The sequence below is a fragment of the Phocoena phocoena genome, chromosome 19, assembly GCF_963924675.1.
Source record: "Phocoena phocoena chromosome 19, mPhoPho1.1, whole genome shotgun sequence".
Classification (NCBI taxonomy): domain Eukaryota; kingdom Metazoa; phylum Chordata; class Mammalia; order Artiodactyla; family Phocoenidae; genus Phocoena; species Phocoena phocoena.
In genome coordinates, this window is record NC_089237.1 from 53,481,394 (window position 1) to 53,552,474 (window position 71,081).

A 71,081-nucleotide genomic window follows, 5' to 3' on the forward strand; every position below is an offset into this window, starting at 1 on the left:
AGTGTAAGACAGGACACCATAAAACTCTTAGAAGAAAATATAGGAAGAACACTCTTTGACATAAATCACAGCAAGATGTTTTTTGATCCACCTCGTAGAGTAATGGAAATTAAAACAAAAATAAACAAATGGGACCTAATGAAAGTTAAAACCTTTTTGCAAAGCAAAGGAAACTACAAACAAGATGAAAAGACAACCCTCAGAATGGGATAAAATATTTGCAAACGAATCAACAAAGGATTAATCTCCAAAATATATAAACAGCTTATGCAGCTCAATATTAGAAAAACAAACAACCCAATTCAAAAATGGGCAGACCTAAATAGACATTTCTCCAAAGAAGACATATAGATGGCCAAGAAGCACACAAAAAGCTGCTCAACATCACTAATTATTAGAGAAATGCAAATCAAAACTACAATGAGGTATCACCTCACACCACTTAGAATGGGCACCATCAGAAAATCTACAAACAACAAATGCTGGAGAGGGTGTGGAGAAAAGGGAATCCTCTTGCACTGTTGGTGGGAATGTAAATTGATACAGCCACTATGGAGAACATTATGGAGGTTCCTTAAAAAACTAAAAATAGAATTACCATATGATCCAGCAATCCCACTACTGGGCATATACCCAGAGAAAACCATAATTCAAAAAGACACATTTGGGCTTCCCTGGTGGCGCAGTGGTTGAGAGTCCGCCTGCCGATGCAGCGGACGCGGGTTCGTGCCCCAGTCCGGGAGGATCTCACATGCCGCGGAGCAGCTGGGCCCGTAAGCCATGGCCGCTGAGCCTGCGCTTCCAGAGCCTTTGCTCCGCAACAGGAGAGGCCACAACAGTGAGAGGCCCGTGTACCACAAAAAAAAAAAAAAAAAAAAAAAAAGACACATGCACCCTGATGCTCACTGTAGCACTATTTACAATAGCCAGGTCATGGAAGCAACCTAAATGCCCACTGACAGTCGAATGGATAAAGAAGATGTGGTACATACATATAATGGAATATTATTCAGCCATAAAAAGGAATGAAATTGGGTCATTTGTAGAGACATGGATGGATTTAGAGACTGTCATACAGAGTGAAGTAAGTCAGAAAGAGAAAAATAAATATTGTATATTAACGCATATATGTGGAATCTAGAAAAATGGTACAAATGAATTGGTTTGCAGGGCAGAAATTGAGACACAGATGTGGAGAACAAACGTATGGACACCAAGGGTCAAAAGCGATGGAGGGAGGTGGTGGTGCTGTGATGAACTGGGAGATTGCGATTGACATGTATACGTTAATATGTATAAAATGGATAACTAATAAGAACCTGCTGTATAAAAAAATAAAATTAAATTAAAAGAAAAAAGAAAACCAGTGTTCAGAAAAACAAAAACACTTTCGCAAATGCTTTTAGTTTTGGTAATTGCCCCAAACTGTAAAGAACCAACGTGACCCTCGAGTGGGAATGGAGTCTCAAACTGCTTCCTCCAGATAATGGAAACCTAGTCAGCAAACCAACGGAACAAGCTCCCCGGGCTCGCAACTACATGGGTGACTTCCACTGTGCGTGCCAAGTGAAGGAAGCCAGGCCAAAGGCCTCCATTCGGTGTGATTCCATTTGCGTCACATCAGTTCTGGAGAAGGCAGAACTATAGCGTCAGAGGAGAGAGCAGTGGTTGCCTGTGCCGAATGTGGGGTGGGGGGTGACAACAAAGGGAGTCTGAGAGAATTTGACTGGGGGCGGGGTGGTACTGATGGAACTGTTTCGTCTTTTAATTGTGGTCGTGGTTACACAGTGCTTTGCATTTGTCAAACCTTACAGAACGTTCATTGAAACCAGTGAATTTTAGTGTGTATGAAGTTTTTCAATGTTTTAGTAAAAAGAGTGTATATTAAAAAAATCATTCATAAACATACCATCATTAGTAATAACATTTTGGTGTGTATTTTTTTGTGTTTATACAAAAAATGAGATCAAACTTTTGCAGCTTATTCACTTAAAGCATATATTGGACAACTTTCCATATCATTAAACATAAATCAACTCCTCCATTTTCAAGGTTCCATGGCACTCCACTCATAAATGTACCATGGTTTATTTATCCCCATAGTTGGGCAAATAGGTTGCTTTCCATTATCTACTATTTCCACTATTTATTATCACAAAAATGTTGCAATGAACAAAGCTTCGTGCAAACCTACTGCTCTTTTTGTGGATAAAATGCATAAAGATGGAACAGTGGGCTTAGCTCTACGTTGACAAACTGCTGTCCAGAAAGGCTGCCACACTGCATAGGCCACCAGTTCTATGTGAGACAAAAATTCCACCGTTTTAATTTGTATTATCTGATCACTAGTAATTTTTCTTTTTTTGTATGTATGGCTGTTAACTCTTTGATATTCTTTTCCGAACTCTTTACATCCTTTGCCCCACTCTATCTTGGGATGTTCATCTTCTATTTCCTTATGGATTTGTAAACATTCCTTATATGTTAGTGATAGTAACTCTACGATCTTGATCAGGCCTAGCAATGACTTACTCTATGCTTTTTGTCTTTAGTATCATGTTTACAAAAGCTTTCTCTACTATTTTAGCCTGCATTTTATGGTTGCAAAAGACAGAAGCTCATGCAGAACCTCCACAGAAAGGAGGTGGGATGGGGAGGGGGGTAATTGTTAGAGTGGATGTAGGTGACATGAAAATCCGGGAAGCCCAGGAAGCCTAAAGCACTGGTCTCCAGACTCAGGAGCACACGCCACATTGGAGTGTGGGAAGAAAACATCAGCCCTCCTACTTGAGTACATATACGTTTATAGTGTTTATAGGAAACTGGAACAAACGTACATAAGATGTACAAAAATACGTGTTCAGTTTATGGAATAATAAATACTCAGGTATCCATCACCTGGGCTAATAATACCCTTAATTTGTTATCTCATCCTTTCAGATGTCTGCTTTTTTCCCCACATGCTACCCCTGACAACCACTTGCCGAATGTTTGTGCAGTAATACATGTAGATGTGCAAGTAAGTAAATATGCATGTGCTGGAGGAGGCGTGTCAAGCTGTTGACTCTGAGGCCCCACTTGTCTCTGCCCGCCAGCTTCTTGCTCTACCCACAGACCTCCTCTTCCGAGTGGTCTGCACCCGGCTCGTGGTGGCTGCACTGGGCCGGCTCCGGCCCCTCCTCGTCATGACCTTCTTGCTTCATTCAGCTCCTGTTGCTCATTGGCACAGCCTTCTTCTGTCCGTGCTCCAGAGCTGGCTGGGGCCGGTCCAGCTGTGAACTGGCAGGCTCCGGGCTGCGGAGGGTTTGACCGTGTGTTGCAGTAGACTGCACTGCCCACCAGAGACCCGCGTGAGTGGGCTGCTGCCCTCCGGTGTGTTCATTTTAAAGGAGGATGTAGCATTAGAATCTCTGTCTTCATTTCGTTAAGTTCATTAAGTTCCAGTATTAATTTTTAGTAATCACCACCAGTACAATATACTACCTTTGTTACGCAGTCAAGTTTTGTAAGCCATGTATGTTTCCATGCTTTCATTTGTGACTTGATCCACCTGTTGAACGCTAGGTAAGCACTACACTTTAACAAATCATTATGGCTTTGTAATATATTTTAGTAACAGTAAGACAAGTCTTTTCTCCTTGCTATTATTTTTACTGTCTTCCCTTACTGCCCTGTATCTTTCCTTGAACTATTTTGCACATTTATTTTTCCAGATTAATTTCAGAATCTTTTTTGTTGAGTTCCCAAAAAACACCCCTGCAAATTTTTAAAGTTTATTGAGGTGTGTATGTATAAACTAAATTATACCCTTCATGCCTGTCCCTGTTAAGGGTGGAAGTTGATTCTCTCAGAGCTCCGTAGCCCCACTCTCTTCTGTAACTGAGAGCCTTTCTGGCGTCTGAGCTGACCAAGAGACGGGCAGATTTAGCCTCCCTCAGCTTCATTTAATTACATCGGCTGTTCTCATCAGCCTGACTGCGCAAGGGCAGGATGGAAGTCAAATGGTCCTCAATCTGGTTTCAATTCAGTATTTGAAAATGCTCAAACGGAAATACTGCATTTAGCCTTGATAAAGCCTCACAGGCTAACCAAACAGCCTATTTCTCCTTTTTGCTAGAATTATAGCAACTCAGTGGAGAAACCCTTGGTATCCTATGCTGAACAGAAGTTCTGATAGGAAATGATATATGTCTTTGATTAAAAATTTTAAATGGAGTGATCAAATAATTACCAGAAAATGGAATTTGTTTACTTGAGAGATGCTTTCAAATTATGTGTTTCAAGGAAGCAAAATTAATTAAAGAGCTTCCTGGTCAGGGGAAGATGAATTACTTCACTATTCTTAACTTTTTCTCTTCTCTATTGGGAGAAAATTAGTAGGCTCCGTGGTATTGGGGGCGGGGGGGGGGAGCCAATGTGCTGCAGAGCAGTGGTCCTCAAACCTTAATGTGCATAAAAATCACGTGGGGATCTTGTTAAACTACAGATTCTGACTCAGGACACCTGGATGGAGCCTGATTCTGCGTTTCTAGTCAGCTCTCAGGTGATCCTGCTGGTCCAGGGACCACTTCTGGGCATCAAGGCTGTAGAGGGAGGTCTAGGGTTAGCTTTGCAGCAGACTTGCAGACAGGTCCCCCTCGGCCCTTCCTCTCCTACACAGCGAGGACGTACGGGATGGTCTCTGCCACGTCTGATACCGTGATGACACAACAACCTCAAGGTCATCCGAGAGACCTCAGCACCCAGCAGATGCAGAGCCCAAGGCTCTCGAGACTGGGAGGCTCTCGTACCACCTACACAGTTCAGCTTGGCCCCGTACCTCTGCATCATCCCAGTGGAGACTGGATAGGGGGCCCCCAGCTGAGGACCACCCCCTCAAGCAGTACTTCACACGGCTCACGTGTAAGGGCAGCGCCTAGGCTTGGTCCACAGAAAGGGACTCGGCGGGCACACGAGTCACCAGCCCCGCAGCTGAAACTGACCCAGTGCTGCTACCTACAGCCCGAGGGGAAACTGCCTGCCCTCCCCTCTAGTTCGTTCCCCGCTCGGCGTCCTGGGCCCCAGAAAGCGCCCCCATGGCCACTGAGCAAACTGCTCTGCCTCTCTGAGCCGGCCTGTGTTGGCCCCACCCTCCAGCTCGAGTCACCGGAGCTGCTGAGTGGGGCTGAGGAACCCTCGTCTGGCCGCCTGCATGACCCCCGGCCCCATCCCGCCTCTGCTCCGTCAGAGCTTTCCGAGAGGCTCCTTCAGCCGGCTCTCACCTGCAACCTGGAGGAGCTGGTACCGCGCCTCCCCGTGTCCGAGCTGCAGTGAATCGCTGCGCGATTGGCCGATACCTTCTCCACATCGCACTGTTTTCTTTCAAGTGCCCTTCGTGGGAACTCTCCTTCCCCTCCTCAGTTGTTTTCTTTTTTTTTTGAGTTATAGATTACAGACAGTCAAATGCAAACACCCGAAGTTTATACTTAACATCTCCTGAGCTACGCAAGTCATCGCCCAGATCCAGCCACAGAGCGTCTCCAGGGCTCCGGAAGGACGCCTGCGCGTCTCATAGTAACCGCCCACCTCCTGCCGCAGGCTGCTCTCATTAGCACTGTAGATTAGTATTCCCTGTCCTCACAGCATCTCATCTCATCCTCGATCATCCCTGTTCTACAGATAAAAAATCCAAGACAAGTGAGTTGGTCTTTCTAACCTGGTCCTGTACCAGAGCAGGACCCTGTGGGGCCTTCCCAGAACAGACCCCCTGCCCCACGCCCAGATCCTCCACCAGCCTCTCGCCCGCAGGAGAGTTTTAGCCTCCTAGGCTTTCCCTGAGTTCCAAAGAGAAAAATTAATCAGAGAAGAAAATACAGACGAAAGAAAAAGAGTCATGTAAGACAAAATAAGAAGAGTTTAGCTATTAAAGTCAGGGACCTCTAGTTCCTCCTCAAGGGCTGTAGATAATATTCTGAGCCATTTCCTTCGAGCTGCTTTGCAGATACTGAAACTCCCACCAGGTGGAAGAAGTTGACCGCATGCTGACCACAAGCAGGTAGACTTCAGACCAGCTGGAACCAGGTGGACAGTGTTGACTCTTGATTACCTCGCCACTGACCAATCAGAAGAGTGTCCACGAGCTGATCACGCACCCCACAATGCCCCTCCCTCACCCTGTCTTTAGAAACCTTTCCCTGAAAGCTGTCGGGGGAGTTTGGGCCTTTCCAGCACTAGCTACCTGGACGCCTTGCTCGGTGCCCTGTGATAAATGCTGCACTTCACCCACACCCTGTGTCAGTGCATTGGCTTTACTGTGTGTGGGCTAGTGGACCCAAGTTTGGTTGGGTAAGAGGCCGACCTGAGTACTGCCTCCCCCATGAGTGGGAGTGGTAACCCCTGTGTCCTCCTTGACTGGGTGCAAACACAGTCACATATGCAACCCGGACAGGACACCCCTCCATGATGAGGTGTTGCAGCTCCCTGAAAGCAAAGGACCCAATTTATAAACTTGACTTTTCACTGACTGCATATTCAGTGATATTAAGCAAAAATAGATATTTTTTGGTGTGATAATGAGATTTTTTTTTTTTTTGCGGTATGTGGGCCTCTCACTGTTGTGGCCTCTCCCATTGTGGAGCACAGGCTCCGGACGCACAGGCCCAGCGGCCATGGCTCACGGGCCCAGCCGCTCCGCGGCATGTAGGATCCTCCCGGACCGGGGCATGAACCCATGTCCCCTGTATCAGCAGGCGGACTCTCAACCACTGTGCCACCAGGGAAGCCTGATTGTGGTTATTTTTAAGACTGAGTTGGTATCTTCTATAGATATGCACACATGTGGGACTTGGTGGGGTGGGAATGGGTGGAGATGTAGAAGAAAAAGGTCAGCCGCGTTAAGAGTTACTGAAGCTTGGTGATGGGTGTATCAAGTTCACTAAGCTAGGCCACTCTTTGAGTATGTTTAAAATTTCCCACAATAAAAAGGAAACTCAAGTTTTCCTTCAATTAAATATCCACAGAGATGTTCTCCTGAAGTATGACACAAAGTGAGTGACTTTTAAGATCCCCTAGGAGGGGCAACATTAGCACCCTCAGACTCCTAACGTGAATCAAAGCAACGGTCACGGTGGGCGCCTGGCGGACGGATCAGATGAAGCTCTGCCCTCAGCCCTTCCAGGGCCTCGCCGACACTCAAAATAGAGCCAGAGTCCCTGCCATGTACTCCAGCGCCCAATGAATGTGGCTTCTGGCCCCTTCTCCAGCCTCCTGCCCTCCCTGATTCACCAGCCACTGTCACGCTGGGCTCCTTGCTCTTCTTGAGTGTCCCCTGCTCACTCTGGGGTCAGGGGCTTCCCCCCAGATACTCACATGGCTCACTCCCAGTTTCCAAATGGTCACCTCCTGAAAGAGTCCTTCCATGACCAGTCACACTAATACCCATCCTCGTTACTCTCCAAGCCCTTACCTTCTTTTATTTTTCTTCCCCACTATACGATTATCTGACCCCACTTTATGCATTTATCTGTTGATGGTCTGTCTGCCATACTAAAGACGAGCTCCCCCAGCTAGGAGGGTTCCCTCCTGTCTCCCAGCACAGAGGACAGTCCTGGCACGTGGCAGATGCGCGATAAATACTGAAGGAACAGACGAACCGGCTGCTGAGCACAGCTGGGTGTCCTGGGGCCAGAGGAGAAGAAATGCTCGCTCATGACCTGTTGTTGGACCCTCTAAGGCAAGTAAGCACCACCCTGTGAGCCGAGCACAGGCGGAGATGGCACAGAATTAAACCAACTTGGCCTAGACTGGCAGAAACCAGGCCCCAGGAAAATCTGAGCAGCCAGACACAGCAAATGGTCCCTTGGGTCAAAGTGGGAGTGATACTCCATTGTTAAAGCCAGAAATCCTCGATAGGAACAGTCACAATCTGACGGAGCAGCTGCACCTGTGGTCGAAGCCCTCGCTGCAGCCAGCAGCCCTCCAACAACCCGCTGTCCTGAGCATCACATTCTAGAACGTGGAGGACTGCCCTCCTCCTTGGAAGACTCAGAGCTGCTTGAAGACTAACAGGCCCCTGCGCCCACCCCACTCCTGAGGAAGAAGCTGCTCTGACCGTGTACTCATGCCCTGCTGTTCCTGTCAGAACCAAACGCCCCAAAACTTCTGGTTTCAACCTGATGGTTTTTCCCAGAAACTTTTTTTTCTATATTTGAATACCATTTAAGAAAACAGGTGTGAAAAGTTCATTAAGGTAATGTGACCAAACAGCTCCAGGCTCAGGTATGTATGGGGTGGGGGGTGGGGGACAGGAGATGGGGGAGTTCCAGGAATTAGGATATTGCAAGGCAGACTCCAGTGTGGGGAGCAGGGGGGTGGAGGCAGGGTAGAAAACACTTATGATCAAACCCACTTGCTGATACCACCTGTTAAGCATGCCTCAAATCACTGCCCTCATCAGGACCAAAAATAACATCAGTCATCACTTCCTGAGCATGTGCCGGTGTTCCACACGGCTTCTCTAACCCTCACAGCGACCTCACCACACCAGTGCTATCATATCCCCAGGTGACAGGTAAGAAAAGTAAGGCTACGAGAGGTTACCTTAGCATCGTCAGGATGGAAACCAGGCTGGTTTCAGGGCAATGAACTCCTGAAGAGTAACGCACGATGAACGGACAGGCTGCGTGCAGGCGCTGCACACCGGCCACCCCTGCAGGGGAGGAGCCCGAGTCCGGCCAGCTCTGAGGGTTACTGGCCGTGTGGTCCCCAATTCCATGTCACCATTCCCAGAGAACGAAGTCTCTCCACCAACACACCTGAAATGATGCCATCGATCAACAATGGTGAGGGGACAACTGAAGTTTGCCCTGAAAGCTGTTTTTTTCCTCTAGTGAATCCACTACCTAACCTTGGCAAGAGGGGGATATTTCGGGCTACCTTCAAGTTCAATAATATAATTATACAAAATAGAACAAAAATAACAGCTACATAAAAACTGAGCAGCACTGAGCTAGTTTAACAAGTGTTCATAACTGGAGCCTGAGAACACAGCCTGCGTGGGTCCTTAATACTCTGGAATGATACCCACCCAACAGTAAACAGCAGTTGCCTATGAGGAAGGTGGGGCAGTGCTGGTTACAGAGGCTTGAGCTTGACCTGCCATGTCTAATTTTTTAAAGGAACACACTGGTGGATTTCCACAAGAAAAGATTAATGTTGAAGATCCAAAGGAAATGCATCCAAATAGTTTCCTGGTGGTGGAACAATGGTGGTTTAAAAATTTCTTCAACTTTTCTGTATATTCCAAATTTTTATGTTATAATCATGGAAAGACAAACTTTAAAGTACATTCTTAAATGAATAGAAAATACCTAAGTTCTAAAGAGGGTATGAAGGAACACGTGGCTAGAGGTTATTAATTGTACCTCATTAATAAATAGGAATAACCACCCGTATCTTTACAGAGTAATGTAACTCAGAACTACGAGTAGAATGTATCAGCTAAATGGATGAAAAATGCTTGTGTGAGACTGCTCTTTGAAAGGGTAGCTTTCTCTCACACACACACAATTTAAATTGTGCTATATGCAAAATAAAACACTTCTTTAGAGCACTATTGGTGATTTGAAAATTTTAATTTCTTTTAACCTTGTATTTAAAAACAATGAGATATTTTACAGTCTCTCATGCAGATGCATTCACAATTTCAAATCATTTACTGGGTTCACATTAGCTGTCCAACCCACACAGGCCTTCTACCGGTATTCAGTGAGTCTCAGCTCTTACACCTGAGCTATTAGCTACCTCACGGACAGCCAGATGCAGAAAGTACTGCTGAGCCTGCTGCATGGACAGCATTCTTATAATTTTCAAATAAATGCCATTTCTTCGAATATTAATTCCACTGAACAGTCCAGCAGAAACACCATAGCCCATCCAGGTCAAGGTCTGCAAGTGGCACGTTGCTGAGAGGCAGCCTTGATTTTAATTTCCCGAGATTCACAATGGAAAGGCTGCCCCATGGGTGCACAGCGCCCCCGTTCTGTCTGGGTTCACAAGGCCCCCATGAGTGCCCCACAGCACTGGGACAGGCAGGGACCTGACTAGAAATTGGGACCCAAGTTCTAATCTAGATTCAGGAGTGAAGCCAGCACCTTAATCTCTGGGATTGTCCGCTCATGAGTAGAGAGATTTGGATTGTCATCTCTGAGGTGCCTTTCCCTGCTTCTAAGCCTCTAAACTTGACACTGGAATGAAGAGCAAATAAAAGTTTCTTCAAAAGCTTCTGTTCCTTTTCTGGATCATGACACAAGCTCTAACCTGCAACAGCTGAGAATGAAGACTGAATTTTCTCCGGCACAAGCTGCTGCCAAGTGATCCACACAAATGTTCTGTGGCTTAAAACAGACCATCTTTTCAAACGTCTGGCATTTTAGATACTAAAGATCTTTGTTACATGAGAGTAGTCTTTTATTAAGTTCTTCACGTTCTTGACAAGGTTCCTGGGAAAGTCATTCCAAACCAACTACTCCTGAGTTGAAGTTTATATAAACTAAATCTTGGTATTTTTTTAGTAAGGGAAGCTTAAAGGAGAATGGCACTGTATGAGTTCACTAGGGCACTTTCACAAAGTACCACAGCACCGGGGCTTGAACCACAGATGTTTATTGTCTCAGCAGTTCTGGCGGCTAGAAGTCCCAGATCAATGGGTCGGCAGGGCTTGTTTCTGGAGGCCTCTCTGTGTCTTCACGTGGTCTCCTCTCTGCCTGTGTCCCAATATCTTCTCATAAGAACACCAGGCATGTTGGATGAGGGCCTTCCCTAAAGGCCTCATTTTAACTTCATCACCCTTTTAGAGACTGCCTCCATTGGGTTAGGACTTCAACGAACACGTGAATCTGTGGGAAAGTTCAGCCCATAACCACTACAGAGTTTATGACTTTTTTCACAAAGTCATAATTGAGAATTTAAAAACCAAAAGACAGCGCCATGTCACGTGCACAGAGCACAGAACTGATGCGCAAGGAAAGCCCGTGTCTGATGAGGCGCCACACCTGTTACAGTCTGTTGAGACTTTCAGAGGCTTTGCAGCAGCTTCAGGTGGAGAATGGTGATAAACGGTCAAGTCCAGACAGCAAGGAAGTTTTGAGTAGTTTTTGTTTCAGAAACAAAAGCCAGCATCTTCCTGAATGGCTGTCTGCCTAGCACTTTGTGGATGGATACACCAGGAGATGACGCACCTAACTCACCCAGATGCAAACCTGCCCCCCTCCACCCTCAAAACCGTCTCTCGAGGTCCCAGTCCCCCAGCCACCGCATCAGAGGCACCTGGGGTGGCAGGTGTGAACGCAGGTCATTGCATCCTTCCTCAGCTCAGTGAACCCAGCCCTGGGCCCGGGAACCTGCACTTTAACAAGCACCCACCTACCTGCCCCCTCGAGTCTGGGGGTCTCAGCCCAGAGAGCTATAAGCTGCCATCTCTGCACCCACAAGAAAGGCCACGGTTGTCCAAGCTGCAAAAGCACACCTTTATTTCAGACAAGTGCAATCCGGTACAGGCAGGAAGGTACTCTGTACACACTCATGATCTGTATCCTCTTACACCCATTTGGCAGGTCCCTGAAAGCCTGGCACATCGTTCAGCTAGAAATCACATGAAAGGTCCCTAGGGAATCTGATCTAATGGTTCGCCCCAAACAACAGCTTTTCTCTACATTAGTAAAATCAGCACCTGCTGACAGGGGAACACAATGCAAACCTGACAGTGATCTTCATTAACAAGCAAGACTACACTAATGCTTTCAAGCATAAAGATTAACTGTGAATGTCAGAGAGCCTAATTTGATTGTTATCAGCCACCAAGAACTCAAAGAGGAAAGCAAGGTCACTATGGAAGTTACACTCTTCCTGGAAATTCACTACAACCTGCCAGAGCAAGAGTCCAAGACACTGGAGGGACAGCCATGCTGATCAGAGGGCTCTGCTCACGTGGAGACCCCACGGCTGCGTCTTTTCCAGCTGTGTCCTTCCCTGAGGTCCATTCCGCTGGCTTCATGGCAACTTGGTCCTCTGGTCTCAAGGCGACCATTTGGGAGACTTCTGGTTAAGAATCCATCCTTGCTGAACCCAAGAGTAGCATGCCCTGCCCAAAATTTAGGTGTTCTCCTGGTATGAAGGCCATTCTGTAGGTTGCATGTATATACATATAAGTATCAGCCCCTACGGGAGACAAAGCTTCCTTCCTCTTTAGCAGAATAGCGCACGGCCGCGCTGCTTTGGCTAGCTCTTTTTCCTGTGTTCCCTCATGTGCGCAGCAATCAAACCAGCTATTTCTGCATTCTTCTTGTTCTGGCCAAAATAATCTAGAAACTCACCATCTGGTCCAATCAAGTACATTATGATTGTATGATCCACCTGCAGAGAAAGCGGGGGGGGGGGGGGAAGGAGAGGATGACAAAAAGTTCACCAAAATAAGCTGCTTATTTTACTGAATAAATGCTACAGGATAAGAGACTTCACATTACTAGTTAAGCAACCTTTGTAGCATCTATTATTTATGGAACAGGCCTAAGTCTATTATACTAAATACACAGCAACGAATTATCTAAAATCTTTCCAGAAATTTGCCGACTATTGCCTGACACATCAGCTAGAACTTGGAATTCTTTTGGTTCAATCCTTAACACACTCATCCACACAATTTCTGAGAAAAGAATGCACTTTTAAGAAATGGCCACTGCCAGCCTTCATTAAACAGCCAATGCTTGGGGAACAGCAAAGCCTGCTTGGGAAGAGCCTACATTTATGAGTAAAATATTTCATCTGATCCCTTAACCATATTATAAAGAGACACCACACGGGATTAAAAGTGTTGGTGAAAAATACTTTCTTTATTAAGTTCTAGGGTATATTCTTTTATGTTTTAGGAAGAACTGGTGATCATTCAACAGGCTAAATTCTGCTTACCATGTTATATTACAAACAAAAACAGAAAAGTAACCACTAAATATATAATATATAAATTCTAATACAGTATTTAGTCCTCATATTAGCGATTCAAATGGAAACATGACAACGAGTGTTGTCCTCCCCTAAGGACAATCCTACTACGCTGAACAGTCCTACCTGAAGCACATCACCCAGAAGTTCCTCAGCAGCCGTAAGTGCTACACCCCCAAGGAGTTACCTTAAATCCATTATCCACTTTCATGGCAAAGTTCTTAAAGTGTTCCTAGCTCCACCTAAAGTTTAGACTAGCCATCAATTTTTTTTAGTTATATGCTTCCACAAATCCAATTTTAAATGAGTTGAAGACATGGCACTTAGAATCCTTGGAATTTATTCCAGGCTTGATTGCTGTTTGGCAAGACAAAAAGACAGACAGGAATGCGATCATACATACCAAGCTGGAGACACCCCAAATATACCCAGACACACGATGTGTCTGTTAGGTTACCGTACTTTTATACACACACATCCATAGAGAGTAAGTGGAAAGAGCCACTTGCTTATTCACATAAGGAAAGAATGTAGACCCAGAGGGCTCAGACAGCTGGTGATCTTGAGGGGGCTGGGAGTAATTCACTGCGGGAGGACAGGGAACCCGCGTTTCTCCAATTTTCTGACAGTCAGAACCAGGTCTCCAGGTGTCTCTTAAAGCCCTACTCCACAGCTTACACCTCTCTTTCTCATTTCTTCCTCTTTCTATTCTCTCTCCCCCTTAAAAGACCAGAATTTCAGCATGCGTTGGGCTTATTTTATGAGTCTTCTTCACATAAATTACTTTCTAATACATAATAAAAAAATTGTTCTACTCAAACTGTCAAACTTGTCAGTGGTCAGGTCTCAGTGTTCACTTGGGTTGTGGGCACAGCAAATCATATGTAAATAAGAAAGGAAGAATACACAGTAAATGTATACAATGAAGTCTTCCACTCCTTCCAGACTCCCAGAGTCCCTCAGTTCTCCTCAGAGGGCACCACTACCACCAGTTCCTGCTGTTACTCTTCGAGAGAAACCCTCTGCGTCTATTAGTGTGTCAATAACCATCTATTTCTTTTTAGACATAATTAACCACACACTATACCTGTTTTCTCACTTAGCAATATACTGGACGTTGTTCTGTATCAGTACATATATAGTAGCCTTTTAAAGAATGGTTGCTTGGTTTCCAGTCTTTTTTACAAACAAGGCTATAGGTTATCTCTGTAGGACAAATTCCAGAAAATGGGGTCTCTAACCTAAAAAGTATTCCACTTTAAATGCTGATGATACTGACAAACAGCCTTCTTATGAGGGCGTATCAGTTTAATTCCCATCAACAATGCATGGAAGTGCCAGCTGGTCCAATTTTACTCCAACACTGCAGCATTTTCCCTTTTCCTAAATTAGATTTTGACAGTATCTTTGGCCTTTCTGATCTAACAGGTGAAAAATGGCATCACATTATACAATTCACATTTCTTTTATTGTGAATAAAACTGAACATCTTTTCTTAGGTGTGAAAGCTATTTGTATTCTTTTGCGAAAGTATTTCCTAATTAATATTTAGAAAATAATGTAATACTATACATATAACGCAATGATGTGCACATTTAGCTTTCAGTGGAATTCTAAATGCTTGTAACCTGCGTTACATATACTATGGGTCAGAGGATGCCACCCGTATTCAAAGCCAGAAGCTCACCTCTGTTGCTATCAAGATTAAGAAAACTTCATTCCTTTATATCTCAACCTTTAAGGTACTCCCTCATTCCCTTCATGTCCTTAAATCTTAAGAGAAGTTTCCCATACCATGTTGCGGATTAAAATCTGTAACCTCAAAGGACAGAAGTCATAGTAATGAAAAACCCAAGAAACTGGAGAGTGTCTCCCCCTACTGGTTGATTTGGCAAATGTACAGCAGTGAACTCACTGATTCTTATCAAACGTCACATTCTTATGGCAGTAGACCAGTATTTACTTGTCAAAATGGGGTCTGGGATGGGTTCTAGAGGATCCAAGAATCTCCGTAAGACGTACATATTTACATCTTGATTTTTAAGACTAAAAAACTTAATATCCATATTCTGGATTATCTGCATGGCTACCTTAGAGTGCAAATCCCAGTGCCCAAACCTTATTTGATTTATGTTTATGAGTTCACTGGCACCTCGCCGTATACTGCTGGTTACAGTCAGACAAGAAAAAGATGCATTCTTACTAAGTCAAGACCAACCAGTCCCGGTAGGCTACACAATGAAAGGTTTCAAAGTAATTTAAATAAAAAACCACGAGGGGCAGCTGACTATAGAGGTGGGTGTCTCAAATCACATTCCTGTGGTGAGCAGCGCTTCAGTTTCAGCCAAGTATCTCTTACTACTTTAACTGGATGTTTTACTTGTTTTTTTTTTTTTTTTTTTTTGGCGGTACGCGGGCCTCTCACTGTTGCGGCCTCTCCCGTTGTGGAGCACAGGCTCCGGACGCGCAGGCTCAGCGGCCATGGCTCACGGGCCCAGCCGCTCCGTGGCACGTGGGATCTTCCTGGACCGGGGCACGAACCCGTGTCCCCTGCATCGGCAGGCGGACTCTCAACCACTGCGCCACCAGGGAAGCCCATGTTTTACTTGTTTATAAGTTGTTTGCTCTAATTTGTAAAATTAATTTTAACTCTAGAATTATGAGCTATAAGCAACAAGACTAAAGGGTGTTACCTAGTTTACAACTGTACATATGTAAACAGTTTAATAAAACTATTCGGCACTGGAAGTCAGACTGACTAGCTCAGCTGCTCCCACTGTCATCACAAGTTAAACCTCAAAACCAGTCAATACAACTCTTTCATAGGAAGAGTAACGAATTCTGAAAAGCTCTTGTTTCTCCACAGCTTCCTTTCTGCTCTCCTCTCATTCTTCTCATGCTGCTGGTGTGACAAGAGGAAACCACAATAGGGTCCCTCTACTTTCCTTAAACTTAGGGTGTAAGAAGAAAATGCTAATTTTTCTAGTCTTTTTCTCCCATGAACCCAAGTTTCCCTAAGTCTATGAGGCACCAGAACTAGAAAATGTGTGGGCTTAAGGCAAAGGGACCAGAAACGTGCTTTTAATTTAGGCCAAAGGCTACAGTGCTGGGACTTCCCTGGGGGTGCAGTGGTTGGGACTCTGTGCTCCCAGTGCATGGGGCCTGGGTTCGATCCCTGGTCAGGGAACTAGACCCCACATGCGTGCTGCAACTAAAAGTTCGCATGCCACAACTAAGAAGCCCGCCTGCCACAACTAAGACCCAGCACAACCAAATAAATAAATAAATAAAATATTAAAAAAAAAAAAAAGCTACAGGGGCACATGTGCTCCAGGTTCAAAAGTGGTGAGGAAATCACAGTGGGCCATAGAGACAAAGCACCACAGTGGGATGTCCCCTCTGCATGTCACTCTTGGGAGCTGGCCATGGCATTGCGGGAAGAGCAACGACTCAGGATCCTGACCATCTTTCTTCCTACAAAACCAGCTCTGCGGCTGGAAAGGCTCTTATGATTAATCACTTTGTCTAACCAATACTATAGAGAAACTAGAGCATGACAACTGAGGAAAAAACCTGAAATGATACTAAAATACAATGTCAACTCTTCATGTGATAGGGAAAAACGTCCACACTGAGAAGGAAACTGGATGCGTACGGGTGGCGCTTATGCTTCACTGTGAAACCACTGACTAGAACAGAACAAGGTGACCCAGGACTCCTGGGCAGTGCTGATGAACGTGAAGACGGCTCTTTAATATAAGAGCTATAGAAGAACAACCTGATAGAATTTGTTCTTCATCGTTAAAAAAACTTTTATTTTTTAATTAATTAAAAAATTTTAAATTAATTAATCCTAATTATGTAGAGCATAATAGCTGCAAATGCAACTAAACACAAAATTACGCAAACGCATAGTTGGTATGAAAAGAAATCTTATGGGAAGTCTAGTTGCCTATGGCTTTCTTTTCTCCTGCTTTTCAGAATTCTTACTCACTCAACCCAAAAACACAGTTCCCTACGGCCTAACACTACTTCTCAAAAGGAGTATATTTCTTATACGTCTTCATTGAGGGCAGAGAGAAACAATACGATGTTTAGCAACTAAAATGAGCTTTGCCCCAAACGATTATATTATATTATATTGAATCTAAGATATCCCTGATTTTATATTGTGCTATAATTTTATGTGCCACTAGAAAAGCAGGCAATTAAACTCTAAGAACAATGAATAGAAATTAAACAATCATCCTTCAAAAAATACATATACTTCTTCTATCCTTTCAAACATCCCTAATTATTAAGGAATTTGCTATGATCTCAGATTATCTTTCGTTTTAATTTCATTTTTAAAGCCAGTCATCACGGAAAGCTATGTGAATGTCTGGGACCTGGGAGCCTGTCAAGGTGTTGAAAGCTGTGCATTTGCTTACTATGTAGTCCTCATCTTCATCCTTGGGGCCAGGGCTGTAATACACTCTGAATGCTCTGGCCACTCGATCGATCTCTTCTTTTGTGCCAGTTAAGCCAATCAGTTTGGGAGAAAATTCTAAATAGAAAATGAGAAAGACAGTGAAAAAGAAGCAAGCAAAACAACCATCCCTACACTTCAAAAAACAGTATCCGTTATACAGCAGCCCTACTGCCACTTTCTTCCTGTGAGTCCCTAAACATTTCTTCATGTTTCAAAGAAAAACAAATTCGCATAGAACAAATGAAAATTCTCCCCTGTAATATATGTTACATTCACCAAGATAGATCACACTGGAATTAAACTAGAAATCAATGGCAGAAAGATATCTGGAACATCCCCAAACTCACGGAAATTAAACACACTTCTAAATAACACATGAGCCAAAGAAGAAATCTCAAAGAGAAATTTTAAAAATATCTTGAATAAAATAAAAATGGAAACACAACTTATTGAATCCATATAGTAGAAAAGAAGATCTAAAATCAATAATATAAGTTTCCACCTTAGGATCTAGAAAAAGAGCAAATTAAATCCAGAGTATGCAGAAGAAGAGAATTAGAGCAGAAATCAATGAAACTTAAAACAGGCTATTAATAGAGAAGAGCAATGAAACCAAAAGTTGATTTTTGGTAATATGTAAGTCAAATCCTTTCATGACTAGTAAAGAGCTGGAGGGAATATATTCTAATTATTTAAATCACAATTTTTGTTAATTTAGTGGTTCTTAAATATTTAGGTGTAGTTCTGAGATATGCTGAAGTTTAAAGATACTATTATGAATTAAGCACGACAGTTTTCCATTGTATCATATGAGAAAGAAGTTTGCTTGACAATTAGTTCATACCAGGTCAAAATACCTGTATCTCATTTTCTAACATAAAACCTCACAGCATGCACCTGCTATTAAGTTTTTGGAATTCACGTAAGTAAGCTGGGGAAGTCACTTAAAAGACCTGGCTTCATCAGACTACTGAGCCGAGTCCAACGTTTAACAGCAGTAGCTTCTTCCAAAGGGAGAGGTAGCCTATTTTTATTCTTTGGACTAACTCATTCTAAATTGTAAAAATGCTCAGGTGCTGAAAAAGCAAGGTGGCTTGTTCTTCTTCCCTACGCTCTGACTAAATGAAGAGAAGGTGAGTGAGGCCTGAATTAGTTGCACATCCAAACCTTTTCAAAAAATTGTTGAAATTGCAGTTAATTTTCTAAATACCAACTTAAATATTTAAAAATCCCCCCCAAATGCAACTAGAAATGATCGCATCATCAATCACTGTATGTACCTGCTGATGAAGAATATTACTGTAAGGTTTTGGTATTTCCATTAAGTACGGCAACTCAAATGTCTATTCATTTGGGGATTCTCTAAGGTTTGGTTAATATGTGATAATAAACAATTGCCAGTATGACACACATTTAAATTGGAGATCATTTATCACCCAATGAGTTACACCTGCTTTAGAAAATAACGATGCTATTGCTCAAGTTTCTGACGTACCTGTAAACTGTGGACATAAATTCTGCTTATATATAATAAAAACTCTAAAACTTCAACGAGAAAACAAACCTTTGTAACCTTGGGTTAGGCAAAGATCTCTCACATAGGAAACCAAAAAAATTATCTATAAAAGAACAAGCTAATAAACTGAACTTCATCAAAATGGAAACTGCTCTTCAAAAGCCATGGCTGACATGACAAGCCAGACTGGGAGGAAATATTTGCAAATCGTACACCTGATAAAAGACTTGTGTCAGGACTATAAATAATAAATAAATAAGTAAAAATAAACAGCCCCATAAAAATGAGTAAAAGATGTGGAGACGCTTTACCAAAGAAGACGTACAGATGGCAAATAACGGCATGAAAAGATGCTTAACGTTAAAAGTTATTAAGGGAAACGCATTAATAAAACCACAATGAGATACCACTAAGCACCTACTGAAGTGGCTAAAATTAAAAAGACTGGCCCTACTAAGTGTGCAAGGATGTGGAGGAGCTGGAGCTCTCACACTGCCAGCGCGAGTGTAAAAACGTACTGCCATTTCGGAAAAAAGTGGCAGTTTCTTAAAAAGTTAAACATTCACCTATCATATGATCCAGCCACTCCACTCGCAGGTATTTACTCAAGAGAAATGAAAGCGTGTGTCCACACAAAGACGTACGTGTACATATGAGTGTTCAGCAGCTTTATCTGTAATAGCCAAAGACGGGAAATAACTCCAATGTCCATCGATGGGATACTACTCAGCAACAAAAATGAACTGTTGACACACGCTACAACATGGATGAATCTCAACATAATTACACTGAAGGAAGTCATTAAAAAGAAAGCAGATACTGTATAATTCCATTTACATAAACTTCTAAAAATGCAAACTAATCTATATTGATGGAAAGCAGATCAGTGGTTGCCTGGAGACACGAGGTGGGTGCAGAGGAGGGACATGAAGGAGGAATTAGCAAGGGACATGGAAGCTGCTGGGGGTGATAGATATGTTCACTCTGACTGTGGTGATGGTTTCCCAGGTGCACACATGTGTCAAAAGGTAACACACTGTGCACTTGAAGTGTGTACTCTTTTTATATGTCAACTATCTCTCAATACATGAGTTAAATAATAAAATATACAGCTGGTCTTACATAAGACACATTTTAAAATAACTCAAAGTTTTAGTGGATATGCATTAGAAGGTATCACACAATAAAAATAAATAGAAAACTATTCATTAGTCCTTCTGACCAGTAGCTTAAATCAATTCCACCATACTTAAAATGGAAATTCCTGATTTTTAAGCACGCATGTTCCACACACTAGTACAACAACAAAACCCGTCTGATCAGATTTTTATTCTCATCACTTTTTTCAGCTTAAGAAACTTGAATTCAGAGAAATTACCCAAGCTCACAAGAACCCAAATATTCACCCTTAATTCTAGCATAATTTATAGTCTTTAAAAGTACCTTCTAGGGCTTTCCTGGTGGCACAGTGGTTGAGAATCTGCCTGCTAATGCAGGGGACACGGGTTCGAGCCCCAGTCTGGGAGGATCCCACATGCCGTGGGGCAACTAGGCCCGTGAGCCACAATTACTGAGCCTGCGCGTCTGGAGCCTGTGCTCCGCAACAAGAGAGGCCACGATAGTGAGGCCCGCGCACCGCGATGAAGAGTGGTCCCCGCTCGCCACAACTAGAGAAAGCCCTCGCACAGAAACGAGGAGCCAACACAGCCATAAATAAATAAATAAATAAATAAATAAAATTTGAAAAAAAAAAAGAAAAAAGGCAAAATTCCTTAAAAAAAAAGTACCTTCTAATAGTTTTTAAGTGCATGTTGAGATGTCTGAATTGAAATTCTTCCTTAAAATGGTTATAAATATGTTTATCATTAATATTTTAGATTTATAAAATTTATACTATGAATTCAAAATGTGCTTATATTTCATAATTTTTCTTTAATCTCCCAATGAACATATTCCCAGAATGTCTGTCTGTCCTAATTTTACAAAGGGAAGAGTAAGGTAATCAGAAGCAATGTGTCCCCTCAATTCAAGGGTCTCTCTACTTTGTTGATATATGAAGGCCAAGTTCAATCTTTCCTCTGTGACAAAATAAAGAGCCCTGCACCAGGAACTGAGAGGCCTCTTCCTTATTTATTTACTTACCGGCCTCAGTCACAATTCTGAGACTCTTTTCATCCACCTGTAAAACTGGTGACAGTACCATATATCCCCTGTATCTTACAAAGCATTCCGAAGTCCAAATAAGCTGATCTTTCAAAAACTGTAAGAGCTAAACATATGTAAACTATTATGAATAAACACACCTTTTACATAATTTGCGATGGCTTCTTTTGTGTCCCTCTCCGGGTCAATAGTGATGAAAAGTGGAGTTAAATCTGGCAGAGTTGGAATACTATCTGAAAGAAAGTTCTCATTAATCAGTATTCACATTTTAAGGGAAAAGAAAAACAGCAATTACAGCAGCGTGTAGGGAGTGCTACAGCAAGGTGTTAAGGCAACACAGAGGGACATCTAACACGGATGGGGAAGGGGATGGGACAGCCTCCAGGAAAGGCAGATATATATATATCTGTGGTGCAATCAGATAGATAGCCTATCAAATATCTGCACCCCTGCACACATGCTGTTACTCAGAATCACATCACGTGGATATCCTGTCTCCTAATCCAATGCAATGTTTGTAGGATTCCCCCGCCCCACCCACCATTTCTCAAGGGCAAAGAAACTATTGATAAGGACTGAATATCCTGGAACAATTCATTTTAAGAAGGATATACATCACAGACCATACCACAGATTTCCTAGTCTAACCATCAGTCACCAGGGAAAAAGCAATGGCAGTGTCAGTGATGAAAGGCTACAAAAAGAAAGGGACACAAAGCAGAGTTAAGGGAGACCCAGACCACACCAACATTTTTAAGCAACCTAACATTTAGCATCAAAACAAGCTTCCTTTGGTAAAGAATAAGGTCATGGGAATCACAGCCACTAACAAGCCTAACACTGAGATTTTATGTTCTCACAAACTGAATAATTACAACCCTCCACCTAACAGTAATATAAGAATGTGAAAAGCATAGTAACATTAGGGACATCAAGTAAACACATACTTTTTTATAGCAAGAGATGGCTTTCTTACCTATTTCATCCACAACTTGAATCATTTTTTCTAGTTCTTCTGGACAGATATCAGGGCAATGAGTGAAACCAAAATAAATCAATACCCATTGACCCAGGTAGTCCTTATCAGTTTTGGGCTCGCCAGTATGAGTTGTGAGGGAAAATGGACCCCCAAGTAAAGGCTTTCCGATGCTTCGCTGCCGTTCCTTCTCCAGCTCTTAAACACACACGAACACACACCGAAAGGGAAAAAAAAAGTCAATCTAACCACAGGTACTCAAATGCCTGATCTATGGTTCATTCTATACTACTGACTGAGGGCACAAAATGTGGAAGAAATAGCCTCAGTTCTCAAGAAGCTTGAAAAATCTTTTAAGAGAAATAAGCGTAAAACAATAAAATAAAATCAAACGCTATTGTATATAGTAAGGACTACAAGAAAAGAAAGTGGTAAAACTATTTTCTTCCTCCTCCAGAACAATTCAGTCCTTAGCCATCAGGTGTGGCCACGATGGGGGTGAGGGCAGAGCAGAGCAGAATGTCTGAGCCCAAGTGGGTGAGGTGGGTGGCCTGGCAGTGGGTGTCTGAGCCTGGGTGTGCTGAGGAGGGCAGCTGTGTGAGGAGAGGACAGCAGCGATGGGAGCTCAGTTACACACAGGGGCTTGACCAAATAAGTAAATACATTAAAGAGGTATGGATGAAAAAGGAGTTAGATCGATGGAAGGAGAGAAAACTAGAATGAACGCTGAAGTATTGGAAAGAAATGGGAGGTACAATACAAACTTATAGTTTCAATATATATAGATACAGAAATAAGTATAGATGTAAATAAGCACATCTCTCTCATAGCTCTGTCCACTGAAAGGACCCAGGGGCGGATACACCCCAATAGCAATGAGCTCATATCCTGACTTCTAATATCCTCCTCCACTAAAAGGAAATGAGGCTTTTTAGAGAAACGGCTGATACCAGGACTGGGGCAGAGAAAGTACACGAACCTAGAACACCTTTTTGTGTCACAATTAAGAAAGAACCCAAAGCACATAGGAGGCATGTCAAAAGGAAACAGAAGCCTGTGTCGAAGGGGCTCCCACTGACCAATCTGGGACGATGTGAGCGTCAAACCAAAGAGAATGATGGATTACAACTCACTGGCTTGCTAGGAAATCATGAATCACACTGATATAAATAAATGAATTGAGAGTTTGATGGGGAACAGAATATTTACATGTATAAATACATAATATTTACATGTGTAAATGTACATCACAAAATACACATTAATTACATTTCCAGTAGAGAAGCCTGACAGACACCACCTTAAACAAGTGATCAAACTGAACTTAAATCAGTAATGGGACAAACTGAAATCATGACACCTGACTAAATGCAATGAGAACACAGCGTCCTGAATCCAACCATGAGAAAACATCAGACAAACCCAAACGAAGGGACAGTCTACAAAATAACTGGCCTGTAATCTTCCAAGCCGTCAAGGTCATGAGAGTCCGGTAAAGGCTGAAAAACTGTTACAAACTGAAGGAGACCAAAGAAAAAACTAGGTATGAGGTGTGGCTCTGAACTGGATCTTTCTGCTATAAAAGGAGGGCATCAGTTGGGACTTCCCTGGCAGTCCAGTGGTTAAGACTCTGTGCTTGTACTGTGGGGGGCATGGGTTCAATCCCTGGTTGGGGAACTAAGATCCCGCATGGCACAAGGCACAGCCAAAAAAATTAAAAATAAGTAAAATAAAATAAAATAAAGGAGGGCATCAGTTGCACAGCTTGAATGAGGTCTGAAGATTGAACGGTGTTAACACATTGATGTTAATTTTCTGATTTTGATGGCTGCATTGTGGTTATGTTGGAGAATGTCCTTGTTTGTAGAAAATACACAATAAAGTATTGGGAGATGGTGAAGCATCATGTCAGCGAATACTCTCAAACAACTTAGGCACACTTTTTTTTTTTCCAAAGAAGATGTTGGGGGTAGGAGTTTATTAATTAATTATTCTGCTGTGCTGGGTCTTTGTTTCTGTGTGAGGCCTTTCTCTAGTTGTAGCAAGCGGGCGCCACTCTTCATCGCGGTGCGCGGGCCTCTCACTATCGTGGCCTCTCTTGTTGCGGAGCACAGGCTCCAGATGCGCAGGCTCAGTAGTTGTGGCTCACGGGCCTAGTTGTGCCGCGACATGTTAGATCTTCCCAGATCAGGGCTCGAACCCGTGTCCCCTGCATTAGCAGGCAGATTCTCAACCACTGAGCCACCAGGGAAGCCCCAAGGCACACTTTTAATACTGTTTCATAATACAAGTTTTTATAAAACAAAATTATTAACTGAAGGTGAAATTCCAAACTAAAGTCATAAGAAGCTTGGCTTTTTCTACAACCGTCTCTACCATTACTTTCCTAGTTTGTCAGGTTTGTTTCATTTTGAAACTGAAGGAACTTAACTGCTTATTAAAATATGAAAATCATATCAATAAAACACTGCTTGCTACACAAAAGAAATATAACTGTATATCAATATGGATCTTATATGCCTAAAGTTCTAAAGCCTATGAATTTTCACTCCCAGCTGTAAATATTATCCTTTGTATAATGTCATCAAGAGACTCTCTAAAGAATCAAAACAGAGTTAAGTGATACTTTAAAAGTTTACTGGAAACTTCTAAAACAAATCTTAAAAGTCCTGAAATATTCCCTAAAATATAAAGTTCTTGTAAACAGTTTCTAAACACTCTTGAGTGTTAGTCCAGAGCCGTTCCTTGCCGTGAAATTCCCCCTGGCCTGGCAGAACCTCATCTAGTGAATCCTTCACTTCTGTGTCTGTTTCACTGTCATGGGCGCCTCAGTGGCTGGACTGCACCTTAGTCATCTTTGCACCCTGGACTTCTTACTATCTACATCCACATCTGTCCACAGTAAGTCTTTTCACACGGTTCGACAGTGGTGCCCTGAACACATAAGACAGTGGAAAAACAGGTGAAATCCAAATAGAGTTTGTAGGTTAGGGAACAGTACTGGATGAACTTTCATTTCTCACTTTTGATAAATTAGCCATAGTTATACAAGATATTAACATTAGGGGAAGAAAGGTGAAAGGTACATGGAAACTGTCATTTTTACAACTCTTCTGTAAACCTAAAATTATTTCTAGATAAAAAGCTTAAAAACAACAATGACAAAAAGATGACAGTCCACAGCCAGGAAGGATTTTATTCAGCGCTGACCAGATGATATCTACTTACTCTCTGTCTTTTCTTTCTTGAAGTACTTCATCCCAGCCAGTAAAACTCCTCCAATAGCAAATGTGATGGCTAAGGACTTCCAAGAAACAGGCTACTGGGGCAGAGATTTCAAAAATAAAAATACGAAAAAGATGAAAACATTTAATCACACTAAATTTATTACAGTATTTTTGAAGATACCTACACAAAGGCCTCGATCTTGTTAAACGGACAGCATGTTTCACGTTACTTTGGGATGAGAAAATACTGAAAGTTTCTGGGGATGCAGTTGCATCTGGGCTCCTAACACAATTACAAAGGCACTTCTTTCCAAGGGAAGGTTCCCTAAGTCGATTTCTTTTCATGTGGAAAAAAAGACCCAAGGCTCAAGCACCATGATTGTTACCACGTGTGACCCAGATCCCAACTGCTGATTTAAAAACCTGCTTGTGCTTTGAGAATACATAGAAATAAACCAAATAAATTTAGGAGGTTAACCTAACTCTGGCTTCCAAAAGTAACAAAGGCAAAGTAGAAGACAGCTAAAAGTGGAACGTCTTGCAAACGGCATCATTATTTCTTTGTACTTTCTCCAAGTCCCAAGATAAAATAACTCATTAACCTTCCCCCAGCTCCGAAGACCACTTCTCTTGCCTATCACTAGAGCCTAATGGCTCTCAAGTTCTTTTGGGGTCAGAACTAGAACCCGGGAGAAACCAAAGAAAAAAGGCATGTCCAGCACGCCACTACGACCCACATGTGCTCAATTTCAGCATATACACACCAGACCTCCGAAGGGAGAGCCAAGTGATAAATAATAAAAATGCTCTGACGCGCTTCAATCATGGGAAACTTAAGGTTGAGACCCAGCCCCCACGCTTAGAACACCTGAAACTTATTTTCTTGGAGCAAAAGCTAACTAAAATCCAAGCCCGGGTATCTAACCACGTGGAGAGGGTGTCGGTTCTGAGGTTCTCTTTACCGCTGAGGGTCCGGGCAAACAGGAGGAAAATGAGGGATGAGATTCTGTGACCCAGGGAGGTCAACCGGCGGAGTGGAGGACAACTTGAGGCCGAGCGGTTTCTGAGGTTATGACCAAGTGGCATGGGAAGGGCGCGGAGGGTTGACTGGCGAGCAAAGGCAGGGCTCCAGGTGTGCACTCACCCGGGGCTGCGAGGGGCGCGTGGGGTCTCCGCCGCCCTTCGGCTCCGGTCCTGACGACCCGGGCGGGGGCTGCCTCGCCGTGCTGAGGAGCCGGCACCGCAGGCAGCTGCCAACGAGCCCCGAGGCCTGCCACGCCTCCTCTGGCGGCGGGCGGAACCGCCCCAGCATGACCTTCGCGGTCCCCTCCCCGGGGCCCCAAACCCCGAGGCCGCGAGGCAAGAGAAACCAAAGTTTGCTACTCGGAAGCCGCATTATCCGGCCTGACGCGCGCAACAACCCCGCCATGAGCTCGAGAGACCGCGCCTCCTTTGCCCCGCCCCTCGACTTCCGGCACCGTTTCCGCTTCCTCCGAAAGTGAGGGAGAGCCGCTCTTTCCGCTGCGCTCGATGGTGACGCGGTCGGCTAGCCGGTAGTCTGGGAGCCCTTCGCTGCGGAGTCGGCGCGCGGTAGGTGGTTCCTCGCGGCTGGAGGCGGGGCGGGGTGGGCCGGGCTGGGCTAGGCCTACGCGGGCGGGCGGCAGGGCCCTCGGGAGCTGGCAGGGCCCGGAGGGGCGGGCCGCGCCGGGGATCTGAGCCGGGAGGCCTGAGTGCAGCTCAGGGGCCCGGGGCTTCGGCGACCGCAGCCTCTCTTTCCCCACGGGGTGCCCCCAGCCTCGGAAAAGAGAAAACGGCGTCCGGAGACGGCCGGCACCGGGCAGCCCCCGTCCTCAGCCTGGAGGCCGGTCCTTGACCGCTTTACACCCCTAACGTAGAAGCGGACCCATTGCGCTTGAAATAATGTGCGACTTTTTTTTTTTTTTGCGGTACGCGGGCCTCTAACTGTTGTGGCCTCTTCCGTTGCGGAGCACAGGCTCCGGACGCGCAGGCTCAGCGGCCATGGCTCACGGGCCCAGCCGCTCCGTGGCATGTGGGATCTTCCCCGGCTAGGGCACGAATCCGTGTCCCCTGCATCGGCAGGCGGACTCTCAACCACTGCGCCACCAGGGAAGCCCTGTGCGACTTTTTAAACACATTTGCTGGTTAGGATATTTGAGCGGTTAGGGTGACAAGGACTAGTCAAGTATGACTGAACTGCCTGGGATTTATATTCGCAGGGTATAAGGAACCTGAATAGAAATACCGGCACTGTACGGAGTGGTGTCTCTCCTGCGTCACGTCCCAGCCCATGACTTGGGCTCCCTGGGCCCTAGGATTTCTACAAGCCTGTATTTACATAAGCCCCTTGTTAACGAGGCGGAGAGCGTTTGTAGGTTGACTTTTCATTCCTTGCGAAAGTTTAACTCGCGTGCATTCTGTCTTGCCTTTGTTTTTGTCTCAGCGTCTGCAGTCTTAATCTCTCTCCTCCCCGCCTCCGTGCAGATGTGCAAAATACAAAAAAAGGAGGAAAAAAAAAAAAAGCCTTCTAACGTTCTTAACTTTGGATCCCACTCCCGCGGGGCCTTTTTCAGGGCGTCCGCTGAGCGGAAGCATCCGGTGCCTGGTGATGGTGGCCCCGGGGCGGGGTATTTTTTATGAACTGGCATCATCAGCCAGTGTTCTCCTCTGCTCGCCCACCAGGAGGTTTGTAGTAGTCTGTCATTACCTGTGTTTCTTGAGTCCTGAATTGAGCTGGACTTCTCTGGAATATCGGCTCAAAGTAAACGTTCAGCACTTCAAATCATTTTTAATCCAACTGATTTTTCTGTCTTGAGCTTGCCCATGCTTCAGATCTTCTCCCCCGCCCCCACCTTATTTCTCTGTGTTTGTTTCTCCAGGGAGAAGGTAGTCCTCAAATTGACAAAAAGACACAAAAGTACCCTGCATCTTCAGGCAGTGAGTGTGTACAATTATTGTTCACCTCTTTGCTCAGTTGTAGGTTAATTGATCAGACAGCCGTCAGATACATGAAAATTGAACTCAGGATTTTTTTTCAGCTGGTCTGTGAATTTTTATTTTCCAGAGTGATTCTTTTAACAGCTGGACCCTTTATGTGTTTACCAAAGCATTTTTATACAACGCCTTCATATTAAATTTATAATGTTAAATAAAATACTAGCTTCTAAGACAGTTCCTGGCTGAAAGTAGGTGTTTTATAGCTGTACATTGGATGAATTGCTAACACCTCTGAGCCTGACTTCACGTACCTATAAAACTTTAGTGTTAAAAGATACCTAAAACACTGTCTAGTGTAAACCTGTCACATGTGAGAGGAAAATCAGAATGGTGTTGGTATTGCTAAGAGAGCTCACTGAAATGGAGTCGGGAGGCCCTTGAGGATGTGTGACTTAGGCACTTCTCAGCCTGGATGGAATCTGACCTTTGACCATTTATTGTCCTAATGAAGTCATCCAGAACATGTGCTGGAAACTCACAATACCTAGCGGACCCCTAGCCTGGAATAATTCTGATTCCTTAAAGACAAATATTTCTTGACTTGTGTCAGAGTCAATCACAGTTCTCAACAGGCAGCTAACAATGTGGCTTTTCGTATTTATGAGCCCCTGACTCTTTCTCTTCCCCAGAACACTCTCAGTTTTACCTGAATCTGTGTCTCCCAAATTGCAGTTCTTAAGACCCCAAATAAATTCATTTCTTACTTGTAGCCTCCTGCATTGTGTTTTGTTTGACACACTTTTATTACTCCTCTTAAACCACCAAGATCACAAACGAGTTTTTTTTCTTTTTTTTCCCAATTTAGATACTTTCCTTGAACGAGACAGGATGTAGATATTATCATCTGATATTTGTTCTATCAACAGTGACAAGGCTGATCAAATTTTGTGCTTGACATAACCTTAGGCTGTTTGACTAGGACAGCTAGGCCTAACTTCCCGGCCCTGTAGTTCCCTTGCTTCATCTCAGGTGCAGATCTCCGCCCTGCGTGTCTAGCCACAAACATTTCCTGCCTCACCTTGCCTGTTATTGCTGTATCTAGCACAGTGAGTTTCAAGGCTATCCCCCCCGCCACTTCTTTTTCCACAGCTACCTAGCCCACGTGGGTCTGTGTATAAAAACTTGGCTCACGCATCCCTTCCCTGAGATGCTTTTGGCTTAGGCTTTGAGCATCTCTTTATGGCAGTAGTTCCCCTTAACAGTCTCTCCTTAGTAAAGTCTAGGCTTGTCACATTTTTTTCCTTTGACAGTAGTTTGAAGGGCTGTCTTTCTTCACATCCTCACCATAGATTCTTGAGGGCTTTCTACAAGGACCTTCAGCCTTCTGCCAGTCTTAATTATCATAGAAGTTTTTTATATCATCTTGTAGCAAGTTTTCAGCAAGTAAGCATCCCTGGGCATTTCCTTCTATTCTTGAAAATCATTGGTGCCTAAAGTGGTTTTCGCAGAATGCTGACTGCTTATCCTGCACCATGAATTTTTGTAGGACCTTTTTTGAGGAAATCTTGTTAAGTTTTCTGCATTATTCTGGTCTATAAAAAGTTGGGGTAGTTTCATTTACCTTGAGGTTCACTAGGCAGATATATAATTAAAAAATAATTTTCTTGGGCTTCCCTGGTGGCGCAGTGGTTGGGAGTCCACCTGCCGATGCAGGGGACGCGGGTTCGTGCCCCGGTCCAGGAAGATCCCATGTGCCGCGGAGCGGCTGGGCCTGTGAGCCACGGCCGCTGAGTCTGCGTGTCCGGAGCCTGTGCTCCGCGACAGGAGAGGCCACAACAGTGAGAGGCCTACGTACCGCAAAAAAAAAAAATAATAATAATAATAATTTTCGTAACACGTATAGAGTGCTTTATGATTTACAAAGTAGACCACTGTGCATTAAACTGAGTTGAATCTCAACAAGGGATGAGGGTTATTTTGCTCTAAGAAACTGGAACTGCAATCAGTTCTAGGTTTTCAGCTTCACAGCTTCCAGCAGTTCATCATAATACCTCTTAACTAAAACTTAGCGTATGTAAATGGTGCAGGCAAAACTTCCAGAACCAAGTTCACTAGAAACTTGCTATTTGGCTTTCTTTTCAAAAGCAAATTATTTTCTTAGATCTTCTAATTCTTCCAGACTTTATTTTTCCCTAAACTTTAGAATGCTTTTAAAAAACTTTGTATTATAGACATTTAAAAACATGCATAAAAGTAGAGAGAATAAACCTCATGTACCCATTTTAGCTTTAACAATTATTCTCTACTCATCTACTTGTTTGTGTGTGTTTGGTGAAGGATGGGGAGTATTTTGAAAAAGTTTTACGGCACTGGAATGCTTGTTAATTCTAAGTCTCCCCACTGGAGGTGTCTTTGAGTTGTTGATCTCTCTGTCCACCAGGATCAGTCTTTCTGAGCTCCCTGGCATCTCCCTGAACCATAAAACAAAAAACTCTAAATGAGCCAGAAGAGTCAATTCCCGGCCCACTTGGTTCTTTTTTGCCCTGACTCACTCACTGTTGATTCCAATTGTCTTTCCGTGAATGTGGTCTTGTCCTCCCTTATCTCTTATCTTTTCTTTAACAGATCACGGTATAAATTTAAGTTTCTGTTTTACAAAATAATTTCTTTGTTTAATGAAATGCATATTTTTTTCTATCCTTAGCCTTATCTTTAAAAGCTATATGTAATGAGCATTTTGAATCTCTTTTCTACTCTAGAACACATTACTACTTTGAAGTATGTGGCCCTTGCTGGTTCTCTTCACATTACTTAACTTTCTTTAAAAAGCTGGCAAATCTTCAGATACCCTGGAGTTTCCCTAAACTAAACTGTGTTCCAGTGGAAGGTGCATCTCATAGGGCTTTTGGTATCGCATGACAGAAACCTTAAAGCCAGTTCACTTTGGCTTTACTCAGAGGAGATTTTGTTGGCTGATAGAACTAAATGACCAAGAGTAGTTCTAGCAGGGACAGGTGGATCCAAGTGTTCAGCTAGTGTTTCCAGGACTTGACATCCTTCCATCGGTCACATTGCTTCCTTCTAGGTTGGGTTTCTTCTCAGTTAACTTTTCCCTAGCAGCTCCAGTCTTAGTTATCAGTTTTAGCAGAAGTAGTTCCAGTAGTTTTGCTAGTAGTTCCAGTGAAAGTCCCAGGGCTGATGCTTATTGACCCCCAACTGACCAGAGGGAAACTGGGCTTTTAGAGGCCAGGCCTGGGTCCTGGGTCTGCCTCTCCCCAGCCAGGAGGTTGAGGTTAAACCACACAGACTGAGAGTGAGAGTGGGTAGGTGCCTAAACAGACATTGGGATGCTGCCACCAGAACAGGAAATGAATGCTGGGTCGGCAGTGACAGGTGTCTACTGGACAAGATCAAATTAATTGGGACCAAATACCTTCTAGGAGATGTAGAGTACATATTGTTACCCTAAAGGCGCTGAGTTTAAAGGTAAAAACAAACAAGCTTGTTTAGCAGGGGATAAAAGCATTCCCAGAAACCATTTTCTCTTAAACTCTGGTAATAACATTCCAATGATAACACTTGCTAAATTATCTTCTGGTTTGATTCTCTTATTAATCTATACTTGGAATCCCAAATATTTGAAGCCTTAAAAGACTAGGGGTTTTCAGCTTAAATGAGTTTTGTATTTATTTTAATTGTATCTCACCTTTCAAATCAGATTATCTCATCTATACTATCCCTCGTACATATTAACTGAGTTGGTATTTAGTGGGGTTTTCAGATGGGACTGCAGGAAGAAATGAACAACAACAACAAAAAAGTATAAGAACACCAAGGAATTTTTCAGGGTTTCCATCACTTTTTCTGGTTCTGTTTTACCTGTTTTGGGGCTCATTCTGTTTTACCTGTTTTGGGGCTCATTCCCAACCAGATTAAGGAAGGAATTTAGCTCATAATTGGGTAGATCACATAGAAAGTGTGTCATTATTGACAAACAGTTTAGACCAAAAAGAGACCCTTAATTCTTAAAAGTGTCAAATAGAAATCTGGCCCTTGTTGCTGATTGTGGAGTTGTCACCTCCACCTCATAGGAGCACTCTGACAGGATTTCACATGTCTGTAGACGGTTAAAAAGAACTCAGTAGGAATATTCAGCAAATGACTGGAGACCAGGAGTCTGAAAGTAATTTTAGAAACTACAAGTGAGTTTTTAGAAACAACTAGGTTTTAATAACCTAGACACCACAACACAATTTATTACTGTAGTTTTTATAACAAGAATAGTTGATAATTTAGGGTCCTAGCCTTTTATTTTAATCCTTAGTGTTCTTGGCACTTTTAAGAGATTACAAATGATTATAAATTCAGATTGTAAACAATCTGATAAAGTAATAGCTTTTTAAAGTCTAAATCCCTAGCACTTGTGGTCCACTGAGGAAGAGATCATGTATGAGAAAAAAAGAATACATATTTCCTGTTTTGTTTAGAGAGAAGGGGAATGTGTTATTCAGGTTTTAAAAAGCTGGTACAAATTTGAATCCAACTTTTGAAGAACCAGGCATCGCTATTCACAGAAGTGAAAACAGTCACATCAATATCATAGTTTTTGTGCCGGATTTTTTTGTTTAAATTAATCCTCTCATCTTTTTTTCCTCTTTGTGTTATTGCATATATGAAATATGAGAAAATTATTTGAGGTGACCTACCCATCAACAAAGAGAAAAGATCTAGCCTAACGTAATATACTCCTAGTGGGAACTAATGTATAAAGTACAATGAATGAGTGTAATATACAACTCCCCCCACCAAAAAGAAATCTTGAGCTTTTGATAGAATTATTTTGGTGTTTGTGGATGAAGGTGTGTGTGTGTGTGTGTTTGTTTAAAACTAGTGTATATTTATTAAAAATTACAAATTATACCAGATTTGAATTTGACTTTACTAGAACTAGAATGCCTGTTCACGAATAGCATAATACCCTTTTGTAAATTGCTGTTCTTCTGCAGAATAGAGGTTATCATCTATTTTACAGATGAGAAAACAGAAGCATTTTGAGGACTTGGTGATTTGGACCTAAGACCATCAGACTCTAAAGCCCATGCACTTTTCTCTGTACCAAGCTACCTAGTGGATTGACTATTAAGTTTAATATTCATTTTACCGTTTTCTTCAGTCCAGTTCGAAAATTAGATGTTTATAACTTTATCTTTTTCACTTTCCTTGCTTAATTTAGAAAACTATTTGGAGATTATGGATGCTAAGCCCGAACCTGGACCCCTCAGTGAGAGTTCAGAACCTCTTTTCTGCTTTGGAGTTATAGCAGATATTCAGTATGCTGATTTGGAAGATGGCTATAATTTCCAAGGAAGCAGACGGAGATACTACAGACACAGTCATCTTCACTTACAGGGTGCTATCGAACACTGGAATAAAGAAAGCAGCCCACCCAGTTGTGTACTTCAGCTTGGAGACATCATCGATGGATATAATGCACAGTACCAAGCATCAGAAAAGTCACTAGAACTCATCATGAACACGTTCCAAAGGCTGAAAGTCCCAGTTCATCACACGTGGGGAAATCATGAATTCTATAACTTCAGCAGAGACTATTTAACAAACTCCAAACTTAACACAAAGTTTCTGGAGGACCAGATTGCCCATCATCCTGAGACTGTGCCTTCAGAGAATTATTATGCTTATCACTTTGTACCGTTCCCTAAATTCCGGTTCATTTTACTCGATGCTTATGACATGAGTGTCTTGGGCGTGGATCCGTCTTCTCCAAAATACCAGCAGTGTCTGAAGATACTGAGGGAGCACAACCCAAATGCGGAATTGAACAGTCCTCAAGGTGAATTATTCCTTTGAGCTGAGAATCTAATACATTGTCTTTAAATTCTTCAGCTACCTTTTATTCAGCAGGAAGATGGACGATTAAGGTAAAAGTATATTGTCCTGTTGTTCAGGGTCAGGATTTCTCACACGCCTCATGGCACATGGATTGGTGGCATTTGGTTCAAGATTCATTTATTTAACACATAACTGAGTGCCTGATGTTCTGGCCGGGTACTTTTTCTAGGGCAGCTATTCAGAGGCGTAGGCAATACTGACAGTCCCACTTTTTTATGGATGGAGTAGAGGAAACAAGAGGAAAGTGGACGGGACAGATAATAAATGCAACAGAAATAAGTGATCAGTGCCACCAAGAAAATAAAGTGCAATATTATAGAAAACGACTAGGGGTACCATTTTAGTCAGGTGGCCAGAAATAGCCCATCTAAGGAGAAAAGCATTTCAGCTAAGTGATGTGAAGGAGTCAGCCTTGGGAAGAGCGGGTGGGGCAGAGCACTCAAGACAAAAACCAGTGCATAGGCGCAAAGCAGTGTAAGGCACTGTTACTGAAGAGCACAGAAGGGCCCATGGGGTGCAAGGTGATTTTACAGTGGCTCAGTGGACACAGAAAACAGTCTGTTGTATATTCAGCGTAACGGGAAGCTGGGGAAGTAAGCAGAGGAGAATTGAGATTAGGAGTAAGATACAGTGTGATTTACACTGCTCTAAATTGTTACGGTTTCCTATTTTAAGTCATTGCTGCCAAACGTTCCTAAAGAAAAGTACAAGTGTCCCCATGTTAGCTAAGTTTGAATGCCCAAATGAGGGAAAATCGACATTTGATGGGTCTAAATTACTAAATTTGTTTCAGGACTTGCTGAGCCCCAGTTTGTCCAGTTTAATGGAGGATTCAGCCAAGAACAGCTGAACTGGCTGAATGAAGTTCTTACATTCTCTGACAGAAACCAAGAAAAGGTGGTGATTGTGAGTAAGTATTTAAATGAGTTGATTGCACTGGCATTTTAGAGAATGGGTCTAGTTAGGTTTTAAAACATACTAACAATATTTAATATTGTGATATTTTTATAAAATGAAAGCTGTTTAAAATTTTTTATTGAGAAACAATCTGAATGTAAAATTAACATTTAAGCTTGAGTCAGGAAAGAATTGTAAAATAAAACATCTTGCCATATATTAGAGCCTGTGAGTTGGCCCTTTAAGTTTAAAAGTAGTATTTCCCCAAATGGGTTCAATTTGTATAGTAATACATATAAGTGAAAAACTCCATCCAGGCCCCAGACCAAATCCCAGCCTCAGGAGACCTACCTGTGAGTGCAGTGACCTCTGCTGACGAGGTGAAAGCAAAGCTGGTGTCTCGGGAAGAGTGTGAGAGGCTCATCTGGCAGGTCTGTAACTGTGTCCACCATATGATTGCAAGGAAATAAAATGTGTTGTTTTCGTTTAGAATTATTTTTCACAGACATACTGCCATTAGAGGTTATAGGAACCTGGAGGTGCTTAAAATAGACGTGTGTGTATGTCTGAATCTGGATTTGCAGTATGCCTGGTGTACTTGGTTTGGGGGCTGGGATTAGTTCTCTCGGTTAAAATCGATGTGGCCTGATGGATGAGAAGATAGTACTGAGGGTCACAGGGATGGCATGCCATTCTGGCTCTTGTTTCTATGACCTGTGTGACTCTGGACAGATGTTGAATGTGCAAACTGCAGTTTCTCAGGATTGTATCAAATGGACTTATAAACATGAAATCCCTTTGAAAATGACAGGCTCTTCAGATAGTTGGTAATATAAAATTATATTTCAGGGAATTCCTTGGCCGTCCAGTGATTAGGACTTGGTGCTTTCACTGCCGAGGCCCGGGTTCGATCCCTGGTGGGAGAAGTAAGATCCGGCAAGCCACTGGGTGTGGCCAAAAGAAAACCATTATATTTCTACTAATCAATTTTCACTTATTTATCTTTCACTGATGTGGTAAAGATATGAGATGGAGTAGGGGTATTTCTAGAATATCAAATGTCATTCAAGGCTTAGAAAATTATAAGGTGCCCTCAGGGGTTATAGACATGATGTGACACTGTTTGGCTCTGTAATAAGTGGTTTCCAAAATGGGATACTTCTTGTCTCTGCTTTTTAGTTTTCACTGCCATAATGTACCTGTTATTGTAGAGAATACTGGAGCTAAAAGGGACCTCGAGATCATATAAAATCAAACCTTTTAATTTTAAAGATAAGGAAACTGAACCCAAAGAGATTAAACTACGTAGGTCAAGTCATAGAGCTCCTGAGACGGGAGAGACCCCTTTCGTCGTCGTCTCCCTCCGTACTGTATTCTTCCCGTTGCTTTGCACTTCTGTCAGTGCACCTGTCTGCGTTAGCATCTCGTACGTTTCTTCCATTTTGCTCTAAGCTCAGACACTGGATGAACAGCTGAGTGCCTCGGGTTTTCTTTAGCAAAGTTTAAAATGGCTAATAGACATTTCCTTTTGTTTCTGTTTGCTTCTTCACTTTCATTTTGGCTTCTCGGAAGTATTTGGCCTACTCAAGTTTTGGCCGTGCAGTTGGAAGGATAGAATTGCTATTAGCTGAGATATGGAACACTGCAGTAGGAGGGGTTTTGAGTGAAGAGTTCAGGAGTTCAGGTTTGAAAATATGAAGTTGCAGATGCCTATTAGACATCAGGAGAGATGGTGAGTAAGCAGTAGGGACATATGAGTCGGAAATTCAGAATAGAAGTTTGGGTCAGATATATAAACGTGGAAGTTGAAAGAATACAGATAGTATTTACAACTGTAAATTACTAAGAGATCACCAAGTCATTAGGTATAGACGGAGTAGTGAAGCCTGAGGACCAAGCCTTCGGGCACTCCTGACAGGACACTAGGGAAGTGAGAAAGCAGCAGAGTGAGGATCAGAAGCCGTTGAGGTTGGGAGAAAACTAGGGGGACAGCGGTGTTCTGGAAGCCAAGCATTTCAAAGAGGAGGGAACGACTAATTGTGTCCGATGAGTCCAGCATGGCATCTGGGTCTACATAGTCACACAGCCTCCTGGGACTCTCAGCCCTTATCACAGCTTGAAGAGTGGTTGTGTGTGTGTGTGTGTGTGTGTGTGTGTGTGCGCGTGTGCGTGTGCGTGCGTGTGCATGTGTGCTCTGTTACCTCCCCTTTTTTTACTTTTATTATAAACTAATAGATATTAAGCAGAATAAAATTTCAGGATAAAAATAAACAGTAATAGAGAAAAAAGGAAAATGATTTAATGGGGAGAATCAAAGACCAGTGAGCTGTTGCACCTGTACGTTGGAGTGAAACCGTGGCCTGATGTTGATGTGGCCTCGTAGGTGCCTTGAGATCAAGAATTTGAAATTCTCTTGGCTGTATCTCCAGTGGAAGCTAGTGTGAATGTTCCCTGCTTTAACTTAGTTTTCTCATCTGTAAAATGCCTATGGCTACCTTGATCTCATGGAGGTATTTCAAGTAGCATAAGTCAGTTCTTTATAAAACATTGAGTGTTTATATAAATGACATATATATATAAAATCCATTGGCCCATCCCTAAACTGTTCTTTTACTTGGGAGTAGCTCTTTCTGTGTGTGTAACACTCATACTCTTAGGGAAGTCAGTGAGACTGGATTCCAGTGGAGCATCTGCCTGATCTCCGGCTGCCTTTACGGACCGCCCTGCCCGGGATGCCCTCAGTCTCCCGTGGTGGTGTTTGTGCATCTTGAGACTTTGTAGGCCATAGATCTCAGGCTTTCTGCGTATACAGCAGCCTCTCTCCCCTTGGATGCAAACTGTCTCGCCCTTCTTTATGCTCCAGAAACGTGGCTCTAGATTATCTAGTTTTTCATGTATGTGGATTCTCTCTGGTCTCGGTCCATATGAGTAGCAATACACATTTTCTTTATCCTGAGTACTAGTTTTTAGCCTTTTTTTGGTGAAAGAGGTATTTCTTAATTGGCTCATAACTCTTCTTCTCTTTGACTAACAGGCCATCTTCCCATTTATCCCGAGGCCTCTGACAGTGTGTGCCTGGCCTGGAATTACAGAGACGCCCTGGCAGTCATTTGGTCTCACAAGTGTGTGGTGTGTTTCTTCGCCGGTCACACTCACGATGGTGGCTACTCTGAGGATCCTTTTGGTGTGCACCACGTCAACATAGAAGGGGTTATTGAAACGGCTCCAGACAGCCAGGCCTTTGGCACAGTTCATGTCTATCCTGACAAAATGGTGCTGAAAGGGAGGGGCAGAGTTCCAGACAGAATTATGAATTACAAGAAGGAAAAAGCTTTCCATTTTTAGTGTGATTTTATTTGTTTACTTTTATAGAAAGAGACTGACTTGGCTTTGTGGGTTTGTTCCGCCTTCCTCTCCCCACAGCCTGAGTCTCATTGTCTAGTATTCTGTTTGCATAACAAATGGCCATAACTGACTTCAGTGTGTGTTAGCTCGTAAGATATTCTGAAATGTCATTTTTGGATAATATATCCCGTGTTGAAAACTGGAAAGGAAATGAATGAAAGTAGCATGAATAAACCAGGGAGGAGACTGAGGTGGGGGGGATACAGTCCTCCAAACAGATTCTATTTAGCCTTACCTTAGGTTTTTTTACTTTTTACAAGGAGAATGTATTCATTCACTGTATTAGCTATGTAAGTTAAAATTCATAATAAAAAAGAAATAAAATAAGCTCAGGTAAACTTTTTCCGTTTACCCAGTTGTGTGAATGAGCTTTAGACATTTTATGCTCAGAGTACCCATCATATTTGTACTTTTATAGGTTTATACTCCTGTTTCGTAAGCCAAAAGCATCACTAGTTACTTCACAGGTGAACGAATAGCACCCCCATTCACACAGGTGAATGTGTGGTCTCCCTTGTGAACCTCTTGTGAGTTCAGCCAAATCAGGACCGAGTGCCAGTGCAGCTGTGTGCCTGCCAGCATGTCTGTTTGGGCCCCCAGCTGGTGCTATAGGAGACTATCGTAGGTAAATGAATTTACCCTTGACTCCCTTTATAGACAAACGGGGCATGTTTAACTGAGCTGTCATATATTCTAAGACTTATTCGCAGAAACACTTACTCAGTGGCAAATGGGGACTGTTCAAATGTAGAAAAAGTTTGATTCAGGGACTGAAAAACGGGAAGACAGAAAACCAGTACTAGTCAACGTAAGTGTGTCTGCTGAGTACCGAAGCATTGTGGGGCTACAGAGGCGTATCAGTTTCCACTGGCTGCTGTAACAAATTACCACACACTTGGTGGCTTAAACAACATATATTTGTTCTCTTACAGTTCTGGAGGTCATAAGTCTGAAATTGTCTTCACTGGGCTGAGATCAAGGTGTTATCAGGGCCATGCTCTCTCGGAGGCAGAATCGGTTTCCTTGCCTTTTCCAGCTTATAGAGCTGCATCTCTTGCATGTCTTGGCTTATGGCCCCTTCCTCCATCTGCAAAGCTAGCAGTGCAGCTTTTTCCAGTCTCTTGCTGCTTTGTTGTCACAATGCTTTTCTCCCCTTCTGTCTGTAGTCAGATATCCCTGTGCCTCCCTCTTATATTGTAATTACATTGAGGGCCCACCCAGATAATCCAGGATAATCTTCCCGTCTCAAGATCCTTAATCACATCTGGGAAGTCTATTTTGTGATGTAAGGTAACATTCAAAGGTTCTGGGGATTAGGACCTGGGTACCTTTGAGGGTCATTATTCAGCCTACTGACGTGACTATAATGTGCTCCCTGCCTCCACTGACTTTCCACAAGTGAGAGAGAGAAACAACCCTGCATACAAATGTATGAAGAAAGGACAGTGGCAACATGGAGGAGGGATTTAATTTTGTTTGAAGGGAATAGGGATGACTTGAAGAAGGAAGAAAAATGGTTTAAATAGGTGTGCGGGTGCATTTAATGTAGACAGAACAGCGTAGCGTCACAGGATATGCTGAGTTCAGGAACTGCACGTAATGCTGTGAGGATTCACCAAACAGCGCTGGGGGATGGCAGGCGGTAAAGCGGGAAAGGACAAGCTAGGGCTACGTGGTGAAGAGCCCTGAGTGACGAGCCAGAGTTAGAACTAGACTTGTCAGGCAGTGAGGAACCCTCTGGTGTCTGAGCTGGGGAGTGTGTGAGGAAATTTGTGTCAGTTCCAGGCAGTGGATATGAGAGGCTGATATAGGAGAATGACAATGGGGAGGAAAAAGATTGTGAGGGTGGGAGGACAGCGACTTTGACAATAGAACTATTAAACTTACTAATAATACTTAAATTCAATTGAAAAATAGAGTTGAAGAGCAATTTCAGTAATACTCTTCAAAAGGCAGTACTTTACCAAGTTACTGCCTTTTACATGCTTCTGGAGATACGAGAGGAACTGTGTATATTCACAAAATTCATAGTGTTATATGGGAGATGCAAATATGATGAAAGTGTATTTTGGACATTACTTTAAAAAAAAATTGAAACATTACAGTCTTTTAAGCACAGAATCAGGCATTACTTGGAGGATGGGTAGGTCCTATATAGAATTTGGAAATAAATCTGTTTCTTCATGTCTGACTAATAGTTATGCTAACGGAGGTATAAAAACCATAAATATACCAGAAAACTGAAATCCTTTATTTGTATTTCACTGACCCTTAAAATAAGTTTTACTTTAATTGCTTTAATATCAACTAGATTTTTTTTCCTTTACCCTCTAAATCTTGATAGAGAATTTCTGACTATCCAGTGGCCATTATGTAAAACAAAAAACATGCCTATCTCCTTTAACAAATATTTATAAAATACTTAATATTGTATTAAAGTCTATAAAAATAGGCAAACTACCAGACTCATTTTCACTCTACTAATACTTTTTGAGTCAAATATTTCCTAAATCTCATGAAACTGTCTCCACTATGGAGTTTGATGCTAGCATATGTAAGAGTTGCCGTCCAGATGCTCTAAGACAGCACTGACCAACAGAAATATAATGTGAGCCACATAAGTAATTTGAAATATTTTAGCAGTCACATTTTAAAAAGTAAATAGAAATAGATAAAATTAATTTTAATTATGTATTTTATTTACCCCAATACATCTAACATATTATTTTAACATGTAATCAATATAAAAATATTTTACATTCTTTTTTATACTAAGTCTGTAAAATCTAGTGTATATTTTATACTTATAATCCATCCATTTGGACACTAAATTTTCATTGGAAATACTTGGTCCGTATTTAGATATAAAATTTGCAGCTGAAGAAGTAGATTCACATATCCAAGTTGTTCCAAACATACTTAAAACAAGTGTTCCAAACACACTTATAAGTTTTCTCATAACTGAATAGATGTTTTTAAATAAAAATGAAAAAATTCAAACTTCTTCAGTGTACATTTCAAGCGCTCAATACAACATGCAGCTAGTGGCCACCAGACTGTACAGCTCTGAAATGGTCTTCTCTCCAGGGCTACTTTTTTTTTTTTTTTTTTTTTTTTTGCGGTATATGGGCCTCTCACTGTTGTGGCCTCTCCCGTTGCGGAGCACAGGCTCCAGACGCGCAGGCTCAGTGGCCATGGCTCACGGGCCCAGCCGCTCCGCGGCATGTGGGATCTTCCCGGATCGGGATACGAACCCGTGTCCCCTGCATCGGCAGGCGGACTCCCAACCACTGCGCCACCAGGGAAGCCCTCCAGGGCTACTTTTGACATTAAAAATATGTGTCTAGATTTTGGTCTTATTTTTCATTTAAAATGTAATTAATATTCTCTCTCTCCTTCTTTTTGGTCCCACATTCCTTTATTCTAGCTAACTTTCTTTCCAAGACATGCTTGTTCACTTGGTTGAGTCCTCATTTAATTCATGGCACTGTACCAGTTCAGTATACGGAGGTTAGTTCAGGGGTACAGCCCTCTCCTGAACTCTTTGTATCATTATCCAAACCCTGCTTCCCTCTATGTTATCAGGTGCAGCCCTTCGTCAACTCTTTATATTTTGAATGCTCTCATATTATCTCGGTTATAAACCTTGCAACTATATAAATAAGTAGGAGGTCTGGTAGTAACCCTATTTTATAGATAAAGAATTATCCATGGGAGGTTTACACATTTGCCCAAGTCACATGGATAGTGACGTAGCTGAGTTAGAATTCATATTTCTGAACTTTTGTGTTTTGCCTTTTCCACTACACTGTGACACAACAGAATGTCAGACTCCTTCTCTTACTAGTCCCTTCCAGTCCTGTGTTGTAGGCAGCCTAACTTAGGATTTTTTAAAAAAATCATCTCTAGTATTAACTCAAATTACCTGAAATAAATTCCCAGGAAACTGGCATGTTACAATCATGTTTACAAAAAATTGTAAACTCTCATTTTAAGAACAGGATTCTTCATTTAAATTACTGTCTTGCAGTGAGTTGGCCAGGAGGACCGCATCTCCTTGTTTATATATACATAGACCCATGAGATAAATGGGAAAAGAGCAACTGTGATAGCAATAGCCAACTGAATTCTTCCACCAACTGGATTCCTATAAAGACACACAAAAATTTTTATAAATAACAATCCACTAAAAATTATGAATTGCTTTGGTAACGAATATGAAGATTGATTTTACTAAAACACATCATTACATTTTTGTACGGTTTTTTTAAATTGAAATATAATTCTTATATTTCATATAAGAATTATATAAGAAATATAATTCTGCATTTCAGTGACCTCAGTTGAAGGTCATTGATAAAGCAATGTTAAAATGGATCTTTACATAATGATTTTTGTGTCCTGTTTAAGAAAACTTTTCTTCCCCAAGGTCTTAAGGATACTAGATTATCTTCTCTAAAACTTTTATTGTTTTGCTTTTCACATTAGATCTATAATCCACCTAGAATTGATTATTATGAAAGTTTTAAGGTGTAGGGGTTGTTTCACTTTTTTCCATACGGATATTCAATTGCTCCAGCACTATTTATTGAAAAGATTGCCTTCCTTTGCTACCCTGGAGTGCCACCATTGTCCTAAGTGAAGGCCATATACATACATACATACATACATACATACATACATACACACACATATATATATATATATATATATATATGGATCTGTTTCTAGATTCTATTGTTTCATTCATTTATTTTTCCAGTATGGGTTTATCTTATACTGCCATAGGATAATTATTTAGGTGTTCTTTATTTTAATATTGAGGTCTTTAATTTCTCCCATAATGTTTTATAGTTTTGTATGCAGAGATTTTGCACATCTCTGCTAGATTTATTCCTGGGGAGTTGATTTTTTGATGCTATAAATGGTAACTTTTTGTTTTTATCATTTTCTGTTACTTCCTGATAAAAATGGTTGATTTTAGTATATTCACCTAGTATCCAGCCATCATGCTAAACTCACTTATTTGAATAACTTTTTAGATGTTTAGAAATTTTCTGCATATGTGATTTTGTCATCTGTGAATAAGGAAAATTTAATTTTGCCTTTCCAATCCTTGGGGGCTTTTATTTCTTTTTCTCGCCTTACTGTACTGGCTAGGACAAGAGATAGAACAGTGTTGAGTAGAACTAGTGGCAACAGTGGCTACTTCTCATTCCTGATCTCAGAGGAAAAGTTTTCAGCTGCTCACCATTAAGTATTATGCTGTGGTATAGATACCCTTTAACAGGGTAAGTTCCTTTTTAAATCAATTTTTATGAGCTTTTATCATGAATGGATGTTGAATTTTATCAAATGCTCTTTTTGTATAGGCTGAGAAGATAGTTTATTTTCTTCTTTCATTCTGTTAATGTAGTGAAAAACACTGGTTGGTTTCCAAATGTTAAACTAACTGTATTCCTAGAATAAACACAACTTGGTGGCTGGGTCATGAATTGCAGGACTTGATTTGCTAATGTTTTTTATTTTTTGCTAATATTTTGTTTAGGGTTTTTCCATCTGTGGTCATGAGTGAGATTGCTGTGTAACTTCCTTTTTCTTTCTTTCTTTTTTTTTTTTTTTGGTGGGGGTGGGTGGGTAATGTTCTTGTCAACTTTTGGTGTCCAGATTTTTCTGCCCTCATAAAATAAACTGGAAAATGTTTCTTCTTTTTCTGTTCTCTGGAAGAGTCTGTTGAAGGTTGGCATTATTCCTTCCTTAAATGTTAGGTAGAATTCTGCAGTTATGCCATATGGTCTAGAGTTTTCTTTTAGGAAAAGTTTATATTATATCCTCAATTTCTTTAATAGTTATGAGACCGTTCTGAGTATTTCTTCTTGTGTCAGTTCTGGTAAATTGTATCTTTCAAGGAATTTGTCCATTTCATCTACATTTTCAAATTTATTGGGAAAAAGTTGTTCATAATATCCTCTTATGATTTTTGCAGTGTCTGCTCCATGGGCAAATATCTTTGTCTTTTTCATCCGAAATTAGTTATTTTTGTGCCTTCCTTTCCTTGCTCTCACTCTAATTATTTTTCCCTTTTTAGCCTTGCCAGGGTTCATCAGTGTTATTAATCATTTCAGAGAATGAATATTTGTCCCTCTTACTCCTTTATTTTTTAATGTTGATTTTTTCCTTTCATTGGTTTCTGCTTTTATATTTATTTTCTTGTTTCTTTGGGCTTAATTTACTGTTCTTTTACTAACTTCTTGAACTGGAGAGTTCCTAACTTCTTCGAAGCTTACCTCATTGACTTTCAGCCTGCCTAGTTTTTGTTTTGTTTTGTTTTGTTTTAATATATGTATTTAATGCTATAAATTTCCCTCTAAGCATGCGTTTTACCCACATCCCACAAATTTTAATATGTAGTCGTCTCCTTATCATTCAGTTCAAAATATTTTCTAATTTTCATTGTGATGTGTTCCAAATGTTATTTGGAAATGTATTTCCTAATTTCCAAACATACAGTGGTTGTCTGATTATTATTTTTGTTAATGATTTCTAGCTTAGTTGCACTGTGGTCGAAGAACGTACTCCATAAGATTTCAGTTCTTTGAAATTTGTTGGAACTTATTTCATGGCTCAACATAAAGTCTTTTTGCAAATATTCAACGTTTACTTGAAAAAAAAAAGTGAATTCTGCCATTCTTGGTGCTGGTATTCTATATATGTCCTTTAGGTCAAGTTTCTTATTGTGTAGCTCAAATTTTCTATATCTTTATTGATTTTTTAAATCTTCTTGTTCTGTTAGTAACTGAAAGAAGTGTATTAAAGTCTCCCAAAATGATTGTCAATTTTTTAGTTTTTCTTTTTCGTTCTGTCCATTTCTTTTTATCTATTTTGAGGCTATGTTATTAGTTATGTATGCTTTTTAATAAGTGGTGTTGAGATCACCAGAGAGCCAAAAAGGAAAAAGATAATATTGGATCCGTTCTTTTTGCTGTTACACTAGGATAAACTCTAAATCGGTCAAAGATTTAAATGTAAAAATGAAACTATACATGTATTAGAAGAAAACTTAGGTAAGTTACTTACAACCTGAGAGGAAGGAAAGTTTACCTAACTATGACTACAGATCCAGAAGCAATAAGGGAATGGACCGATAAATTTGGTCACATTAAAAAAAATTTTTTGTTCATGGCAAAGTGTACTTTGCATAAGCAAAGTAAAAGGACAATAAGAAACTGCAAAATAAATTTTTCAGATTATATCACAGACAGAGGGTTAATAGCCCTAGTATGTAAAGAGCTTCTAAAAGTAGAGAAGACCAACAACCTTAGAAATTGGTTAAACCTATACTCTCAGAGATTAACCAATATTTATAGAAAAAAAAATGTAAATGGCTCTTAATCATATGAAAATATGCTTACCTTTGCTCCTAATACGAGAAATACAAATGAAAACTACCCATTTCTCAACTATCCAATTAGTAAAAATTCAAAAATTTGACAATACACTTTGTTGGCACTATTTTGAATCACAAAAGTTTGGATACAACCTAACAGTAGAGGACTGGATGAATATACTCTGGACCTATCAGCAGAATAAGGAAAGTCTTTATATACCGCAAGGTGATCTCCAGGATGTAGTAAGGGGAAATCAAGAACACAATTGTGTATAATATGCTACCACTTATCTAAGACAAGCAGGAATACCAATGAATGTACGTATTTGCTCCATTAAGAAACCATGGAAGGGGGCTTCCCTGGTGGTGCAGTGGTTGAGAGTCCGCCTGCCGATGCAGGGGACGCGGGTTCGTGCCCCGGTCCGGGAGGATCCTGCATGCCGCGGAGCGGCTGGGCCCGTGAGCCATGGCCGCTGAGCCTGTGCGTTTGGAGCCTGTGCGTCCGGAGCCTGTGCGTCCGGAGCCTGTGCTCCGCAGTGGGAGAGGCCACAACAGTGAGAGGCCCGCGTACCGCAAAAAAAAAAAAGTTTCACCTATAGAGAAAGGGAGGACATAGGGTTGGGAGATAGAGAAGTTAGAGTTCTTTGAATGTACTCTGTCTTGTAGATTTGACTTTGGAACCACGTAGATGTTTTATATAATTATAAAACAAAATTAATATATTTTTAATAAAGTATCCCTAGAAATTGAAAGTAAAATGAGATAAATGAACTTAACTGTCTATTCACTTGGTGGGATTAGCACACAGAGTTACTATTCCAAGTAATTTGAATGTACATCCCTTAGAGAGATGTTCCCTAGAAACAGCAACACAAAATACCTATTTTCAGTAATTATATTGTTATTCTGAGATTGTGTTTGTATTGTGGGATGAGTCAGATGAGTTATGTTGAGGTCACTGAGACTAGAGATTTTTTGACATGATTAAAAGTAAATACAGGGGCTTCCCTGGTGGCACAGTGGTTGAGAATCTGCCTGCCAATGCAGGGGACACGGGTTCGAGCCCTGGTCTGGGAAGATCCCACATGCTGCGGAGCAATTAGGCCCGTGAGCCACAACTACTGAGCCTGCACGTCTGGAGCCTGTGCTCCGCAACAAGAGAGACCGCAGTAGTGAGAGGCCCGTGCACCGCGATGAAGAGTGGTCCCCACTTGCCACAACTAGAGAAAGCCCTTGCACAGAAACGAAGACCCAACACAGCCATAAATAAATAACTGGTAAATTAAGAGAGTCAACTCCTTTTCCTCTTATGATCTGTGTCTGAGTAGTCCAAGAATTGATAAGTGGAAGTTTTCCAGATAATAATCAAGGAATGGTATACTTAGATTATGACCATTTTGCAACTCAAATGAATTAGTGGATTTAGGCAGTGATCATCAAAGATTTTATATTAACATTAAAGAGAAACAGCTAGGTGTTATGCACATTATGATGGAAGTGCATAACACCCATGAAGTGGTCTTGCTTAGTGATGATGATGGTAAGAAGACGACGAAGGAGAAGGAGGAGAAGAAGACGACGACCAGAATCTGGCCAAGTTTCTAGATCTTACCACCAATTTATAGGAAACATGAAGCACAGAGGAACAAGCATTTATAATACAGTTGTGAAAATATAAACATTGGCTGGAAAACTCATAATACTGAGGAATTACTGTTTTACTTTTTGTGTGTGATGATGGTAGAGTGGTTATTTTTTAAGTGCTTATCTTTTAGAGATACATACTGAAATACATAAAACATAAAACAACATGTTGTTTGAGATTTATTTCAGAATAATCAGGACAGTGATGATACAAGATTGGATATATAATGATAGTTGTTGGAGCTAGGTGATGAGTACATCTGATTCATTATATTAGTCTCTCTGCTTTTGAATGTGTTTGAATATTTCAAAATAAAAAATTAAAGCAGAATTTTTTTTAATTGCCAAAAAGTCCTCCTTTTTTCTAATGCTGACCTTAAAATCTACTTTTTAAAATTAAACATCTATACTGGCTTCCATTTTATTGGCGCTTGTATAGTATGTTTTTTCTATCTTTTGACTTTCAGTGTTTCTGTTTCTGTATATTTGTGTTCTCTTTTGTAAGCAGTGTTTAGTTTTTAAATCTTTTATCCATTTTGAAAATCTTTATTGGAATATTTGGAACAATTACATTTAATGTAGTTTCTCATATATTTGAGTTTAATTCTCTGTCTTAACATCTGCTTCTTATTTTCCCCATCTGTTCTTTTTCTCTTCTCCTTTCCTGCTTTCTGTACTCCTTTTCTTTCAGTGGTTACCCTAAGGATTACCACATGAATCCTTGACTTATCAAAATCTAATATAAATTGATACTTTTACCCTTCCCGGATAATTCAAGGACCTTAGAACACTTTAGCCCCGTTTATACCCTTCCAGCTTATATGCTAAGGTTGTCATGTATTTTTTATTTTTCTATTATTGTTTTATAAAGTTAATATTCACTTACATGTACCCACAGTTTTATATTTTGTTTGCTATTCACTTTTCCCTAAATATCCAAGCATCCTTTTGAGATCACTTTCCTTCTCTCTGGAGAATAGACTGGCAACTACCTGTGATGACACAGGAAACTGTGGTATTCATAAAAGTATGAATGATCATGAAACACTGAACCGACTCTTGTTAGCTTCCCTTGCGAAAAGGAAAGATTTCTCTCAAAAGATTCCTGTTTCCAGTTGTGTCAATATTCTCACTTACCGACTTGATCTGACCAGCCTTAAACGCATCTGATTTTAACAGTTGAGTTGAAAACTTACTTTGATGAGCTGTGGCACAGGCTCAGCCATGCTGTGATAATCACCAGACCAAAGAGCTCCCTATAAAATAGCATAGATTTCATATTTTGAAGTGGCTGCGAAGTGTCATTTTCTCCCTGACACTTGATTCTGCTGATTGTCTGATGACTTCCTCCAAGATATATAGCATCTACAAAATATTTTCAAGTCTAACCATGACTCATAAATTACTTTTTTCAGACCTTTTAAAGCCCTATATGAAAATAAATTTCATCTTATGAGGCAGATAAGAACTTCATGACTGTTCCCCAATTTATAGGTGAACAGAGAAACAACAAACAAAAAACAAACAAAAACATATATAAATCACTTACTTCATGTCACGGGGAGGAATACCACAACCAAGAAGACAATCCCAGATTTGATCAGGCACTCTTTTCACATTGTGTTAGAGGGGTCACTGTTAGGCAGGTTGAGCTCAAATCAGTAATTTAAGCACAGATTGCAGGAGATTGGGTCACGTCTTAGTGGAGTGGAATGACTTGTAGTGTGAGTCTAATGATTTTGGGGTGGGTATATGCTTCTAGAAATATGTGTTAAAAGGTTGTATCTTTTACATAGCGTAGAAAATAATAGTATTTGGGCCAGAAGCCCCCACTTTGATTTCACTGTGCCTCATGGGCTTCAGGTTGGTGGAGGTGATTGAAACCATTTGGTCCACATTCCCATCAACTGACCCAACCTGATCTAGTTTTCCAAAGATTAGGGCCTATAATGTAGCAGCACCTCACCAGTGGGACTTAAGCTACAGGTCTCTCAATTTTGGTGTTGGCAGATGTTACCAGTGGGATAGAAAGGAAAGGAGGGCGGCTATTCGTGAGACCAGGGAGTCAAGGGTGGGAGGAAGCAAAGGAGGAGGTGATAAAACAAGAGCCAATGGTGGTGACAAAAGGAGGAGAGGACATGAGATATATAAGGGCAAGGCTGGCAGAGGCTGACCTCTGATGGGGCTGATCACATGTGTAAATAAGATTCTGGCTTGAACCAGGACTGAATCCGAAGGCTGTTGGAGTTTTTACCTCATTAGACTGGACTGAATGTTACTGTACGCGATCCTTGCTCGTTACAAGGGGGTCAGGGTCCAACTGCCCGATGATAATATAATGCAACGTGTAGCAGTGATCACAGGTTTGGTAGGCAATGCTGGCTTTGAATCCTGGCTCTATCATTTCCTCAGTTTCTTCAGCTTATAAAGGAGATAATATCTTCCCTGCTCCTTATGGTGTTGGGGGAATTAAATCATCATCACGCACAGATAAGGTGTTGTAAAGGAACAGATTTCTCAGTTCTTCCCCACCCCTTCCAAAGAGCAAAAAATCACTGCTCACCTGCCTTCTTCCTCATGCAAGATGTTCTGTTTTGTATGAAGCAAGAGGTTGTATGCCAAGCCGACAGCCCACACGATACAGAAGAATATGTGTATTGCAGAGACACTCTTCCAAATAAAGTTACCTAAAAACAGATATCCTGGTGCTGTTAATCGTGGAATCACATCCCAGAGAAAAATGGTCTCTTTGTATTGCTTTGCCATAATCTGCCTTCAAGTAAAGCATTCAGAAAAGGCTGGGGTTTTTTTTTTTTCGATTTGCCCTCAAATCAAAAGGTTAAAACAGAGGTTAAAACAGTATTTATAAACTTAAGTGGACATTTATTATTTTGTCCAGCATCTCCCCTTCCTATGATGACGACCCTTATTTTTTCTGGGGATCCACCCTTCCCACACTCCTGGTCTATGTGTCCCAGACAACTGGACCTTAGCGAGGTCAATCAATGTATTCCACCCCCTCAGTGACAGTAATTTGTCTCAGGATGAACAGATAACGAATCAGGGCCAACAACTCCATTCTGAGCTTTTGTGGAGCTATCAGGGAAGTGGCTTCTAGATTCTGTTGGACCCAGCATGGTGAAGCTGTGACCTTTGTGTGGCAGGGCTACCACGTGGAGCCCAGGGCTGAAGTGCAGTGGATGTGGAACTAAGACTGCAGACAAATTTAAGTTCTGAGCTGCCACCAGCGCCTGAAGCCAGCACCATCCCAGCCTTTTCAGTAAAGGATCCCAGTACATCTCCCTTCGTCTTATAGGCCATTTGAGTTGTTTTTTCCTTGCTTGCAACTAATGGAGTCCTAACTGATACTCCTTGAAGATGTAAACAGAGATCTAGGGGCCTTGTACAAGAAGCCCGAGCATCTGGGGGATGAGAGCTTTCCCCACCCAGGTGGGAATCATTAGTCTTTATTCTAAGGCCCTGAGAATTTTCAAGCCCCACTAGTAGAAGCTGATTTAAAGAAAGTGACAAATAACCTGCCGGACTAACATTCCCCATTAATAAGAGAATGTTAGTAAACAATGTAAAAAAAAATTTTTTTTCTGCTCTAAGACACTGTTTCATAGAATGAAACTGTCCAACTAAGGTTTACTGAGTTTTTAGGGCCATAAAAGGTGAAGCAGCTACATTTTGCCCCTAACTGAGGTAGGTGGCCTGTGGGCAATGCAAACCGCTATTTTAAGTGAATTTTTTATGTGTATACTCACCTGGGATATACATGTAAGGAATCCAAGGAGCAGGTTACAAAACAAACATATGATAAAGCCTCTGTGTTAGAGCCATTCACTGACTCAACAAACATTAGGTACCTGCCATATTCCTGGCCATGTTTAAGCTAGACTTGGGCAAAGATGGGTTAGACATGATCCTTTCAAGGGGCTTACAGCCTAGATGGAGGAAACATATATAAAAGTGTGCAAGAAATTGCTGGAGTTACTGTGATGGTACATAAGGAGATCAGAGAGAGCAACATGTATCAGTGAAAAATCTAAAGATTTGTTATAGACATTATAGACAGTTTCTCTACAAAAGTAGCAGTTCAGATCCATAGGCGTTAAATGAATTCAAAATCAGAAAATGACTACTGGGAGTCGTACTGGGAGAAGAACTGTAGAGAGTAAATGCATAATAGACAACGATGCACCACTAAGTATGGAGACAAGGTTAGCAGTTTGATTGTTGCCCATCTTCCATTAGCTTGGTGGCTTAAGAAGTCAACGCGGTGACTGAAGCCCTTCTCTCTCAGGGGCTAAACGGCATAACTGCTGTACCACATCAGTATGAGATCTTGGGTTCCAAATTGATAAAGACTGTCTTAGTATGGCACGGCCTTATCAAGTTTTCCTGAAGATGGGTGAGGACGATCTAGATTAGAATTCACCGCCTCTTATGATCAGAAGGGAGAAGAGAGACATGGAGAGTTCCAGTTTTCTCCTGGGGGTTGGCAGATAGACTCTCGTCATTGAAAGGAAATCAGATTTGCTGTATCTCCATTCAGAATCCAAGGTTCATACCTGTGACAAGAGGGTTAAGTCCAACAAGCAGGGTCAGACCGGCAGGAACTGTATACACAACCTGTTAGCAGAAAAAGAGGAAATTACATGGGTTAAGAAGGATGCCCAAAAAGAGGAAAAAAAAAAAAGAAGGATGCCCAGTATAGGAGGTGTTCAGAGATGTGTAGGGAGTAAAGAAAGATGACAGCAGTGGCCACCACACTCCGTGACTTACCTCTAGCTTTCAGTAGCAGCTGAGGAAGTGGTGACCTCTGCCTTATGGCATTTACCGTGTCAGGCTGTAATTCTATCTGCCTTCCTCCTAGACTGTAGGCTATTCCAGGAAAGATTTCTCCATCTTCAAGCTCTAGCATTGAGCAGAGTTTTGGTCTCAAGACACAGTGACCTCCTGATCTCTCCCAAGCAACATCCATGCCTAAATGGCCTTTCCCTACTTTTCAAAAAATGCTCTTAGAAAAGCAGGGCAGGGGCAGCCATAATTAGCCACATGGCCCTGCTGGGTCTAGGTCCACGGACCATCCAGCCCCATATTCCATCTCTGCGAGTGAGACCACATAAAGGTTACTGACAGTGTACAGATCAGATGTGCCCAATAAGATCAGGCCCTTCATTTTGGAAACTGTTGTAAGTTGGTTTGGAGCTGGGAAGGCTGGCCCTGAAGAGGCCCTATTTCCAAGCCTCATTCATGGCAAGCAGGCAGATTCTGGACAAACCTATTTCTTGTGTGGTGTGGGCAGAGGGCAAGTAGGGGTGGTAGGTTTATAAGAAGCACGGGGCCTCCCCAGAGATGTAGCTGCTTAACATCAACTGTGATGCTTAGTTAGAGACCTTTAGCTTGTAAGGAAGTTGTCAGAGCTGAACATTTTAAGTGGTTTGCTGTCACTGTGAAAACATGTCTGTCTTGACCCTGGGGAGAGAAAGCATCTGGATTACAGACCATGTTCATCCTTCCTACTCCATCCCAAACGATGACTAGAATATCAGCCAGTATCAGCATTTGCAAGGACAGTCACGCTGCCGAGGGTTAGACCAAACTTTAGTGTGCATATGAATTACCTGAAGATCTTACTAAAACGCAGATCTGATCCCAGAGGTCTGGGCTAGGGCCCTAGATTCTGCTTTTCTAACAAGCACCCAGGGGATACTGGGGCTGTTGTTCCAGGGCCACTTTTAGAGCAGTAAGGGGTTAGTTTCCCCCTAGTGAAGAGCTACATGACTTAGCTACTGAGGGAGAGAGAAACAGAGACATCGAGACAGACAGAGAGAAGTTAAACACATACACATCATGCAGTATTTAATTGTGCTCTCCATAAGAAATGTTTGGCAGAGATTTTTAAATGTGCATTCAAATGTATCACATATCTGTGATTAATAGATTAAGGGGTCTGAGCACTTATGTATGAGTGCTCACCAAGCAGAATGGATCCTAGACCATAAGCCATGTTAGGGGCTTCTTGGGAAACATTTCCTCCCTGATGAAAGGGAGAAAAGCACAGGAGGAAAACTGGTTTTGCCTCCTGCCTTGTTTCTTCCTACTTGGGATGCTCTCGTCTGGGCATGAGATGTTTGGAGCTGCAGCAGCCATTCTGTAAACATGAGAGGACATATCACCTACCCATTGAGGATTGGCAGAGAAGCAAGACAGAAAGCCCAGGTCCTTGATGACACTGTTGACCATTAAGCACCTGCCTCTAGACTTCTTGTGAGGTGGTCTGTATTTTTATAACCTGATGCTAGTCATATTTTCTATTATTTGCTCCTGTATGCATCCTGATACAAGTATCCTCCATAAGCAAGATGTGGTAGGGAACATGGAAATCAGTCAGGTACAGTACAGCCCCCAATGCCCGGTAACATATAATTGATTCATCTGTGCCTTTATTGTTTTATTCACTCAAGAATCAGTATGGGAAGAACTGCCATAGAAAGATTCTATGCTAGGTTGCCTAAGGACCACCAAGAAGAGGGAACTGGCCTGTGACCCCTGGGAGCTGGCATATAGAGCCAACTCTAATGCAAAGCAGAATGAGTTAGTGGTACAGTAAAGGTTCAAAGGAAGGATGGTTGGAACTTATGGGAAAGAGGCAGAGAGATTTTGCAGGTGAGATAGCATTTGAGATAGACCTGGAAGCTTGAGTAGAGTCTGACATACAGGAATTCTCAGGGCAAGGCAAGAAGTGGACTGGGCTTCCCAGACCAAGTTGGGAAGGTGGGTTAGGGCCGTATTGTGGTGGGCCTGGAATGCCAAGTTGGGAGTTTCAACTTAGACATTTTGGGAAATGACAAAAGTTTTTGAAGCAGGAAGCAATATATGGGGAGTATTATAGGAATGGAAGATATTAGAGGCAGCTCGAAGAGTTAGGAAGGACCCACAAGGGTCCATGTGGGAGGAATGGAGGGCTAAACTGGGGGTGAGGGAGGATGTCTTTGGGGGCCTGGTGTTTATTATTATTCATATTACATCATCCAAGCATGAGGTGAAGGGTAAAATGTGCCGATACCGTACAGATAAGCAATTAGACCTACGTTGTTTTTTGTTGAATTGCTTTGTTCTTTGTTTTCTGAGGGGATCTCAAAGACAGTGGTAAGAAACAGAGATGTTAGAGATGGCTGAGGTTTTGAGCAAGGATGACTCAGAATGACTGCTGATAACAGAAATGGTGAGTCAGAAGGAAGAGTGGGCATTGGAGGGAAAGATGCTGGGTAGGACCTTGTGTGTATCTGAGGAGCCACTGTAACGTACAGGTGGACAGATGTAGCAGTCGTTTGGAAATTCGGCATTAAGCTGGATATTTGGAACTGCAGGAGAAATAACATTTGGAACTAAGGATATGGATCATAGTGCTGAGGAAGAGGCAGGGGCATGTGAATCTGGACAGTAAGAATATCAGAATGTGGTTATATTTATAACCATATATATATAAAATAGATTACATTATATATAATTCCAAATGCTTTCACTTGTTGTTACTCTATACACAGTCAACATTATTCCAAAGCCTAAAATCATCTCATCAGTGACATTGTACAGTATTGTATATCTGTATTGAAAGAACCAAAATTTAGATATTTCCAAAAATGTGTGGAATGAACTCCCCCTCCTCTAAATGATTCAATCAGAGCGTTGGTTCAATGTATACTGTAGGTTTTATGGGCTTTAATTACTTTTTATGAATGTAACTCACTGAATTAGCAGAACCACATACCTTAAGCCTGCCATTTTCTCGTCAAATGTTTGTTGGAGTTTCTGGATAGAAATTCATGAGGATTGGTTCACTTAACCTTGAGAGGTCTGTTCTGTGTCTTCAGAAAAGTGTCCTCAGTTGGCCCATTTTATTCAAAGGGAATACTGCTGAAAGGCACCTCTATATCTGGAAAATTCTGACTTCTCAATCTGATCCTTCTAATATTTTAGGAAAAAGCACTTACTAAGGATTTGATTTCTAAGTTTTTAAGTAGACGAAGCAGGGAGGAGGGCAAATAGATAAACCTGCGTGTTTCACGCAGGCCCACAATTCTTTCAGGTGTGGGAAGGCAGCTCCTACTCACCATCCACACTTCTGCATCTGGATCATTTACCTGGAATGCCAAAACGTCAGCATTAGCGACATGCTGTCATGCTCCATTCCAGCATTTGGTCTGCTCTTTATTCATTTCAGTCATTTTCTAAACGCTGCAGTAGGGACCGAGGATACAAGGAGGAGTATGACAGACATAGTGTGTAGCCGATGGTGACAGGGAAGGGGCTTCTGGCTGGTTTGAACACACAGCCACACCTACCTATTTGTAAAGAAGGGCACAGGGGGTCCGCAAAGGGCGAGCCAAGCCCAGAATGGGTATCTTAAGGGCCCTCCAGTCTCAAGGAATGAGGAAAGCTACCTAACAAAGGGGCCCCAAAGCAGGCTTGGAAGGATAATTAGCTGCAAAGGGTTTTGCTCTGCTTCCTCTCCTAGGCCGTGAGTTCAGCCTCGCCCCCAGGCTGCCTTTTTAGAAAGGTGCCAGGGCCGCTTCTGCTCAGGTCCCTGCAAAGGGACACGCGCCGAACCAGTTCCTTCCAGCATGTGAGCAAACGCGACCATATGATCACACCTGTCTCAGCTGGAGCCGGAGTGCGGGTTCCGGGATCACCAACCCTGACTCCAGCCCTCCCCGTACAGGGCCGGCTCCTGCGACCCCGCCGGCCGCTCGGTCTACACCGCACGGGGCCTGGGGCGGCCTGGGGCGGAGCTCGGAGCCCGGGGTCCCGCCGCCCGCCGCCCGGCCCGGGGCGCTGACCTGCACGAAGGCCGCCAGCGCGAAGAAGGCGCCCATGAGCCAGTTGCAGGCGCGCCACAGGCCCGGCGCCCCGCGCCCGGCCGCAGGCGCCATGGTCGGGCGGCGCGGTCCACGCCGCGGCCCCTCCTTCCGCCCGGCCCGATCCCCGGAAGGCCCTCGGTCGTCCGGTCCCGGGGCCACTGGCCGGCGCGCGCCCGGGTGGGAGGGGCGCCCGTCGGGCCTTCCTGTGGGCCCGCATTCGCTCCTCGTCAAATGTAGAGAGGCGTAGGTATCCGCCCATTTCTCAGACTCGGAGAGTGAGTGACAGAGCGCCGGGGAGGCTGGTTCAGCGTCGCACAGCTCGTCCTTGGGGGCAGGACGTCGCATTTGAACCCAAAGAGGTGCAACTCCAATGCCAGTTTTCACTAAAGCTGCCTTCTTCACATTTAAAAAAAGAGGAAATTAAAGGGGAGGGAAGGAGGGAGGAAAGAAGGAAAGAGAAAAATAGAGGCGTGTGTGTGTGTGTGTATGTATGCGTGTGTATGCGTACGCGCTTTCTGGTTAGTGTTTATGCATTTCTTTCCAAAGCTCAGAAACTTTCAAAGCCCTGTAAGCATTATGGTAATCTCTTAGAGTGACGACAGTTACATTAGCATCTCATACAGCTCACAGCTTTTCTTAACACAGCCTAGTTTATCTTCATGGGCTTTTATTATCAGAGGTATTTACATATTATACATATTTACAATTCTTTCCCACCACCAAAACCAACAAGTTCTTCACACGCGTTGCTCATGAATTTCTTATGAACCAAAGACACTTGAAATATTCACTTTTCTCTCCTCACTTGTTTTATGGTCTTTTTCTGTTTTGTAATTTACCCTTCTGATTACTTCTTCCCGGGGCTCATTTACACATCCATAGGCCTCATCATTTTTGCTGTTCTAAAGAGTCTTTATCATTTCAAATCATGAGCCTGTTCTCCTGTGCTCCACTCCTTTTCGCTAAATCTCCTAAAACTCTTTAGGATTTTTTTTTTCTTTCTCTGTTTCATTCCTTTCAAATAATGCTTATTTCAAGAACGTTGTCTGCCGGATGCCTGGCCCCGTGCTTGGTGCAGGGACCATGAAAGGGACTTGCTGTACGCTCTCCGGGATAGTTTGGAAATGGGGTCTTTAAAGAGATAATTAAGTTAAAATGAGGTCATATGGGGTCTTTAAAGAGATAATTAAGTTAAAATGAGGTCATATGGGTGGGCCCTTATCCAATATGACTGGTGTCCGAGAAGAGATTTACACACAGACGTATACAGAGGAAAGACCACGTGAGGACACAGCGAGAAGACCACCGTCTGCAAGCCAAGGAGAGAGGCCTCAGGAGACACCAACCCTGCTGACGCCCTGATCTTGCCCTCCCATCCTCCAGAATTATGGTCAGAAAATAGGTGTTTGTTGCTTCAGTCCCCCAGTCTGTGGTACTTTGTTATGGCAGTCCTAGCAAAGTAATACAGGAAGTGATCATTGCCAACCAAACGGAGGTGTGGGTGGCAAGGAGAGAGTGGTATGAAAATGCTTTGTAAACTTGTGTGCTGTGCAACTCCCCTGCAGTTTATATTTTTCATTGTTGTCTGGGGCATTCATGGTCACTGTGTGGACATGTGTTGTTTTTGCTGGCGCAGGGTTCATTCTCCTTCTTATAGGATCAGCATCCCAGTTACTGGGGAAGGACCCAACTCCCACTGTCAGGGCATGTATACCAGGAGGGCTGGTGTGCTGGGGCCTTTCCAGAGATGGGCAGGTGACCGTGGCCTGCCGGTTGGCGTAGCCCGTCCTTCTGACCACAGCGATTGGGTCTGGGATGATATGTGATGCAGGTTGCCCAGATTCAGTCCTGTGCTGGAGGGAGGCTTGCCAGATAAAATACAGGAAGCCTAGTTACATTTGAACTTCAGATCAACAAGGAATAATTTTTTAGTATAAGTGTGTCCTAAAGATTTGCTAAATCCGGTAACCCTAGCTGGACCATTAAAGAGAAGCTTTCTTTTTGCTGAGGGTGTTGAACTGGTAGCATGTAAGCTGGAGCTGCCAGGAGAAGGCTTTTCGGAGGGTGAGCTCAGGTAGAGGAAGCAGAGCTCAGAGAGAAGGAAGGCAGGAACCTGGTAACATGGCATGAGTGAGGCTCTGGGTCCAGCGCCGCCGACCACTGGGCACGGCCTCACCACCCTTCAGCAGCTTTGTGAGCCATCTCAGCCCCTTCCTCACACACAAGCCTGTGTGAGTCCAGTTTTTGTCACTCACAACATAGAATGATGACTTGTAAAATCACGATTCAGTAGTTAGGCCGGTGCTTGAAATCCTCTAAATCCTCCCGCTGCATGTTTGTCCGCATTTTGCAAACATAGGCTCAGCCTGAAAAGTCATGAGAAATAAGTTTAAGTGAATCCAGTATCCCAGAGAGCTCTGCTTGAGAGGTCACTCCATTTCCCTTTTTAACTGCGGTGTCACACGCTGCGGGGATGAGGAGGTTTGGAAGGGACCGGGGGCCTGTCAGCTCTGGCCTCCCCCTGCCGAAAGGGCGGCATGCGGGACCTTCATCCTGCCAGGCTGCTCCCGGGCTGCCAGGTCAGTGGCAGCATCATGAGAGCAGTCAGAGCCACTGGCGCCAGGCAAGGGGTACTCGCTTCTCCACCAGAACCCGACAGTGCCTGGGCGGCATGCGGACGTCTGTCCTATGAGAACTTGGAACTAGAGGTGCTTGCTTGAGCGTGGGCATTGGTGATGGCCACCGGATGATGTGTTTGGGGACAGGGATGCTGGAATAAGAGTCATGCCCCGTGCCCGACATTGCCCGTCTACCTCCCTCTGTCCACCACCCGGCTCAAAAAGGTTCCCCCTCGCATAGTCTGCTGGTTCTGTGTTGGGGAGGAGCTGGGGTGGGGAGGGGTTTGGAACAGGACTGCAGAGGGACTCTGCCTGGGCTGTACCGGCTGCTCCTAAGGTCTCTGAACTCAGACACGCACCTCACCAGGGCAGGGATTGATTTGCTTCTGCCAAACCCATCTGGTCTCCGTGAAGGACTCAGGTTTCTCCTGTTAGCACAACGTAGACCATATCATGAAAGCCCTAAGTTTACTCATATCGATTGACACTGAAAGACACCTGGCTCAAACAACGTTCCTCGAAATCCTGGCCGTCCCCTTACACCTCCAGTAGGAGAATGTGTACTGGTTCAAGGCACCCTCCATGTGTGTTTCCCTTCATCACTGTGTCCCTCAATGAGTGAAGCACTCATTGAGTCATTTATTTCATCTGTTCACTGAACATTTATACAGGCCTTAACTATGTTCAGGCACTGAGGTGATAACTGATTATATGACCGTGAACAGAAGAGATACAGATCTTGCTCTGTAGAGTTTACAGACCTCACAGGAATCACCCAAACAGTCAGGTGGTCCCAGCAGTTCGAACTGTGAAGGAAAAGCCAGGGCCGCTCCGGGAGATGTGTCAACGAGGGGAATCAGACCTCTATCAGGGGTTTCGAGAAACTGCCTGGGGAGGTGACTTTTGGGCGTGGCCTGAAAGATGAAGGGGTGAATGCGGTGATACTGGCCCTGAGCTCTCCAGGGCCGGCATGGGCATGGGTGGACACAGAGGAGGGTGGAGAGGTGCCGCCTCGGGAGGTTGGCTTATCCCTAGTGTTGGGAGAGCCCAGAGCAGCAGGGGGCTTGGCTCTGAGGTCCCTGCAGGAGACCAGGAAAGATGCGATGCAGCACGGATGAGCCACCTCGATGGGGTAGAACCACAGGGCTGTGTGCGGGGACATAGTTAAGAGTTCGGGTCTCATGGCTGAGGACTGGCTGCAGGAGGAGGTGGACTCACCTTGGCACCTGCCCATGTAGGGACCCCTCCTCCCTGTTGCCCTGGCTCCTTGCGGTTTCCCTGGAAGGTCAGGGCTTGCTAGCAGTTTATCTCCCCATGTGGGGATGAGAGTCCTCCTCTCCTGCTTCTTTTTACACTTCACTTTTGTTGCTTTTATAGCACTTCTTAGTTTTTACCTTGCACTGATTGTTACGTGTGTACGTGTGTTGTCCACACTCCTGGACTGTCCCACAAATGGCAGGAGAAAAGGACTATAACTTACCTATTTTTATTCCCCTCCCACAGTACCTGGCATACCTGGATACCAATGGTATCCAACAGTGAGTGGGGATGCCTTGAGGCGTTGTAAGAATATTGTTGAAAGTTGGGTTTGATGGGAGCGGGGAGTGTGTACTAGTTAACAGGTATTGGGCCTGCTGGGTTAGGCAATAGTCTAAGCACTTCGTCTAGATTAACTCATTTCATGTCCACAACAGGTCAATTAGGTAGATACTATTATTACCCCCATTGAATGGATGAAGAAACTGAGGCATAGACTAGCTTTTAAATATGCTGGTTGAGAAAGACCCCAGCTCTCTGACCTGCGAGTCAGAATTGGGTTCTGTGGGTTCATGGAAGCAGCGAGCAAGGTAGGCCCAAAGCTCTCCCACCCACGAGGGAGAAGCATTTCACTGAGTAGTTGCTCCTAACCAGAGCTGGGAGAGGGAAGCTTTAAGGGGTCATCCATAGACACAGGCTGGAGGGGCAGTCCTTCAGGGCCTGCTTTGATGCCAGCTTGCTTATCTCTTAGCTATTTTCAAGACCAGAGGGATTTTCCACCCAAACCTTGACTTTTAGAGGCTGATTAGATGAAGCTGTGTTCGGAGGTAGGAAAAGGTGAGTGTCTTTGCAGCCCCCTTCTTCTCCAATCCTGACTCTCTGAGTTTGGACCAGGCTGAGAACTGTGGGTGTCCACAAGGTGGCGGGCTTCTGCTTCCAACAACTCTGCCGGGAGGAGGGCACAGTGGGCCGGCCGTGCTCCCCTCGGCTCCGCCTGCGTGGCTGTGATGTAGCCTTTCTGGGTGGGTATGATGTTGGTATCAGCCTGAGGTGAAGAGGTACAAACAGAACTTTGTACGAGGAAATAACGTGGGTCCCAGCAGGGGTGTTGCTGACCTGGAGCAGAGCTTTGCTGTGTCCTGGCAGAACTTCAAACTGTTTGCCATCCCAGGATTCCAGGAAAATCAGATATGCTTAAAGAGAGCCATCACTTCTAATATCGGAGCGTTCCAAAAGTAAAAATGACAATAGCTATCAATTACTGAGTATTTACCGTGAGCCCGGCTGCTGCCCTTTCAGCATCTTACAGTCACCACAAATTGTGCATTTCTGACCCTAAACTCGTCCTCTTCCTCTATCCCACAGGGCCCACCCCTCAGGCTTCCCTCCCTCCACGAGTGGCATTGTCCCCTTTTCAGTGACTCTTCACGTTTCTTGCATACGACTGCCTTAGCAAATGATCACCAAACTGGTGGCTTAACACCACAGACATTTATTCTCTCACAGTTCTGGAGACCAGAAGTTCAAAATCGAGGTGTCAGCAGGGAGTGTGTCCTTTCTTGCCTCTTCCAGCTTTGGGGGCCCCTTGCGGCCACATTACTCCAGGCTCTGCCCCTTCACCTTGCCTTCTCGGTGTCTGTCTTCCCCCCTCTGTCTCTTATAAGGAGACTTGTCCTTGGACTTGGGCTCACCTGGGGAACGCAGGATCATCTCATCTCAAGATCTTCAGTTATATCTGCAGGACCCTTTTTCTAAAAAGTCACATCCACAGACTCCAGGGGGTGGAACGTGGATGGGCCTTTTTGGGGGCCACCATTCAGCTCACTGCACCCACAGGAACCTAGGAGTTACCCTTGACACCTTCCTTCCCCTCCCTCCTCATTTGGTCCACCACTGGTTCTGGTAGACTCTTCTGCCCAGGGTCCCTTCACCTTCATTGCCAACAGCTAGTCCAGGCCGATGGCATTTCCTCCCTAACCTCCTGACTGGTTTCCCGACACCCACCCTGCTGTGGACTGAATTGCCCACCCCCCCTTCATGTATTGAAGCTCTAACCCCCAATGTGACTGCCTTGGGAGAAAGTGCCTTTAAGGAGATAGTTACGGTTAAATGAGGTCATAAATAGAGTCATAAGGGTGGGGCCCTAATCTGATGGGACTGGATCCCTTTAAGAAGAGGAAGAGATGTCAGAGATCTTGCCGTCTCTGTGCACGCACAGTGGCCACAGTGGCCATGTGAGGACAGGGCGGAAAGCTGCCGTCTACGAGCCAGGAAGAGAGACCTCCCAGAGACCAACCCTGGTGGCACCTCCATCTTGGACTCCCATCTCCAGGACTGCGAGAAGATGTGTTTCTGCTACTTCAGCCCCTGAGCAGCCCCAGCAGGCTCTGAGCTTCCTCGCACTCGGGCTCCACATAAGACACATCTCAAACTTCTGCTTGCAGGCCCGCCTCCCTGTCCCTTCCTCAAATCGATGCAGGCAGTTATGAGCACGAGGGATGGAACAGTAAACAGCCTTGTGTGACGCTGACAGCCCCGCCGCTCTGGCTGCCGATGGCTGTGAGGGTAAAGCCCTGCATTTGGAACACGGTCCAGGAAGCCCAGCCTGTCGGCCTCTATGCATGCCCTGTCCGCCTCCTTCCCCACCCCTGCCACGCGCAGCACCTCCTGCACACAGCCTTCCTCGGCTCCTCTAGTGGGCAGTTCCCGCCTGGAAGGCTCCCCTCTGCCCGCCTCTCTCTGGCTCCTACACCACTCTCAGCACCTTGAGCGACCCTGTCACGTGCCCTCAGCAACTGTCACAGCTCCCCTTGCAGCACCGATAACGACGCAGTTAAACAGTTAATTATGCAGTTAGTTGTTTGGTGTCTGTGTTGCCCCCCAGACTGAAAGCACTATGAGGTCTGGGCCTGTTTCTGTTTCCTGTTGCTTTCCCCATGTTTAGCGAAGTCAAAATAGCAGGCACTTGTTAACTACTGCTGTACATGAGCGAGCACAGGAGTGAGCACACGGCTCTAACCCTAGTAAGCATCTCACTTCCTTTAGAAGTTTCTATCTCCAGTGTTCAGATGTGAGAAGTAGGGCACAGTGTGGCTCGGTAACTGACCTGAGGGCTCCCAGTAAGAGCAGCTGGAGCTGAACTTGGAAACCAGAGCTTTCTGATTTCACAGACAAGGCTCTTCACGGCTATGACTCAGACCCAGCCTGCTTCAGATGATGAGTGGATTCTTAACATCCTAACTAGAAATTCATTAAAGGATAATTTCCTTTATTAAAATAATCATTGCAGTCAGCAGGAGGATGGATAAACAATCTGTTATAGTCATTAATGGAATACGAGTAGCAAGAAAGGGAAGAGGATTACCAATAACACGCTATTGCATTGACGAATTGCAAAAACGTTATGCTGAGCTAAACAAGCCAGACACGGAGAGTACACGCTCTAGGATTCTATTTATGTGAAATTCTGGAAAAGTCAAAGTCATCTATGGTGAAAAACATCAGATCAGCGGTTGCCTCTGGGGTGGGGGTGGGAACCGACTGGGAAAGGGCATGAGGGAACTTTCTGGGGTGATGATGATGTTTTGTATCTCAGTAGAGGTTTCACTTACCCTGGTGTGTATGCGTTTGTCCAGATTCAGCATATGTATGCATGAGATGTGTTAACTTCTCTGTTTGCAAACTTTATCTAAAAAAAACCCCAAAAACTCAAGCAAATATTGAACTCTAGTTAATGATATACACACCAAAGTGTTTAGAGGTGGAGTGTACTAACGTCTGCCTCTTACTCCAAAATGTATCAAAAAATAAGATTGATTGATAATGGACAGAGGGATGAATAGATGCATAGATGTGGGATAAAGCAAGTAGAAAAAATGTTAAATGTAGACTCTAGGTGGTGGTATACGGGTGTTCACTGCACAATACTTTCAACTTGGCTCTGTGTTTGAAAATTTTCATAATGAGCGGTCAAAAAGTAACATAAGCTGAAAAAATGTATTTCAAAAGTAGCTAATGTTTGCTGGAATCGATAAGACAATCCAAAGATGCAGGAATAGAAAATTAATCATTGTCGTTTTGCATCAGTTTCAAGGGAATGATAAGCAAGGAGGCACAGAGAAGGGGCGGGGAAAGTTGGGACCAGGTGGGATCGAATTTTGGCAGGACCTGGGGGAGGAGACTGCGGGTGGGATTCTCTTCGGGCTAGAGGGGCTATAGAATTGAGACTGAAGTATCGACAGCAGCCACCTCCTCCCCTGGTCATCAAGGGTGGCAGAGTTAGCCCTCAAAGCTTGCTCACCTATGGTCCAGTTAGAAACAATGACATTTTTAAGATGTCATCTTAAAGCTAAGCTGAGAGAAAGTCTAGTAAGTTTTAGGAGTAAAAACAATGAAAATGAAATGCCAGGCTCATGTTTTGAACTGGATCAAGCTACTCTCTAGAAGGACTGTGCGCTGACGCTACCCCATTGGCAGTAAATTCAAGGCTGCCTTCTCAGGGGCTGCGGATTGAGGACCTGGGTGGCTGGGGTGCGATGACTTTAATGGTAGAACGGATACCTCCGCATGCCAATCCTGTCCCCACCACTCACTGATTACGTGGCCCTGGGCGCGTTATTCAGCCTCTCCTGGCCTGTCTTGTCAATTCCAAAGTCTATCCCCGGTTTTCCGTTGCTCCATTTACCAGCAGCTTTGGACATGGCTGGTCAGGCCCTTCTTGAAATACTCGTTTCCCGCGGGCAGGGGCCACCTGTCTCTCTTAGGTCCCTCTAAGCCTTCCTGGCCACTCTTTCTCAGCCTCCTTTGCCTGATCGTCATCTTCCCATCACACATCGAACTACCCCCGGCTCAGTCTTCAGCCCTCTCTGCTCTCTCTGCACCCAGCCCTGACGTGCGATAACCCGTGTGAAGCCAAATCCTCCATCCCTCCCCACGGGCTCCTGCCTTGAGTCTTCCGTTTGGAAGTGGCACTACCAGCTCTCCCAGTTGTTCAAGCCAGACTCCTGGAGTCGTCCTCGACTTATTGTTCTCTCCTGTACTTAATTCAGCAACAAATCCTATTGCTTCCGCTTCTGAAATCCATCCTCCTCTCCACCCTCGGGGTCGTCACTAATGTCTCTCACCTGGATGATTGCATTTGCAGCCTCACTGAAGCCTCAGCTTCCACTCTTGTCCTAAACTCTATTTTCCCCACAGTAGCTAGAACCATTCTTTAAAAAAATATCAAGATCCTCCCCATCTCAGAACTCTCCGATGATACCAGAATAAAGGCCCATGTCTGCATCCTTCCTGCATGGCCCTTGACCTCCCTGGTCTCGTGTTTTACCCTTTCCCCTTTGCTCATTCTGCACCATGCCTACTGACTTCCCGGCTGTTCCTCCAACAAATCAATCAGCTGTCACCTTTCTCGATGCTATTTCCTCCACTTGGACTGTCCTTCCCTCTCCTATGGATTGATCTCTCACTGCCTTTAGGGTTCTCTCAAATTGCATCCTATCCTAAAGATTGTACTACTCTATCAAATGGCATCCTTCTTCACTTTCTATCCCTTTACTCTGCTTTCTTTTTCTTCTAAGCACTTCTCATTGCTTGATATTCTGTATTTATTTACTCATTTTTAAATGACCTGTCTCTTCCTACTTGAATGTGAGCCCAGTGAGAACATAGGCTTTATGTATTTTACCCATCACTGTATCCCCAACGCCTCAAACAGAGCCTGGCACACAGTAGTTTGCCAATAAAGAACTGTAGGGTGAATGAACAAGTGAAGAGATGCCCAGCTCTGTGCTGGCCTGGAAAATGCACCCACAGAATGATTTTCTTTCTTTCTATTTTTAACCTTTTATTTTGTATTGGAGTATAGCCTATTAACGATGTTGTGATAGTTTCAGGGGCACAGCAAAGCGACTCGGCCATACATATCCATTCTCCCCCAGACTCCCCTCCCATCCAGGCTGCCACATAACACTGAGCAGAGTTCTCTGTGCTATACAGGTGGTCCTTGTTGGTTATCCATTTAAAATATAGCAGTGTGTACATGTCAATCCTAAACTCCCTAACTATCCCTCCCCCCCACCCTTCCCCCCTGGTAACCATAATTTTGTTCTCTAAGTCTGTGAGTCTGTTTCACCCACAGAATGATTTTCGTTGCCATAATGATGGTCCTTTATGGAGAAAAAGGACAATTTGTGGGGAAGGTCCCGATTCTGGTCCCAAAGTTGGGAGCTAAGTGTAAAAAATCCGTAATCCCTTGGGCAGGTTCCTTACGGGTATGGGTCAGATGTTGCTTTGGTGACCTGGAACTAGAGTGTCACATGACCCAGAAATGACTGCCCCTGCTTCCTGGTCAATAGTATGTCCTCCTGCCTAAAGCCCCTTCCTCACTTGGCTCCCGATTCCCTGTTTCTGCCTGGGGAGCATTTCTTTGAAATGACCCTAAACTACCACCACCCAGAGCACAGAGCTTTCCGGTGGCTGCAAGACAGTGCTATGACATATTTTAACAGAGTCGGTTAAAAGACTTACCAGAAGTCTGCTGGGCGTGCTCTGAAATTAGTTCAGCTTAGATACTGGCCCTTCTTATCTCTGCCAACAAACAGATACAGCCCCGTGTACCACCTGCAGGAAGTGGGGCCTTTGATCTCTGTGAGGAGACCTGCGTTATGGCTCTTTTAAAAATTGAATTACATTCCAAGTGTGTTTTAAGACATTGTAGTCTATGGAAAGAAGCAGGATTCATTTATCAGAAAGGAGATTTTAAGTTCTACAATCATGCAACAAATATTGAGTTGATAATATAGTAGCTGCGTTTGATAAAGTTCAAATACCTAATAGAAAGCAGCAAGGCAAAGAGAGAAGGAGATGGAGAAAAACACACTTGCATGCAGAGAGAGAAGGGGAGGGAGGAGAGAGGGAGGGAGGGAGGGAGAGAGAGCGAGAGAGGAGAAACGCTTCGTATTTGAAGAGCGTGATCCCAGGGATGTGTGACTGATGTGGGTGTCACTGGATTTTGCTTCTGCACCTTGTTGGTGAGCTGGGAGCTTGGGGCAAGGTGAGGCTTGCTCCTTCCTTCCTTTTATTTTCCTTTATTAGATCCTAAACTATCTCAGCAGAAGATAATTTGCCTACCTTCTTCAATAGCTGATTCATTCTTCCACCTGCCTGTGTGTCCATCCATCTGTGGTCATTCATTTCTAGTGGGCATTTGTGTTTTCCTCTCCCTTTCAATACAATCCCAGTTTCCTCTGTGAATTCATCTATTCTCTATTCTCAGTCTTGGGGCTTGGCTGGGGTTGACCCCACCCCAGCTCTGTCATCCTCTTGGCCACAGGGATGGGTTCAGAGAAAAGCATGTACCCCAATTTAGGCTAAAGAGAGAGTGACCTCTCCTTCCCACCCCACCCCCACCCCCTGGGACGTATGCTGCAGTTACTGAAAGTGATCTGCTCTCTCCTGGACCATGTGGTGTGAGGACATGAGGTCTAGTGTACCTGGAGGATCTGGGCCACCAGGAGGAGCCTAAGGGTGCCACTAACACCACACAAGATGAGAGAGACAGAGGCAGAGACAGAGACATGGAGCAGAGATTGATTAGGTCCTGGATGCCATGGTTTGAGTTACTGGGTCAAGTCTCATTTGAAGCTAGAACTATTTCTGAACATCCCAGATTTTTTTTTAGCTAATACAGACTTTTTGCTTTAGCCAGTTTTGATTGGGTGCTTAATTGGGTGACTTGCAACCCCAGAGTATCCTGAGGGACATGCCATCTCTCCAGCTGACGTTTATGGGGTCACGGCCATGTGCTGGGGTCTCTGTCCAGCAGGCACAGTGAACCTGGTGAAGTTGGGCGCCGCTCACACAGAGGCAAAAACTTACTGAGAAAGGCAGACAATTGCATAAGCGACGCCAATAAACATGTTCATCCTATCGTTAAAAAGCAGCGTGGATGGTATGATCGGCCCCGTTTTTTAAAAATGATATTTATGGATCTTTATGCACCTGTGCTTAGAACAAACTATGATAGCATGCTCTGATCTCTGGACGCTGTGCAATGCGGTCTGCTTTTTTCTTTTATATTTTGCTTTGTTTTTGCAATGGACTTTCATTGTTCTAATAATCAAAAGGGGGAAATGCTATTAAAGTCAAAACGATAAGCATGGTAAGTGCTATGCCGGGAGAAGGACTGGATGCTATTAGAGAGCTTAGCAGGGACCTGCTTTGGGCAGCTGCGAAGCTGTGCAGGGAGCAGTAGAGGAAGCTCAGGGAGACCTTCCTGCCACGGCCTGTACGGGCTCACCCTCTGCATGGCCCCCGGTCAGGGGAGCCAGCTGCCGGCCCTTTCCCTAGGCTCTCTGGAGCAGGTCCGCGGTTAGGCCGGGAAGGGCGTTTCCGCAGCTCATCCTTCTGCGTTGCCAGTGTAGGGCTGGTTACTGGAAACACAAGGCCCTTTCCTCTCAGGGCTCCAGAAGCTGAACATTAAGAAACCATTGCAAATAGAGTAATTGCTCAGAATGAGCATTAGCGTCCTCTTAAGAAGAGGCAGCTGCTGTGACTATAACGTCGAATTCAGCGGCGCTTCCTGAGAACCATGTTAATGTGATTTGTGCTAATTCCCTCCTTGCTGCCTGGGGGCCCAGTCCAGAGCTGTCCCGGCTCCTGCCCTCGGTCTCTGCGGAAGCGCGAGCATCCTTCACTCCTTTTCCTGGCAGGCAGGCAGGCATCGTCAATCAGCAGACTGCTGTCGCTCATCCACTCTGTGCCTGACTTCGGGTGCCGAGGGGTTGGGGCGGGGATGGGAGCGAGTGGGGGAGGGGATGATGCTTATTAAGCCTCACTAAGTGCCTTTGAGGCGTGAGGCATTTGTCCAAGGACTCAGGACAGCTGTGCTAAGAAATGAACGAACTGGGGAAGCACGCAGCACAGTATCGAATGTACTCCTCGCTCATTTATTCACCGTGAACAAGACAGCTCTGGTCTCCGCTGTTGTGGAGCTTATGTTCTAACGAGACAGACCTTGAATCAGCAATTGCACATCGACTGATTTAGCTACAGCAGTGATTTGTGTGACGCATCAGTACAGGGTGCCATGAGAGAATGAAAGGGGACGAGGTGTGGGCTGACCTGGCCTGGTGGGGGGGTGGGAGGTCCAGAAAAGCTTCCTGGGGAAGGGAGATCTGAAGAATGAACAGGAACTCACCGAGCTAAGAGGAGGAAGAGACTTGCAGGCAGAGGAAAGAATTGGTACCATTCGAGAAGCACGGGAGGCAGGACACAGAGCAAAGTGCAGAGGTGGCACCAGCTGGTGCAGGGCTGCTCCTGTGGTGGGCGGGGTGCCTGACGGGAGACCCCCAGGCTCTAGTCCCACCTCTGCCTCCACTCCCTTTGTGTCCCCATGTGAGTTACTCACACTTCGTTGGGACCCACTGTGTGCACTGGGGTCTCTCTGGGTCTCAGCGCCTCAGCGGAGCACACGGGAGGCCGCTGAGGTTCTGTGCAGTGCTGAAATCCCGTGATTCTGTAAGTTCTGGGCTCTGGGCCTTGCCGGGGTGAGATGAGGCCCGCGGGGGTCTGCAGGGATTGCAGGGTGAGGGAGTTCGGTGAGGCCAGTGGGGCCTCAGGGTCTGAGGGTGTGAAGGGGGAGCCCCTGTTGTGACCAGGACGGAGTCCTCCGTCCCGGGCCTGCACCCTGCCCACACCTGGGTTCCTCTGTCCACCCTCACCCTGCAGTTCCTGGGCGTGCCAGGATGCATTAGCCCTACAATCAGGGAGGCTCCATGAGTCCTTCTCCTGGGGCCCCTCAGCCCCCATGTAATCAGGGCGTGAAGGTAGACTTGGTGGCAGGGGAAAGGGTGTGGGCATGGTTCCAGATCTGCCCTTCATGGGCAAGGTGACTGGGGTGGGCGCTGACGTGCACCCAAGCCCCTCTTTAGGGATGAGGAAAACTTCCCTCCAGCCGTGGGGCATGCTGCAGAGGTGGATTGCCTCACTTGAACAGAACAGCCTTGCCCAAGGTCACAGCTCCTTCCAGGGGCAGTCTGAGGTCAGTGACAGGTCAAAGCAGGGTGCAAAGGCCTGGCTCCGTCTATGAAACTTGGGACGACGCCAGAGCGCCAGCTCAGCTCCTAAAGTCCCCACAGGGGTGACTGCAGAGCAGCTCAGCTTCATCCGCTGCCCAGTCCTATTCCTGTCCTGCACACAGAACTTGTCTCCAAGTCTGCTTCCCGGGAACCTAACCTGTGACAAGTCCCCTCCATGCTTTCAGCCTCAGTTTTCTCATCTTTAAAATGGGAATAATAACGCCCACACCATAGTTTGTTGTGAGGATTGAAAGAACTAATAGTTATCAAATTCCTGGTGGTGGGATCGTTTGCAAAGATATTCCTTTGTGTTCTGTCCTGTCCTCAGCGCTATGGTGTTCGGCACCCCTGTGAGAGGAATGAGGGGTTCCCTCTGTTCTGAGTAGGGGCCACTTTACCTCAGGGGTTTGCAACCCATTTTGCTCCTCAGGGAGGGAAACAGACGTTTCCCAGCACCCGGGAGAGGACTCTCAGGTTTTGCCTGAGACGCAGAGACTTGTGGTGGGGAAGGGGAGGACGGATGGAAAGAGTGTTTGCTTCTCTGAGTCTGGTGAAGCTTGGAGGTTTTCTCTTTGGGTGAGAGGAGACTCCTCTCCCCGCCTTCCCTGAAGCCCCCATACAGGGGCGGTGGCCCCCTGTGCCTTGAGGCTGGGGGGCAGCAGGGTCTCCTCTTTGGTTGAGGCTCCACTCCCTGGAGGTCCACCTCTGAGCCTGCCTGGAGAATCAGAGCTTGG

General features: G+C 43.8%; 3 protein-coding genes across 3 annotated transcripts; 1 reads left to right on the forward strand and 2 right to left on the reverse strand.

Moving 5' to 3' along the window:
* Positions 1–12,255: 12,255 nt before the first annotated feature.
* Positions 12,256–26,757, reverse strand: SCO1 (synthesis of cytochrome C oxidase 1). The gene is made up of 6 exons (XM_065897822.1): positions 26,473–26,757; positions 25,330–25,420; positions 22,102–22,299; positions 21,266–21,358; positions 17,406–17,521; positions 12,256–12,390 (listed from the first exon to the last, which is right to left on the reverse strand). The coding sequence occupies exons 1-6, from the start codon at positions 26,755–26,757 to the stop codon at positions 12,256–12,258; spliced, it is 918 nt and encodes a 305-aa protein (XP_065753894.1).
* Positions 26,758–26,886: 129 nt separating this feature from the next.
* Positions 26,887–38,827, forward strand: ADPRM (ADP-ribose/CDP-alcohol diphosphatase, manganese dependent). The gene is made up of 4 exons (XM_065897570.1): positions 26,887–26,918; positions 33,517–34,134; positions 34,987–35,103; positions 38,125–38,827. The coding sequence occupies exons 2-4, from the start codon at positions 33,534–33,536 to the stop codon at positions 38,433–38,435; spliced, it is 1,029 nt and encodes a 342-aa protein (XP_065753642.1). The 5' UTR covers positions 26,887–26,918; positions 33,517–33,533; the 3' UTR covers positions 38,436–38,827.
* Positions 38,828–42,506: 3,679 nt separating this feature from the next.
* On the reverse strand, positions 42,507–56,468 carry TMEM220 (transmembrane protein 220). Its single transcript, XM_065897861.1, has 6 exons — positions 56,376–56,468; positions 55,650–55,679; positions 52,101–52,161; positions 50,090–50,213; positions 48,723–48,782; positions 42,507–42,642 (listed from the first exon to the last, which is right to left on the reverse strand). Exons 1-6 carry the CDS (start codon positions 56,466–56,468, stop codon positions 42,507–42,509), a joined length of 504 nt encoding a protein of 167 aa, XP_065753933.1.
* Between the last annotated feature and the right edge of the window lie 14,613 nt (positions 56,469–71,081).

What these genes read in the sequence shown, in the direction of transcription:
- SCO1 (XM_065897822.1), bottom strand. Translation starts at nt 26,757, where the DNA reads ATGGCGGGGTTGTTGCGCGCGTCAGGCCGGATAATGCGGCTTCCGAGT. An exon ending in CGCGCCCCTCGCAGCCCCGG is followed by an intron (nt 25,421 to 26,472) that starts GTGAGTGCACAC and finishes CTGCCCCAGTAG; the next exon opens with CCTGTTTCTTGGAAGTCCTT. An exon ending in CATCGCAAATTATGTAAAAG is followed by an intron (nt 17,522 to 21,265) that starts GTGTGTTTATTC and finishes TTTTCTATTTAG; the next exon opens with AATTTTCTCCCAAACTGATT.
- ADPRM (XM_065897570.1), top strand. Translation starts at nt 33,534, where the DNA reads ATGGATGCTAAGCCCGAACCTGGACCCCTCAGTGAGAGTTCAGAACCT. An exon ending in GGAATTGAACAGTCCTCAAG is followed by an intron (nt 34,135 to 34,986) that starts GTGAATTATTCC and finishes AATTTGTTTCAG; the next exon opens with GACTTGCTGAGCCCCAGTTT. An exon ending in AGAAAAGGTGGTGATTGTGA is followed by an intron (nt 35,104 to 38,124) that starts GTAAGTATTTAA and finishes TTTGACTAACAG; the next exon opens with GCCATCTTCCCATTTATCCC.
- TMEM220 (XM_065897861.1), bottom strand. Translation starts at nt 56,468, where the DNA reads ATGGCGCCTGCGGCCGGGCGCGGGGCGCCGGGCCTGTGGCGCGCCTGC. An exon ending in ACTTAACCCTCTTGTCACAG is followed by an intron (nt 50,214 to 52,100) that starts GTATGAACCTTG and finishes ATCTGTTTTTAG; the next exon opens with GTAACTTTATTTGGAAGAGT. An exon ending in TTGCATGAGGAAGAAGGCAG is followed by an intron (nt 48,783 to 50,089) that starts GTGAGCAGTGAT and finishes GCTATTTTATAG; the next exon opens with GGAGCTCTTTGGTCTGGTGA.